Raw genomic sequence first — 72,089 nt, 5'->3', positions numbered from 1 at the left:
GGTTTGAGTATTTCTGTAACTGTTGATCTCCTGGGATTTTCACGCACAACAGTCTCTAGAGTTTATTTTATTTATGGTTTGAACGGACAAATTCTACAGTAACTCAGATAACCGCTCTGTACAATTGTGGTGAGAAGAATATCATCTCAGAATGCTATTCTGAGATGTGGGTTGGCACTGTTTTGGTGGCATGAGGGGGACCTACACAATATTAGGCAGGTGGTTTTAATGTTGTGACGGATCGGAGTATATATATAAAATCAAACCTTTGACACTTAGGACAATTGAGGGACTTGCACACAACTATTACACAAGGTGCAAACATTCATTGATGCTCAAGAAGACAACACAATACTATATGCATACTATAATTTATGTAAATATCTGTAATGTAGATTCTGAAGAGCAGTACTATATAAAAAAAATATTGTATCTCTTATATTTGTATAAATTATGAAAGGGGTGTGAAAATTTATGAGACAAAGGAATGCAAACTTATCTTCACAACTATATATACTGTTTATTAAACCTTTGATTATTGGGTTATCAGCTGTCTTCCTTTTCTTTGGCTCTCTATCTAAATCGAGCATTTCTGTGATTTGGTGACTAAAAACAGCCATTTGGCTCCTTAATGTTTCAGTTTAAGAGTCAATGGCTCATAAATCATTGTTTTAGTCTGGAGCCCTGCATGTGCTTGCACTGCACACAAAGTACAAGGATTAACTGTCAATAAAGTAGTCATATCACTAAAAAAGAATTTTGCAGCTGGACAGGCCCTTTTATGTTGCTTTAAGTTGAGTCAAGACTTTAAGTGGGTTGATCATTCAAGATTTTGCTGATAAAGCAATTTACTGCAAAAACAACATCCAAGAATGTATCAACACAATGCCACGGTTTGAACTTTGTAATATTTCACCACATAACACCAACAAATCTTTCAATTTTCCTAACGAATGTTCAGGATTTACGCCATTTGCCATTTGCTAGATTTAAAGGCTTCAATTCAATCCTATAATTATAGCTGTATAGCTGTAACAGAGACATGGCTGCCTGCAAACATATCAAGTGAATCCACTTTCACAGTGCTCCACATTGTTTTGCTTACAGTACAGACAACCCTCTGTTAAACTCAATTTGACTCCAAAAACATGGTGGTGTTGGCTAATGGTTAATGATTACAATATTTTGGACATTCCCAATGCAGTGCATAATATGTCAATTCAACAAACTTGATATAATCATAGTTGTTATTTACAGGCCAACACAATATCGCTTATCTTTGTTTAAAAAATATATTACCAAACTCTGCAATACATTAAACAATATGACAGATAATATCTTTTTAATTGGTGATTGGAACCATGATGAATTGAAAACACACACAATGTCTACATTGATGGCATACCTAGGCTATGTTCAGTATGTCAGAGAACCTACCACTGAAAATCGAACATTGATTGATCATGTGTACAAGAAAATGTATATAAATATACTACCATTGCACAAGTTATGCCAGTATATTTCAGTACACATGAAGAAATTCATTGTACATTTTCACAAACATAACCGTGTTTCTATATCATATAAAATTGTGTAACTGAATACAGCGTCTGCCTCGTGATTGCCATGTTGGTGTAATCAGGAATGGCCCATTGGTAACCATTCACAATTTGAAGCTGATCAGACCAAGCATGACCAAGTTATACCCACTTCCTGGCCAACTTCCTGTTGGGTGGAGCTTAAATGAATAGTTCACCCAAAAGTGAAAATTTGCTGATAATTTACTCACCCTCAGGCCATCCAAGATGTATCTGAGTTTCTTTCTTTATCAAAACAGAATTTAAGACTTTTAGGATTTCATTTCAGGCCTCCTCCTCTAAACAATGCAAGTGAATGTACTCCATTTTTGACGGTCCAAAATGCATATTTAGGGTGCATCAAAATAATCCACACGACTCCAGTCGACAAATAAAGTTCTTCTGAATGCAAACGACTGAGTATTTTTAGAAACAAAATAATACTTATATACTTTTTAACTACAAATGTTCAGCTCAATTTTGATGTAAATCACATGATGCACGCAGAAGATTGAGACACTTCCTGTGTCGCCATGGCAACACCATTCAATATATGAAAAATCCATTCGCAATTGGCATGATGTCGCCCACATTTGGTACCTGTAACATGAATCCCCTTGGAGGAGTATTTCAAATTCCAGAGCATGCAGGTTGTCAGTGCAAAAGTTGTCTGGTTTGATGAGATCTATATATGTACAAAGTTTGGTGATTGTAGCTCAAAAGGGATGTGTTACAGAGCCCCCGAACATGCCCATCTTCTAGGTGGCACTACAGAGTCCCCTCTACATGCCCATGTGTGAACTTTTGCCAAGCTCTAATGGCCGACGACTCTAACGTATGTGCAAAATTTCATGAGTTTTTGAGCATGTTAAGTGTCCCAAAAGCCCCCGAATCCTTTAAATAAAAAAATTATAATAATAAAAATAATAATCCGTAGAAGAACAATAGGGCCTCCGCACTTCAGTGCATGGGCCCTAATAATAATCCTAAAAAGAACTATAGGGTCTCCACACTTTCAGTGCTTAGGCCCTAATAATCCTTAGAAGAACAACAGGGTCACCGCACTTTCAGTGCATGGGCCCTAATAATAATCCTTAGAAGAACAATAGGGTCTCTGCACTTTCAGTGCTTGGGCCCTAATAAGAAATAACAAAATACTTGACAAAACTAGACTAGACTAGGTCTTGAATAATGCACACACTTTGAAAACAACTTTACACATTAACAACACACGACCAGAAGAATGAGATGACAGGACAAATAAACATGGTGGAACATGAGGGTAACATGACATTCAGAGGAATCACATGACAGGAAACATGGAAACTAAACTTCAAAAATAAAAGACATGGCAAAATAAAAGACATTAATGAACAAAAACACAAACATGACAGTTGTCACAGAAATGCAAACAGACAATTCATGTTTAAAATACTATATAAATAATACTATTTTAGAAGTGTGTAACCCAAGTAATGTACTTAAAGTCATTAAATTAAAGGTGCAGTATGTAACAATTTTCATGTAATATTCTGCTCTTTAAGAGCCTTGCCTCAGTGCTTCTCTTCCGCTATTCAACAGCGAAAACAAACTGCAACACTAGGTAACATTAACTTAGAGATGGAATCCAGCAAACATCCGGCTCCCAGCACAACACCGACTCCTACAAAAACTCAAAGTAAGCCAAAAAAAACATTTATCTACTGAATCCTGTCTGGCCAAGCGGGAACGTGATTGTAGTCGAGCGAAAACTAGAGTGAACATCGGCAGGGCATTTGATTCCTGGAGGGAACTTCGTTCGGTTTTGGTGATCAAAACCGACCCTGAATTGGCGTTCTTATTATTGGACAGGTAAGCTTACATAACCGCAAAGCATGTGAAATATACTGTCATAAGGATTGATCTGTGTAAATTTAGCTAACTTGACCTTGCCTGCTATTGCTGACGAATTGCAAGCTACCTTGCTTCGTAACTTTCAAATAAATTAAATGATCTTCTGTTTATACTAAAAGTCAAGTATACAGGATAAATGTAAGCAAATACACTGGTTTCTTGATCGTAGGACAACATATAACATACAATAGTGCAACATAACTGCAGTGCAACAGTAAACTGTCTGGTATAGTTCGGTAGTATGTAGCTGTATGTGTGTATCAGTATGCTATGTTAGCTGATTAGTAGTTTTAGTTTAGTCTCAAAGTTAGTAAAACAATCATAAATGTGTAATTTTAATTATGCTACCTTATCTGTCAGCATGATGCCGGTAAGTCACATTAAGCCTCTATACGTTACGTCATTGTTTTGGCCAATGCTTGCTCGCCCACATCCCTATGGAGTGTGTACACGAGCATGAGCAAGAGCAACTGGTAGCTGGCTGCAGTTCACTTAATGGCCACAAGTGTCATTAATAACAAGGGTTTCTGAACCTTTAATTAAAAGTTAGTCATTGTAATCTGATTACTAGAATTTAAAATATAATGTTTTGCACTACTTTTTGACTAAAGTATTTATGTTACAGTAACTAATTGCTTCATACTCAATATTGTTTTGCAACATGGAGAACATTTCTCTCTATCTCCTGGGACAAATAACACCCCATGATGTCCTTAAAGAACCTTTGGTCTAAACTAACTGGAAAAAACTAGTGCCACTTGTATTCTGAATGTCATTGTGATGGCACTAAAGATCAAGAGTTTCACTTAAGTGACTCATTCTGTAATGGAGATGAATCTGCACTGACAGAATGATGCATACAGACCTATTTCCTCACTTTATGTCAAAAATGACATTAAGAATGTGACATTGAGTGAGAGGTGCAGAAAGAAAAAGTGAGAAATTACATCTTTTTATTAGCATTGAGTTAAAAAAAAAAAATCTTTATCAGAGGTAATATATTTAGATTGTGCCATTGTACAAATGTAGGATCATTTCCATCCATCAAATGCAGTAATTTCTTCAGCATGCAATGTCCTGATTAATGTCAGGGAATTAGATCACAAAAGTCCAACCAACGGCTGACCTTTTACAGCACAATTTCCATGTGACACTTAGGAAGAATTTTAAGAGAGCTGACATAATGCCTTTCCATTCCTTGAATATATGAATCTTATTATTGTGCCATTTTCTGTTCTTCGGCACATCCCAAAACAACAGCAGATGTTTTGAGTATTAGGCTCTCAGTAGAGGCACATTACTGAAAACGCAATTCTTTGACTGCCATGACAACACAATGTAAGGTAATTTTACGCACATAAAGTCATCCAGACAGATTATAATAAAATCAAGACACTAGAACCATCTCTTATCTTTTACTCTTTTGATTTGATGACCTGTAATAAGCTTGAACTCAATGACCACCACAAATTTAATAGAGAACTATACACACACAAAGTGAATGTTAATGATAATAACATTTAGAAAACCCAGGGGACTCCATTGTGGCATCACAATAAGCGATTATTATTGCAAAATGCTTAATGCAGCTGAACCCGATGAAATAGCTTCATGAGCGCAGTTTGACATATTTTTCTATTGTTATAGGAACTTGGCTCACATCCTGTTTTTTTTTTGTTTTTGTTTTTTTTGTAATAGCCATATTTTGCTTTTTATAGACAATAGACCTAATGACGCATTCACATCATGTCAGAGCTGTTCAAATACACATTTTAATTAATAGATTATTTGTTTCTATGGCACCTCTCATAAAGCCAAAATTGATCCATGTAGTTTTGTTGATGTTGGCAGAAAAATTGTAATCACTACATTGATTACTTAGTTCATCTCTATACTGTATGTCTTATAAAGTGCATCAGGTTTCACTAGAATAAAACTGTTTAGGACATGGCTCTCTGGAATACTCAATTTTGATTAGTCAATGGCACCATCTAGCGGTCTGATATTTTTGAGGAACAACCGCACATCCACATATCAGGCTGCTCATCTGGGTATTAAGAATCATCTTTCCTGCTTCTCGGATAACTGTGTGAGCTCTATGAGTGAGCTAATAAAATAATTTCAACTTGAAGGAATAGTTCACCCAAAAATGAAAATTTGCTGATAATTTACTCGCCCTCAGGCCATCCAAGATGTATCTGAGTTACTTTCTTCATCAAAACAGAATTTAAGATTTTTAGGATTTCATTAAAGGCCTCCTCCTTTAAACAATGCAAGTGAATGTCCTCCATTTTTTGACGGTCCAAAATGTTGTTCTGTACCCAAACGATTTATTATTTTTTAGAAGCAAAACAATACATTCAATACAAAACAAAATATATACTTTTTAACTACAAATGTTCACTTCCATACATCTCTGTGACATGCTCTCATGAGAGGGATGACGTAAGCTCGTTGATAAGGTCACGCGTCACGTGGAGGAGGCGGCAGGAAGTGCGTCATTGTTTACAAGAGGAGCTGCGCTGTATAAAAGTTGAATTGTCTATACTGTAGATTTGTATAAGTGTATTGTTCAAAATGGTCATTTGGTGTGTGTATCTTGGATGCTTCAACCTTCAGAAACCCCAAAGAAAATGCATGCTGGGAAAAATATAAACTTTTCATCGATTGCCTAAACATGATCATGAGCGATTGAAGCTCTGGCTTATCGCTCTGAACCTGGATATCAGTACACCCCTACATTCTCTCAAATATTGGAGGGTGTGCAGTGAACATTTTACCCCTGAGGATTTCAGACCATCGAAAGAAACATAGGGTTGATATCTGAATTCATCGGCTGTGCCCGTGCTGTTTTTCCAGCGAACTCAGGTATGTGTGAAAACTTTGTCATTGTCACGCCTTCCTCGGCCTCTGCACCTCCCTCAGCGCTCCTCATCACCCGATTTCTAATTCACCGCACCTGCACTCAATTCACTCGCTTCAGTTTGTGAAGCTTCTCTTCTATATGATATCACCTGTACCATTGATCTCACTGTGTAAACCCTATTTAAATCCCGTGAATCTCAGTAAATGCTCTCGCACTTGGTTTCACTAACTGCAACTTGTGTGGCTTGAATTCCTGACAGTCATATAGCCTATATATTTCTGCTAAAGAAAAAGCACAAGTAGATAACGCAACGGCATTGCTCCGAAATAAAGGATGGTTATTTATTGCAGTACTGTTTTTTTTATTATTATTATTATTATTATTTGGAAATAATTTTCATTTTATATTGCTTTTAAATTGTTTTGGACTGTTTTGGTTTGTGAACGGCACTTGGTCTGTGGTCTGTGCAAGTTTCTCTTGTAAACAATGACGTGTTTCCTGCCTCCTCCTCCACGTGATGCGTGACCTTACCAACGAGCTTACGTCATCCTCTTATGAGCGCGCGTGACAGAGATGTATGGAAGCGAACATTTGTATTTAAAAGTATATAAGTATTGTTTTGTTTTCATTTTTTCACATTTTCATTTTTGGGTGAATTATTCCTTTAAATCAATGTTTCATGTTCATTTATTTATTTATTTGGCAATTAGCCTTGTAATAAAATACATAATGAGCAGTCAGACATTCATTAATTACAAAATAAACACCAACAGAACTCCAACACAAACCAGAGGTGGAATTCAGCTGTTCAGTGATTTCTTTCTTCTCACATAATTACATAATTTAAATGAAATCAATATTGAATGTCCATGTATTTATTTATTTGGGTAGTAGATGTGTAATAAGTGGGATAATGTCCAGTCAGCCTCCGCTTCGTGTCAGGGTCTTGATCATCCTGTCAGGGTTTATTTTGTGATAACAACTGGCTGACAGTACATTATACCTTACATAGCAAACCGTAATATGTGTAAACTACCTTTAACTGTTGAGGCTGCTGCCATTTAGGTAATTTGTCACAATGGTCAAATCTGATCTTTCATAAAATTCTTAGTTACAACTTGTAATTATGAGTTCTACAAAGATAAGAATGTTTTTTAAAGGTTGAAAATAGTTTCGGTATTTCTGACATGACTTGAATGCACCATTATATTACATTATATTAATTTTTCACAAATTCACAATATCTAAATGTTCAAGATCACATCTAATTATCACAACCCATGTTTTCTGGAGTCTTTTGTTCTCTGGAATTTTTTGGCATGACATATTTTTTAATGTATAATCAGCTGAATGATCAACGGCAAGGTATTAAAAAGTATAACGAATTAAACAGACTGGACGTCTATCCCTCATAGCCTTGTTTTTTATTCACGAAAAATGTAATATGCCATCCACACTGATAAAAGTATATAGCCTTTAATTACATCACAGCCATGAACCATGGTATGCTTCTTGCACAGAAGTTGGTATAAGGCGGTATTATATACAATAATTTTGATACGCTAGTCAGTGCAAGATGCGTCGGAAGAGAAAGTCTTTATATTTGAAATGCATATACTGTACGGGCTAAAGATAATTTTTTCAACTTTTAGGAGTATAGACTATCAAATAGATGGCCCCAAAGCTTCAAGGTCTATTCACATCAGCAGTGAATATTTACTTCAGATATTTGCAAACAGGACTTTAAATCAAAACAAAGCATATTTACACTAGGCACAAAATTTGTCTGACGACTAAACAAGTTTATTTTTTCCAACATGACGGGAATTCAACGTGTTGCATCAGTTTAAGTGTGTTTACCTTCTTTGGAGTGACTGATAGTTTGATCGCCTCAGAGACACGGGTTGTTGTCCAGCATTGAAACCAGGAAGTAATCACATTCACATAATCAATGACGTGTGCAATTTGGAGGTTGTGTTTTTCATCTTTTTCATTTTTACTCCATTGACGGTTAGGTTTAGGATTAAGGTATGGGTTTGGGGGCAGAGTAAGTAAAATATGCATTCCTCTTTACTGTATTACATAATTTACAACTATAAACAACTCACCTTCAACTCAAGGTCAAGCTTTTGGTTTCATTTGTGGAAGCTCACCTGTGCCCAAACAATCAACAACACTTCCTGCTTCAGCCACTGGGGGCCAGTGCTTCAAATTTCAGTAAACAGAGTTTGACCTACTGTTGTTGAATTCACAATGAGATCAGTGTGAGTTGGTCGTTCTTTGTCAAGTGAAGAAAAACTCAGTTGCCTTTAGAAAAGGACACTGATTAATCTTTCTTGTCTTGTTTTGTTCTGAAACATTTTTATCAGGACATCTGTGCCAGAACTTTCTTGCCAACTCTTAAAATACACTTGGTTTTGTTTTTCCATGCCAAAAGTGCTTGAGAGAATAAAGGCTATTGAAAATGAATTCCTAAACAAAATATTAATAAAGGAAAAGAGAGTAGAGTGTATTATAAAGGACTGGGTAATTGCCTTTAAATGACCTTTATTATGTGGCTCAGCAGGTCCTGAAAAGAATTTAATGAAAGTAAGGTAAATTTAATCTGGGCTAAATAAACTGGGTTGAAAGGAGCTGCATGAAAAAGTAATTCAAAATAGGAAAAGCTTCAGTTCGCTTGGATTGAGAGTCCCACTATTTTTCATTTGGCGAGAAGGCCATTCAGTGCCCTGAACTAAATCAGTACACCAGCCTGGCTAATGTACGTGAGAGGAAAAGTTATGAATCTAATGGCCACTATGACTCGCTTGCTATATGCTGATCTTTGACCAGTGGTTTGGAGCATTGTTTTCCAGTCAACATAGTTACTAAAATAAACTAAATGATGCAGTGACCTAGTATAACCTGAACATCCTCCATATTTCCTCTGTTGGCCATTAAAATCCATGTATGCCCAAACTGAAAGCGCACCATCTTGCAGAGTGCTATTTCAAAAATATTTCATAATGATAGATAGATAGATTTGGTTGGCAGCCTAACTTTTGGTTATCAGAACATTGTGAAATGACATTAGGTGAGGAAATATCCAAGACAGTCCCCAGATCCCCCTCAGTGGCCATTAGGGACGATCCGTATCCCTCTTTATCTTTCAGCCTGTGGGGACTGTCCAACCTAATAAACATTAGCTTCGCTAACAGTAAACAGACCAGGTGTGCCAGGCCCAGCTAACAGTCAGGACTCTAAATGTTCATGAGCCCGCTAGCACATTTGCTGTGGTGAAATGTATTATCTCTTGTCTTTATGCTGATCGTGCTGCCCCAGAGGCAGTTATTTGGACTGGCAATCGATAGTGAGAAAAGTAGAAAAAGGCTCATGTTGCCTGGAGAACATAAAAACAAACTCTTATAGAATTAACCGATTGGAGGGACAGAACTTTGTGGCACTAGCAAATGTACCAGACAATGGGGAGTGAAAACAAAATTATTGACTGAATTGCTTTCTGATGATGATAATACTGTCAGACCATTTACAAACCATTACAAGATGTGTTTCTACTTTAAAAAGCCACAACAGCCATAATTTGAGTCACTTACTTTGTAACTAGTGCTGGGTAAAAATATAGATTTTCCGATTCATCACGATCTTCATTTACCAGCCATTTTGGCGGATGACCTTTTCAGAGTTTTTCCTGCATTGGAAATTCAATGAATGTCAGGCAACTCAAACAAAATTTATGGCTTTCATGCCTCTCAAAACTAACACGCGCATCTGTGTGGGGCGAATGAAGCATGCTTTCGTGCTTACCGCTTTAGCGCACATTATGCTGGATGTCCACTGACGCTCTGTGAACGAAGCGAAGCGAGCGTTTTAAATTTGTTCCGATGGGAGCTGACAATGTGGATTCTCATTGGAATTAATTGAGAACAGTTTCATCCCCTTCATTATAAACAGCACAGATGAGGTAAAGAGGAAACAAATCATACACATGATCAGTTTAAAATACACATCATCATCATCCTTAATAAAATGCTTTGGTACTTGGTAATGTTTCACTAAAATAGTTTTTTTCCTGCACTAACTGGTAACTTGTATAGATTCATATTTAATCTATTAGAGTGAATCTATTAGATTTAATTTTTATTACAACTGTAAAAGTTTTAGTTGAAGGTTTCTAAATGTGTGTTTTTTTTTTTTTTTTAAACAAATACTAGTTAATTTCTTTTTAGAAAAGACTATCTACATTAACCTAACCACAGTAATGAAGAGCCATCCATGGTCTTACGTGTGGTAATGGCTTTATCATTACAAATGCCACTGTTAAACAAGCGTTCTTTCTTGTTTTAAACATACAAATATTGTATAGGACATAAAGGCATCATAAAAAGTAATATATGTGACTCCAGTGGTTAAATCAGTGTCTTGACATACGATAAGTATGGGTGAGAAACAGATCAATAAAGTCCTTTTTTTCTCCACCGTTGACCAGCCCCGACCAGTAGACGGCTGAATGTGAAAGTGAATGTTTAGATTTACAGTAAAAAGTGACTTACATTTTTATCATTTTCTCACCCACATCTGTCATATTGCTACATTAAATATGGATTTAACCAGTGGAGTCTTATGGATTACTTTTATGCTGCCTTTATGTGCTTTTTGGAGCTTCAAAATTCTGGCCACCATTCACTTGCATTGTATGGACCTACAGAGCTGAGATATTCTTCTAAAAATCTTAATTTGTGTTCTGCAGAAGAAAGAAAGTTCTACACATCTGGGATGGCATGAGGGTGTGTAAATGATGAGAGAATTTTCATTTTGGATGAACTATCCCTTTAATATCTTAAGCAATTTTACTTCTCAAGTAAATGTATGTTGTTTCAAGGATGTTTAGATTTTTTTACTGGAAAACAAGACAAAAATACTGATTAAGAAAAAAAAAATTATTTCTCTCTCTCTTTTTGCAACAAAGAGTTCAGACTCTAATCATTAAAAGTTTTGTAGACTTTTATTAAACTGCTGTTACTAAGTTATTGTTTTCATTGACAACAGAGAGAGAGAGAGAGAGAGAGAGAGAGAGAGAGAACAACATGTACATTGGTGCTGTAGCAGTTCAGATGGGATTGCTATGGAAAAGATCAGTTCTAAGTGGAAAAAATAGGGAGAAGGATAAGAGCCTCTTCAGGAGCTGTAATTACCACTTACATGCTGAGATGGATGGAAATATACCTGAGAAAACCATCCAGTAGAGGGTGTTTCAAGTCTGAATATGGAGACTTTGTGTGTCTGCTTCAGTCTATGCTTCACTTGGACTTTTCCACATCGGTAAAGCAATGAGATGCATCACAGTGCAGAAGGGTCGCACTGGGGAGGAAATGTCTCTTTGAACGGTTGCTCAGAGAAGCGTTAAGGAGCAAGACACCCATTGACAGGACTCTAAATGGGAGTAAGAGTATTGTACCTTGAAACACAATATGAATACTCTATACAAGCCATGAAAATCATTATTTATTTTCATCAAATTTAAAATGTAAGAACTGGTTTTTAAATTGAGGTTTATAACTAAAGTCGCCAAATTGGTGTCTCTTTTGGTGTCTTATAAAAAATAAATTTTAAAAAAGGGTATTGAAACATATGGTCGCAAACTAGTTAACTAAGATAATGAAGGAAAAAAAACATGATTTACATAAGCTAGACTCAGTGAACTAGACACATTGATTATGGGCACTATGAAGCTATCTCATGATTTACCTAAATTACCATCCGTAAGTGTTACGACTCAAATTGTGCGCATTTGTACATATGGCTTCTTTTTAATAGAAAAAAAAAAAGTGTATGTTAACACTGTGCTGATGGCAGGGCAATGATTAGTCACTGCAAGCGGTGATGCCTCACAAAGACCTCTGATATTTGTCATAATTGCTTTTATATTGATCTGCTGTTTCCCAGTCACATTTCTCTACATTTCAGCTACATTAAACCCTGATATTCAACCATCATTCTGACAAAAACAAATTTTGACAAGATTTAGAACCACCAACTATAAAAATGGAAAAGAAAGAAGAATTTTATTAATAATTTTGAGTATTTTATGGATAGTTTTTATATACGTTTACTGTATATATACAATTTCTTTGTTTAATGTCTTTCAGGTATGGCAAAGAAGAAAACTCTTGCAAGGACCATAAAATCACATTTCATTTTATGAATTATCACTGATGAAAATCATTATGGTACAATCTAATGTTACATTTCCATCTGATAACTTTACATGGCTCACAATGCAGTTCCAGTGATTAAGAGAGAAAAGTCATGCTGGGTTAATTTTCCTAAATTGTCCATTTAACTAATTGAGGCTGTTGGGTACTGCCATGATTACAGCACAGGAAATGAAACTAAACTGAATGTCTACCAAATATCACATTTGACAAGGATTTCTTTGACACAAAACATGGACCAAAACGCTTTGATAGCTATAGCAGATAAGACACTATGTGGTACATAGTAAAAAATGCATACACTGGCAATACTGGTTACCTGTAACTGTTGCGTCAATTATCTAATTGATCTAACCCATAATAATTACTTTTGTTAGTGTAAAATAATTTGTAGGTAAAATTAGTCAGATTAAATTAAATTTATGAATTTAATAAAACCAGTCAAAGTTGAATACACTGGGGAAAACAGGATAACAAGTCTAATCAACATGAACCAATCACAAGACAACACTTATCAAGACAAGACAGGAAACACCAGAGCTGCATCCCAATTAGCATACTTATACTATGCCCTTAAAGGTGCATTCAGTAGTTTGGAGCCAATTTAAAAAGTTTTACACATTAACAAATTAATTTTGTTTTTGTTAAGTTTGATCCGAATGGTGTACACTCACTTGAGATGAAGACTGTACTCATAATAGATTTCTATAAAAAGTGTTTTTATTATTTACATTTATGCATTTGGCAAACGCTTTTATCCAAAGCGACTTACAGTGCACTTATTACAGGGACAATCCCCCTGGAGCAACCTGGAGTTAAGTGCTTTGCTCAAGGACACGATGGCGGTGGCTGTGGGGATTGATTACCAGTTATGTGCTTTAGCCCACTACGCCACCACCACTCCATCCATTATACATGGTGCGGGTCACCCCCTTCAATGTTTTTTGCCATGTTGAAATCACATGACCCGCCGTGTTTCACTAAATGTAGATGAAGACAATCCTTGCGCTAACTGGCTACCGCCTGTGTAGATAGATACGCTTGGTTATGCTTAGAACATTGTTGTATGGTGACGTGAAGAGCGAAAGAATCAGAATGAGATTTATTGCCAAGTATGCTTACACACACACACACAAGGAATTTGTCATGGTGACAGAACACAATGGAACATACTTATTTATCGTGCTTTTATTTTATTTATCGTTTGTTTTTAGGCAAAGCAATTATATTATAGGAGTAATAAATAACTTCAGAAATGACCTCAAACGCTGGCATTTTCCAGATGCAAATGATATTCCAAAGCTGACGGGGGCAACAGAGATGATCATGCTGATCCACGTCGAAAGATGGCAGTACAGCATCTAACACCACTGTAACATCGGTACTTAAAGTACATGAAGAAGAGCAATGCTAACGCTAGCTAGAGAACTACTGAATGCCCCTTTAAAGTGTGCACTCTTTTTGTAATGGAAAAGTGTCTACTCTTTAGTGAGTAGCAAAAAAAGGGTGCAAGTTTTGGGACATACTATCAGGTCATAAAATTGCGTCTTGAAACCAAAGAACCCTCAGGCGCATTGTTACGTATATCCTGTCACCGTACATCAACCTGTCAATCCTCCTGTTACAGTTTTCATGAGATGCACATTCCTCATTAGAGTCATTTAATTTTTATTGTCATTCATTCATTATTCTTCATGGCATTTCATTTATGATACCCTACAATTCTTCCTAGCGTATTGGAGAAGAGAAAGCACATTGTTGAAGATCTGTCGCCCGGTGTTTCTTGTGGACACCCGTTTGTTTTTTGTTTTTTAAAATATATAATGATTCCTGTATTAATGTGTACAGCAGTTAATTAAAACCAAATTTCTCTTTTCCTATCGTTATCGCTATCCAATGTGTGATATTCAATATGTTGCAGATGAAATAAAACAGATAACAGTTATAAAGTTAAATGTGATCTTATGATTCATCATCAACTAAAGTAAAAATCAAGGATTATCTACTTCACTTTAATGTTATACCAAATCGGAAAGATAGAACATTTAATTGACATTGTGCTGGATCATTTTATTTATTTTTGGCAGCACGACATACTATTTACATCATTACAACAGTCTCTTTAAAGAAAAATCTGACCTCCACTACATTTCAGTGATACAATAAATTACAAAAATAAAATGAGAACGGATAATTTTGTTAATTTGGCCCATTTTCTGTTTGTGATAATCTCGTTTTTAACCGATATAGTGCTGATCATTTTTCTTAAATATTACTTTTGAGAAAGAAGCTCTTAGGAACACACAAGAATATCCACAATAAGCAGTACAAATACAGTAGATGGATATATAAGAATGCACGATGATGAGGATTATTAATCACTCATAACCTACCCTATTCTGATCAATGTAAATGGAACCCACTGATTCTTGAGATAAGGGATAAAACATTTCTTACATACAAAAGTCATCTTTATTTTAAAAATCAAGAAATTAATAATAAAAATACTGAAAAAGTCCAATCTAAAGGAAATGTGTATACTCAGGGCATTCAGTACTGATATTTTTTAAATAATTTCATTAGAATTTTTTTAAATGCATGCTCTGTACTTGGAAGCACATGTAACTTAACCTGTCCTCAGCAAGATGTCACAATGTTAAACTGCCAAACAAAGTGTTTAAAAATGCAACAAATTCATAAATATAAATATCAAATGAAAGGTAGGGATCTGTAAGATATCCAATAATACATAAAGTAAACTTTGTTATATTTTCCATAAAAAATACTGTCTATCAAAGTTGTGTCCAATTTGCACCAACTTCTTTTTATATAATCCTGAAAAATCAAACAATGTCATAGTCAGCTATAACTGAGTACCCCTTTCCCACTTTCTGCTCATGGTGGATGCAACAGTAGGACACGTGGTCTGGTACAATTGATATTATTTTTAATATTTTAAACAAGCAATGTTTAAGTCGCTGCACTCACAACTTCAACATGTCAACATCGTCATTCATTATGATAATTTCTGTTAAGAATTGTGGAATAATTTCGTCATTTAATTTTTTGGGTTATAGAGGCAGCTTTAACTGAGGAAAAAAATGGCTCCACAGTACAACACATGGTTGGGATAGAAAAATATTCAGTTTTGTCAACGCCGTCAGAATTTTCAGAATAGTGTGAAAACAGAAAAAGAAAAAAAAAATGTATTGAATGTATTTTATCACTTAACTCCTTTACTGAACACCATTATTAGATAATTAAAGACTTTACACTCTTGTTGGATGGATCAAATTAAAATAGTATACTTTTTAGTGTGTCTGACAGAGTTGACACAAATGACAGTAAGATGTAAGTTATGAAGTGAATAAATGTCAATTTTCAGAAAAAAGTATTTTTATAAAAACTTGTTCCCTTACATGATTTGTTAGCTGTGACCTTTATCTACAAATATAAATATATAAATATATTTCAGATTAATTTAGTATTCAAAAATAAAAACTCAGATTGTAAACATGTTTTGTCCCTTATCTCAAATCAGTGACCTGCTTGTACGTTCGCAATTTAATGAGCCAATCAGGGTCTTCGTCCAACAGTGAGAATAAAGTAGTTTCACAGCATTCAACCAAACTTCCATTACGTTTAATGTTGTTTTGTGTTGTAAAAAACATGAAGTGAAGATGCGCCATCAGTCTCACCACCATGTTTGTAGTTTTCACGCATGACAATTGTAGTTCTGAAGCCAACGGTCAACCTCCTCTTCTGTTGAGCAAGGGATTGTGGGTAATATTAGCCAAAAAAGTGTTCATGGATCCACACTTTGAAAATCTACTGGAAATAGTAGACCATCCGGGCAACTTTGGGACTCTCATTTCCCCATACTATGATTTGGGACACCCTATTCTAATCTTGGATACTGTTTTAGGCGAATAGGGTCCGGATTGTGACACAGGGCAGAATTCAAAGGGATAAGGAAATATGAGTGCAGACAAGAAAAGATGAAAACTTCAAAATAAGAGACACATCAAAACAAAGGACATGAACTATAAAAACTAAAATAAAAAAAAACATGGTCACACAGGAAATCGGTGTATTTGTTTCAAACTTTTTTCCCCAAGTAAATTTGGACACAATGTGTCGAATTCAAGATAAGTGCCGGAAGCACTTTATTTTACAGTACATGTACTTACCAGGTACATACGTAGTAGTTACAAATAAATAGGGTGTGATAAGTGTACGTACACAGTATCTATTGTAAAACATTGGAGTACTTATCTGGTACATTATCGGAACATATGTAGTACTTACAAATAAATATTGTGTAACAACAGGTACTATTTCTACTTACTACTTTCTAATACTTTGCTACTTTCAACTTACTCTATTTCTATTTATTACCAAATACTTAAAGACAGATGCTAAGTAGTCGCAGGTTATTCCCAGTACATACTTGTATGTAGGATGCGATGCTACATAGAACCAAATAAACAATTAAGTAGTACCTATATGGTACCTCGTAGATGCAATATTTGTAAATGCAAAATTAAGTAAATGCATGTGTGTTTATTTTCCAGACAGCTGATAAGGCCATGTCCAAATACTAAATACACATAATTAGTTGGTACGTTATCAGTTGGTATTGGTAAATTGTCAGCAATTACACAGGTAAGGATGGTAATATCACAGTATGTTCCAAATATTTATGACAGTAATTGTTTAGTTTAAGACTGTTGTGCACGATGAGTGGTAAAAGTACCAACCAGCAAGTACTCAATAAGTATCTCCACTCTTTGGTAACTTTTCCAGGAAAGTATAACTTATGTAATAACTATTACTAAGTACATACACTGGTTCATCCTTGGTAACACTGTGGAAATTGGACTGTAAATTAAAGCACACTGTTGTACACAGTATTTCATAGAAATGACCTATTCTCTAGTTATTGTGATGTGCAGTATAGTACCTGTTGTTACATAATATTTATTTGTAAGTTCTACATATGTTCCGTTTATGTACCAGATAAATACTATGATGTTTCATAATAGTTGTGGTGTATGTACGCTTCCATTATATAGAGTAATTATTTGTAGGTACACAACATGTATTTGTAACTACTACAAAAGTGCCATTTATATACCAGGAAAGTACTATAATGTTTCGTAATAGTTGACTGTGTATGTACACTGTCCACTATGTAAAGTACCTGTTATTATGCCCTATTCATTTGTAACTACTACACATGTACCTGGTAAGTGCAGGTATAGTCAAATAAAGTACTACCACAGTGGTAGAAAAGTGATTGAAATAACACTGTTTTGGTCCCAGTACTTTGAGTGTTAGGTTTAAGAGTAAATTAATGTAATTACTAAAATGTTTCTGAAAATTGGACATACTGTGCCTTTTATGCCACAGCCATTCAAAGAAGTGAAAGAATCCAGTTTTGGTCTCAGTACTGTAACTTAAGTTCAAGTTTGGAAATTCAGAGAGCACAGAACAATTTTAGCAGACAAATTAATTAACCTCCTGTTGCCAGTTTTCCTGTGAGAACCAGTATAAGATATAATCAAAGAAATATGGAAACATAACAAAAACTAAGAAAACATTACACTTTTGCTCAGTGAATTTAAACAAAAGCTCTGAATTAGAAACGACAACCATTTGACAATTTCAAGGTTAGTCCCTGTCTCTTATGCAAATTGCTGAAACTCCTTTGTATGCTTCTCAATGCTCAGCACTGGCCTGTATCTCGAAATCATTTGAGCCCTGCAATCCGCTGCTATTCTTTGTGGACTGAGTGATGACCACTTTGCTATTTTAACTAGGTTGAAAACTAGGCTAAGTCCAAGACGACTTCCTCCCCTGGAGGCTCTTGACAAGTTCCTTTCTGACCTCATCACAGTGAGCTCCAGTATGTCAGGATGACAGCAAGAAAGCGAATCCCATACAAAGGCTAAAAAAAAAAAAAAAAAAAAAAAAAAAAAAAAAAAGTGTAATGCCAGCAAAATTTAGTAGTTGTTTGGATGGATGCATGTTGGATTTTAGTTCCCGTTATGTCCGGGGTAAACATGCAAAGAGGTTCTCACTGCTTTTAAAGTGTTTCACTTTCTCTATCAAATGTTATCTTATGCAAATGGAATCCATCGCTGAGTCAAGGGCCATAAGGTGTTGTACCAAATCTCTGTGCTGATGTGAGAACAAACCTGGGCCCTCTATTTCTCTAACTCAATATTTGTCTCCCTTACAATCATTCGCCAAAACCTTCCCAGCGACTAGAATTTAACATGTGCGCTGAATTATTCAAAGCTCACACTCAATTATTTATCAGTCTCTGGTATATTTGGATCGTTTGTTAAAAGTCTGCTGGATGAAGTTGTGGGCATCCTCGCACACTCTGTATAAGATACAAGTCTATAGCTCTTTTTCCATAAAATTTAAGGGTTGGGGCAGGCCCACACATACTCTGTTTGAGCAGAAATACACAGAAATACACAGAAAGCTCTGCAGAAAATAGTTTTACACATCCCCTGCTTTTGTGTGTTTGTTTTTTTAAATAGGTAGTTGACAGTATAAGATGTCCATGTTTTTTTTTTTACATCAAGATTTTAGGTTTAGGAAAGTGAACCTTATTTTCTTAGGTCACCATTTCTTTGAAATGTTTCGCTATTTCAAATCACCTTTTTGCCTTCATTAGTTCACTTAAATAGTCCTGCTGTGTGAAATGAATTTTTAGAAGTATAAATATTCCATGTGGTCCCTCAATTAATATGATGACATGAAATCTTCTGCATGCTTGTTTGAGGAAAAGACCTGACCTGTATATTAAAACAGGTTAAGTATGATTAAATGTTCATTACTCAATCCAGATTTTCATTAGTGTGTGGTTTATTCTGCATTATTTTTGAATGTGTATTCGATGTATTGTTTTTATATCTAATGAAGTTCTTAGAGCAGTTAAAATCACTTACTGTAAATCGCTCAAACACTTAATATTATCTAAAATCTCTTCATTTGAATTGATATTTCACCCCCAAAAAACTTGAACTAAACAGAACTAAAAAAAAAACATCCATATATCAATAGCCACTTTCTCACACGAAACCTGGTAAATTGCAGTAAAGCAAAGTTGGATTGCCTTTACTGGTAAATGTACCACATCTGCTATTCACACATGCTTTCCGACTTTTTTCCGTTTTGCTACCATTTACACATCAGTTCCAAAATGTCATTAAACTCTGAGTTGTGGTTAGTTATTTAGTTATCAGATGACAAATTTCTTCATCCGCTCTGATGAAGAGAAGCACTTTTAGGAAGGATTACACTACACTGCTTCTAAATGCTGAACAAAATCCAAAAACACTAGGTATCACACACTTACCGACTATGTAAATGGCTACAGACAAAAACTGGGTATCACAAAAAACGAATGAGGACTACTCCGGCTGTCAAGTCGATCCGTTCACATGGAAACGCACGCCTCAATTCTAGAAGACACATGACAGATGTAAACAAACATGGATGTAAGGGAGTGCTGCAGTTGATGTTGCTGCTTCTCTGTTCTGAAAAAAGTGTGGTCTTAGGTGGAAAGACGGAGACTGGCGTGGCATTTCTCCTTTTCTTTGATTTCCATTGGCTGCTCACCATATGACTTCAGATTTGAGTCATGGAGCATCATGCACTAAGAGATTCTTTAAAATCTGCTCTTAAATATTATTTCTTTAATATCCTCTGACTAAATGGAATAATTTCACTATCTGTACACTGAATCATCTCCGTCTTACGTCAGCGCGTCATGACTTTGTATGTGCTCAAACTGTTAATCCTAAAACTCTTCACACGTAGCATCAAAACAGCATTTTTCAGGTAATGTTACAACTTCTCATTCAGGGAAATAGCCCGTACTAAATTTACCAGTATTTTCGAATGGGTCATTTTCACACATGACCTCTAAACTGAAAATTGCAGTTCATTTTCTGGAAAAGGTGTGAAAGCGACTAATTAAATAATTTCTGAAATACGGGTATCTAAAACACACTAAATAACCTTTCATTAGGTTTAAATCAAACATCAGCATTCAAAAACCTAAAATGACAATTTAGGTATTTAATATACTTTGGATTCAGAAGACTCAAATAAAAATTCAAACTAAATTTTAAAGAGATTTAAGCATTTTAAAATTGAGGTAGACCAATAGTGGATTTTGTTGATGCGTACAGTATAACTAAAGCTGAGGAAAAGGCCGATAACCGATTGATTGTTAGAGCTATGACAGTACATATCTGTTTGCAATAATGCGAGTTTATCACCTCTTCGATGCAACTGTCCATGTGTGATGAATCTATAAGTAGTCCTCATAAATAAGCCTGAGAAAGAAAGCTGGTTTATGGGAAAATGTGCCTTGATGAAATTAATGGAAATAAATTATGTTAAAGATTACCAATTACAGACCTGTGGTGATTGATAGGCAGTTTATTGCTTCATCTCTGTAGCCACAGGGTTTCTCTGGTACTGTCACATACAGTGCATCCGGAAAGTATTCACAGTGCTTCACTTTTTCCACATTTTGTTATGTTACAGCCTTATTCCAAAATGGATTAAATTCATTATTTTCCTCAAAATTCTACAAACAATACCCCATAATGACAACATGAAAGAAGTTTGTTTGAAATCTTTGCAAATTTATAAAAAAAAAAAAAAAAAACACATGTACATAAGTATTCACAGCCTTTGCCATGACACTCAAAGTTGAGCTCAGGTGCATCCTGTTTCCACTGGTCATCCTTGAGATGTTTCTACAACTTGATTGGAGTCCACCTGTGGTAAATTCAGTTGATTGGACATGATTTGGAAAGGCACACACCTGTCTATATAAGGTCCCACAGTTAACAGTGCATGTCAGAGCACAAACCAAGCCATGAAGTCCAAGGAATTGTCTGTAGATCTCCGATACAGGATTGTATCGGGGCACAGATCTGGGGAAGGGTACAGAAAAATATCTGCAGCATTGAAGGTCCCAATGAGCACAGTGGCCTCCATCATCCGTAAATTGAAGAAGTTTGGAACCACTAGGACTCTTCCTAGAGCTGGCCGCCTGGCCAAACTGAGCGATCGGGGGAGAAGGGCCTTAGTCAGGGAGGTGACCAAGAACCCGATGGTCACTCTGACAGAGCTCCAGCATTTCTCTGTGGAGAGAGGAGAACCTTCCAGAAGAACAACCATCTCTGCAGCACTCCACAAATCAGGCCTGTATGGTAGAGTGGCCAGATGGAAGCCGCCACTCAGTAAAAGGCAGATGACAGCCCGCCTGGAGTTTGCCAAAAGGCACCTGAAGGACTCTCAGACCATGAGAAACAAAGATTGAACTCTTTGGCCTGAATGGCAAGTGTCATGTCTGGAGGAAACCAGGCACCGCTCATCACCTGGCCAATACCATCCCTACAGTGAAGCATGGTGGTGGCAGCATCATGCTGTGGGGATGTTTTTCAGCGGCAGGAACTGGGAGACTAGTCAGGATCGAGGGAAAGATGAATGCAGCAATGTACAGAGACATCCTTGATGAAAACCTGCTCCAGAGCGCTCTGGACCTCAGCCTGGGGCGAAGGTTCATCTTCCAACAGGACAACGACCCTAAGCACACAGCCAAGATAACAAAGGAGTGGCTCCGGGACAACTCTGTGAATGTCCTTGAGTGGCCCAGCCAGAGCCCAGACTTGAACCTGATTGAACATCTCTGGAGAGATCTGAAAATGGCTGTGCACCAACGCTCCCCATCCAACCTGATGGAGCTTGAGAGGTCCTGCAAAGAAGAATGGGAGAAACTGCCCAAAAATAGGTGTGCCAAGCTTGTAGCATCATACTCAAAAAGACTTGAGGCTGTAATCGGTGCCAAAGGTGCTTCAACAAAGTATTGAGCAAAGGCTGTGAATACTTATGTACATGTGATTTATTTTATTATTATTTTTTATTTTTTATAAATTTGCAAAGATTTCAAACAAACTTCTTTCACATTGTCATTATGGGGTATTGTTTGTAGAATTTTGAGGAAAATAATGAATTTAATAAATTTTGGAATAAGGCTGTAACAAAACAAAATGTGGAAAAAGTGAAGCGCTTTGAATACTTTCCGGATGCATTGTATTTACTGAGCACTAATCCCTTGTTCCAGACTTCCGTTTCCTCCTAACCTCCCTGAGGACTGACTGCATCTACAAATTCAAAAGATTCTTCAGGTCAACAAGGTCTCAGTGCTCTCTGCAGCCAATTACTTCCTGTAAATGTCAGTGCAAAGTAGAAGTCCACTGAATACTGATAAGGTCGCATGCCCCTGTTATTAAACTCCCTCACCGCAAATGGGTAAACACACATATATCGCCAGCTGTCTCTTATTACTCATAGTTTGTGTACTTTAGCTTTTGGACTTGATTACTTTTATTTAATGCATTATTTATATGGTTCATGTATCATTTTATTTCATGAAATGTTATTTTCAGTACATGGCCCAAAGTCTGGATGTATATTGTTTTTCCATGCTCTACCACACATTACACAATGGGTAAAGTATTCTACCATGCAAGTCCAACCATAAATGTAGCATGTTTTCTGCACACAGAATGCACATTTTCTGCAGGCATTGAATACTCAGAAGACCTTCTACATTTACCAAAATGTGCACTATAAAACCAGAGCACACTGGGTGGGATACTGTTTCCCTCAATGCAAAGCGCTTGACTTGACCTTCCATTACATGATTAACAAGAAACAATATCACCTGCGACATGTAATTAGTGAGTACTTTATAAGTTTGGTGAAACTACATTTTGACAAAAGTAAAGGAAAAATTGCCTCTTATGCAACATAGGGCATATTTACACTTGGTCACAGCATAACAGGGTTGAACAGGAAGTTAGGGACAAATTCTGCAAAAAAGAAAAAAAAAATTCACAGATGACAAAAGCACTATGTTTTAACTGCAATAGCACACATGGCACACAAATGTCACCATTTCCTATTAATGTCCCTAATACAATGTAGTATGCAATAGGCAGCATGTTAGTATACCATTTCCTGTGACTGGTTTCATGGTACTCTCACAGCACTTTGGGGAATGATTCATGTCCCACAGTTGAAGGGTTGAACAAAAGGCCTGATGATTTAATTTTTTGTACCAAAAACAACACCCCAACCATGGTCCTCTGTAGGCATTTCTACTCGCTCCCCGTAATTGTTTCACTTATCATTTCAAAAGACTGCTGCTGGCCTCCACTGTCATTCATACCACAACAGGAAAGGAGCCCACTGCCATTAAATGCTGTGCTTCAGCCTCAGATTCATTTAAAACTCCCATTAAAAAGCACTGAGTGGAATTCTAAAGAATGGAAAGTGACAAGAAAAAGGGGAGAAAGCATTTCAATGCACAAAACACTGTCACCAAAACCGTTACGCGACGCTGTATGGAGACCTTATCCACAATGCATTTCTCCAACTATCTTGGCATCTATTAAGTGCTTAGGATTGCGAAACTGAAGCGAAATAGCATGTGGTTTCCATGGCTTGTGAACTTTGCTTGAAGTTAATCTTGAATTTTTAAAAGAAATTCTTCTCAAAGGACTACCATTACAAACTACTCTTTTTGTGGAGTGTAGTGCATTCAATTTAAGCTGATGTTCAACTACTGAAGTATCGAGAACCAAGAGAGACCAGACCAATGGCTTGCAAATCACATTCAAGTTAATGCACTAGTGACCCCTTGTGGCTGTACTGTGTCTCCACCACAGGTTCTCCAAGACAAAGACCTCTTTCGACTCAGACCAAGAGCTAAACCTAATACTCACAAACCTAGACCAAGACCTGTTGATTCATGAACATTATATCAAACTGAAATAGCGAACTTATTCATTTCCAACACTCAATAATCACATTTTCACAGTGTTTTCAATAAAAATAGAGAGAAATTCCACATAATTTATTTTTTTATTTTTTTATTTTTTAGTGGCGCTGCAAAATTAGCCACAAAGATGTTGCCTTTGTACACTGCCCCAAGTCTAACGAGCCCACCCCATATTACTATTTTAATATTTTGTTGTTAAAATAGTAATAGTGATGCCTCAGAAAGCACCGATAATTGGTTTTCACATTATAATTTAATGCATACAAGAGATATGGAAGAGGTAGACAGGTCTGCCATGAATGGCTTTGAGTTAAGATTTAACTTTGAGCTTTACTGTGCCTCCTGGGCATAACTATAGTGAAAAATTATTCAGGTGAAGAAGGGATTCTAACAGAATTCCAGGTAGGACTGAAATAAGTGGCAGAATATATAGCTGTAAAGTTGTTCAGAGTTTGGGATTCAAGTAATGGAGAATACATTTGAAAATAAGATTAGCTGGCCAAATAAACTGGACCTATGGGAAAATATTTTTGCCTGATAAGTGATGACAGAATATTTCCCTTTAAAAGAGGAACATTTGCACTATATGTACCACTTCACTAGGGTCCTGGTGTGTTTGTATTTATAATTATGAGAGAGAGAGAGATGATTCACCATCACATATTTGTTTCTACGAGGATATTCTAAACAGATTATCATGTCTCATACATTAGAATCACAGGCATTTCTCTTGAATTCTCAGTTAGATATTTCTTGTACATGTATATACCGGTGTCATAAAAAAAGCTTTCATGTCTCTTAGCTGTAATACAATAAATCTTGTCTGGGGCACTGAAATAAATATATATTTTTGAGAATGTTTTTAAAATGGCAGAATTACTATATATTTACATGCTCTTTGCAGGCACAAGTCAGAAAGAAAATATTTGTTTTAACTATATAGAATGTAAAAGGATGGATATATTCTGTTTAGTGGACCCTGTAAAGTTCTTTTCATGAATGGTCATTTGAATTGAAAAAGAACAGGGCCCGATTATGACTCCATAGTTCCCCTGGGCCTGAATACATGCATTCACCGAGCACTTTATTAGGTACACCTACTTATTAAATAAACGCATGAATCAGGCAATCATGTGGCAGCAGTGCAATGTATAAAATCATGCAGATAAGGGTCAGGAGCTACAGTTAATGTTCACATCAACCATCAGAATGGGGAAAAAATTTGATTTCAGTGATTTAGACTCTGGCATGATTGTTGGTGCCAGACAGGCTGGTTTGAGTATTTCTGTAACTGCTTAACCCCTGGGATTTTCACACACAACGGTCTCTAGAATTTACTCAGAATGGTGCCAAAAACAAAAAAAACATCCAGTGAGTGGCAGTTCTGCGGACGGAAATGCCTTGTTGATGATAGAGGTCAATGGAGAATGCCCTGACTGGTTCGAGCTGACAGAAAGGCTACAATAACTCAGATAACCCCTCTGTACAATTGTAGTGAGCAGAATAGTGTCTCAGAATGTCACGTCGAACCTTGAGGCGGATGGTCTACAACAGCAGATCATGTCGGGTTCCACTTCTGTCAGCCAAGAACAAAAAGCTGAGGCTGCATTGGGCCTACCATCTGCATGTCGTAGCAGAAATCGAGATTAGTCAGATCAGGCAATGTTTTTCCAATTGTCTATCATCCAGTTTTGGTGAGCCTGTGCCCACTGCAGCCTCAGTTTCCTGTTCTTAGCTGACAGTAGTCGTACCTGTAGCCCATCCGCCTCAATGTTTGCAAGTTGGATGTTCAAAAATGCTTCTCTGCATATCACTGTTGTAACGTGTGGTTATTTTTGGTCACTACCACCTTCCTGTCGGCTTGGACCAGTCTGGCCATTCTCCTTTGACCTCTGTCATTAACAAGCCATTTTCGCCCACAGAACTGCCGCTCACTGGATGTTTTTTGTTTTTCGCAGCATTCTCTATACTCTCTAGAGACTGTTGTGCGTGAAAATCCCCAGAGATCAGCAGTTACAGAAATACTTATACCAGCCCATCTGAAACCAACATTCATGCCACAGTCGAAATCACTGAGATCACATTTTTCCCCATTCTGATGGTTGATGACCAGTGTCTGCTTTATTTAATATATTACACTGCTGCCACATGATTGGCTGATTAGATAGTCGCATGAATATGTTGGTGTAAAGGTGCACCAAATAAAGTGGTTGGTGAGTGTATAGTGACAACGCACTGCTAGTGTGCAGCCCTAAACACTATAGCAGTTACTAATAAAATACTAATAGTTACAAATAATATAATATAACAGTATAACCATCTTTCCCAGGGTGAGATGTAAACAAAGTACACAATAAAATACGAACAGGGATTGCTCATCAAAAATTCTGACATCATTTACTCACCTTCTTTCCAAACTTCATATGACTCGTGATATATTTAATGTTTTCTAAACTTATATGACAGTTTTGTGTGAGGAACAGACCAAAACTGCAAATGTCAGCTACTAACTGTATCCTCCGAGACACAAAGTTTTCTTTCGGCAGGGGGCGCTCAACAGCTCAGAAAACCGAATCCTCCAATCATCTGCATTGAAATCTCAATTTTATTTCTTATTGGAGACATTTTAAAACTGGATAGTGATTTTTAGTAAAAACTGATCATTGCAAGGATTTATACCTGTGAATGGAAGTCCACCTCAGCAGGATCTATAAAATCATTTTTAAAATCACCTTCCAGTAAAAAAAATGGCTGTGATTGGCCAATCCGAGCCAGCGCTGACAAAAGTAACAGTACCACAGTACAGCACCATCTACACACGGTTTCGATAGTGCTACGGACCTTTGGACAATAATTTATAACAGATTTTTTAATGATACTGAAAAACTTTAATATCCATTTAAATAAAAACAGACCTAAAATGTCGCATGGTGTCCCCCTGGATGTGGTGCCCCTGGACACGTGCCCAATTGCCCATATTGTTAATCCAGCCCTGACCAAGAAGCATTTCACACCTGACATCAGTTGGAGAAATGAGATGTATCTGAATTCATTTGATGTCAGAGTATGGTAAATGGTCTGCACTTATATAGCGCTTTTTTAACCTTAGTGGTTCCAAAGCACTTTACTCTGTGACTTATTCACCCATTCACGCACACACACACACCAATGACGGCAGAGCTGCCATGCAAGGCGCTAGCCTGCCATTGGGAGCAACTTGTACTGTATGTACTGAATGTGATGAAAAACGTACTTTTCAGCCCTTAATAAAGTATGTTTTACATATGCAGGTAAGTGGTATGAATACATTCCCAGACATGCTTCATCTGGGAATGTGGGCATTGTCCTGCAAACAAAAAGTATGCTATAGTAACAACAACTGTGATCATTTACTCTGGTTTTGTTTAACAAGTACAGTTTAATCACAAGGAACAACTTTCTTCATATATATTGCACTTACTGCTGAGAAGAACCATCCGACTTGTGGTTTTCCACCATCTTTTTTTTTAATTCAGTGTTGTGGATGTAACGTCTCCTCGGCCCATGAGGCAATATGGGATAGTAAAGTGTCCATTGAATGCACACTTCAGAATTTCATCCAGACATTTCTCACCTACTGTATAATGAATACTTAGTGTCACGTCTATGTCTTTGTTCATGTTTTGTTTTCATGTCTTTTATTTTGAAGTTTAGTTCATTGCTTCCTGTTCCTGTTTTATGTCATGTGATCTCCTGGTTGTGTCATGTGACGCTCATGTTTCACCATGTTTATTAGTTCTGTCTTTTCATTGGTTCTTGTTTCATTGTCTTGGTTATCTTGTTATCAGTTCTAGTATGTTATTGGTTCCTTGGTTTATTAGTCTTGTCTTGTTGATGGTTCATGTTTCATTGTCCTGTTATCTTGTCATCAGTCTTGTATTTTCATTGGTTGTCTTGTTAACTTGTTTACCCTTGTCTGTGTATTTAAGCCCTCATGTTTGCCATTGTCAGGTATTGTTTGTGTAATGTCTTAGTCAAGTCGTAGTTTATGTTCTGGTTTACATTCCGTTTTGTTTTCACTTTGGATTCACATTTTTTGGATGTATTGCACTTTCTAAAATAAAACTGCACTTGGGTTCATCCTTGTCATCTACTCTTGTCTTCATCTGCTCCTGCCTGCCCCAATGTTACACTTAGACTGGTCTCACAGTGAAATCGGAAACAGTAGGTTGACTTTTCTTTAGCTGAAAATGGTCTGTGCTTGCCAAAATTCGTAACACTGCCCTCAGTGGCCAAAGCTGTAAGTGTTGTTGGGTGTGTGGGCATGTGTGAGCTCTATTTTCTGGGTTCAATGTCCACATAGGAGGAGGCGGAAATGTTTTTTTCTGAAAAAGTTTTGCATTCCCTCTTAATAGTTACGTTTCATGGAACTTCAGCTGTGTATGATTGCTATGGGACACCGTCCGAGTGTCACATGATCTAAAGCCCTTATACAATCACGCCAATTTATTGGCTGATGGCGCTTAAGCAACGCTCCCTATGGAGCTATGTCATGGGCTTCATAAAGGCGCCCGCATTCGCCCCATCACTTCAGATTTTCTGTTCTTCAGTGCACGAATTGTCTAAGCCTGTGTTTGTTTCTAGTGACTCGCATCTAAGCGAGGATTATATTCTCCCTTTTGAGTGGCAAACACGTAAGGACGTTGTAGAGCCGAGGAGGGCGGGGCCGGGCTGGAATGAGACACACCCGGTCCCCAATCAGCCTGATGGGGCACGCGAGGGATAAAGGCGGCCGGGGACGACAGTTCGAGAGAGAGAGAATTACAGACAGCTGTGCTGTGTTTTTGGTTGTGTTTTTGGTTAATAAATTATTAAGTTGTCAAGCCGGTTCTCACCGCCTCCTTTCCACTGAACCCCCTTACACTGGTGCCAAAACCCGGGAAGGAGGGCTACTCCGTCCTCCGTCAGACGGCAGCGGCGCTCCCCTGGGTGGACGGCAGTGTCGAGGATCCTGCGACGGGAATCCCTCCTCCTTCCCGGGTTTCGGCACCAGTGTAAGGGGGTTTAGTGGAAAGGAGGAGGCGAGAACCGGCTTGACAACTTAAATAACAATTTATTAACCAAAAAACATAAAACACACAACTGAAAACACACAGTACAGCTGCCTGCAATTCTCTCTCTCTCTCAAACTGTCGTCCCCGGCCGCCTTTATCCCTCGCGCGCCCCATCAGGCTGATTGGGGACCGGGTGTGTCTCATTCCAGCCCGGCCCCGCCCTCCTCGGCTCTACAGACGTCATTGACACAGCGTAATTTTTAGAGCAATTTCAATATGTTTTTTTCCAAACATTTTCCAACGACGAGGACAACAGCGCTCCAGTTCTACAGCATCCAGATTTGGAGCTCCGTGTGCTGGAGCTGTTTGGGATTTCGGTTTTGTGTCTGAATAAATAGGAGTGCGAATGGACACCGTAATCCTCCTTGTGTTTGTCGCCCTCCCCCTGAGTGAAAGAATGCTTCGTCGGTGCCATTATTCTCTCGGGATTCTATCATGAGATGCAAGGTATTTTAACTTGCTTTTTCTTTCGCACATTTCGTGGTGAAAGAAAGGGCCTAGCTGGACCAACCAGGGATCTAGACTTGATGGGGCTGACATGAGATCAGGGTTTGATTGGGCATAACTTGGCCAAACTGGTAGGGAAATCAGAATGGATAAAACAATGAAGGTGGTAAGTCCAACTGAGGTGTGACTAATATGATGGGTACAGTAAAAACTGGAAAGGGAACCAGAGTCTCACTGGGAGACAGGACCAAGCAGAATTGACTGTGTTTTGGGGCTGACCAGGGCAGTAGAGACAGAGGAGACTACAGGGTCCAAGGTGGCAGCGAAAGAGTGGGTCTGGTTGATGGTCGAGGGAGAGAGAACTAGGAAGGCCTCTTTAGCTAGAACAGGGAAAGCAGGGGACTTCAGAGTGAGCAAAGGGTCTGGTGACTCCACAGCAAAATTTGGGATGGACCAGAATTACTTGGTAAAGGACTGATTTAGCTGATGTCATGGATGGGACTGGGTGGTTGGCGGCCACTGGAGAAGTGACTGATTTGGCAATGACTGCTGGAAATGGGCTTGGATCATCGGTTGCCACTTTGGATGGACCTGGCATGACAACAGAAGAGAAAGATCCCATGGCTATGAGTTCAGGAAGCGAGGGGCATACAACCGTGGCCAGAAACTCTTGTCAGCTGGGGCACGGCCTATGTGGCTGGAAGCAATGACAGCAGGGGAACCATGGCCGGGAGTGCTGTCAGCTGGTTATCAGCCTCCATGGCCGGGAACGCAGGCAGCAGGGGAACAGCCTCCATGCCCAGAAACGCTGGCAGCAGGAAAATGGTCTCCGTAGCTGGGAACGATGGCAGCAGGAGAATGGTCTCCGTGGCTGGGAATGCTGGCAGCAGGGGAAAATGTCGGATGGGAGATGCCACTTGTCAGTAAGTCAGTATAATGTGGCCAATCCTAGGGTACCGAAAGTCTCGGAAACTAGATGCGGCTTCCTGTGTTTTGAAATACTGAGGATTTCTACACCCTATTCATGTCACATACTGCTTTTTGTATACAGTACAGTAGGAATGTATACAGTTGTGCTCAAAAGTTTGCATACCCTGGCATAAATTGTGAAATTTTGGCTTTGATTTTGAAAATATGACTGATCATGCAAAAAAAAGTCTTTTATTTAAAGCTAGTGATCATATGAAGCCATTTATTATCACATCGTTGTTTGGCTCCTTTTTAAATCATAATGATAACAGAAATCACCCAAATGGCCCTGATCAAAAGTTTACATACCCTTGAATGTTTGGCCTTGTTATAGACACACAAGGTGACACATACAGGTTTAAATTGCAATTAAAGGTTAATTTCCCACACCTGTGGCTTTTTAAATTGCAATTAGTGTCTGTGTATAAATAGTCAATGAGTTTGTTAGCTCTCAGGTGAATGCACTGAGCAGGCTAGATACTGAGCCATGGGTAGCAGAAAAGAACTGTCAAAAGACCTGCGTAACAAGGTAAAGGAACTTTATAAAGATGGAAAAGGATATAAAAAGATATCCAAAGCCTTGAAAATGCCAGTGGCAGCACTTATTAAGAAGTGGAAAATTCAGGGATCTCTTGATACCAAGCCAAGGTCAGGTAGACCAAGAAAGATTTCAGCCACAACTGCCAGAAGAATTGTCCGGGATACAAAGGAAAAACCCACAGGTAACCTCAGGAGAAATACAGGCTGCTCTGGAAAAAGACAGTGTGGTTGTTTCAAGGAGCACAAAATGACGATACTTGAACAAAAATGAGCTGCATGGTGCCAGAAAGAAGCCTTTACTGCGCCAATGCCACAAAAAAGCCCAGTTACAATATGCCCGACAACACCTTGACACACCTCACAGCTTCTGGCACACTGTAATTTGGAGTGACGAGACCAAAATAGAGCTTTATGGTCACAATCATAAGCACTATGTTTGGAGAGGGGACAACAAGATCTATAGTGAAAAGAATACCATCCCCACTGTGAAGCATGGTGGTGGCTCACTGATGTTTTGGGGGTGTGTGAGCTCTAAAGGCACGGGGAATCGTGTGAAAATTGATGGCAAGATGAATGCAGCATGTTATCAGAAAATACTAGCAGACAATTTGCATTCTTCTGCACGAAAGCTGCGCATGGGACGCTCTTGGACTTTCCAGCATGACAATGACCCTAAGCACAAGGCCAAGTTGACCCTCCAGTGGTTACAGCAGAAAAAGGTGAAGGTTCTGGAGTGGCCATCACAGTCTCCTGACCTTAATATCATCGAGCCACTCTGGGGAGATCTTAAATGTGTGGTTCATGCAAGACGACCAAAGACTTTGCATGACCTGGAGGCATTTTGCCAAGACGAATGGGCAGCTATAGCACCTGCAAGAATTTGGGGCCTCATAGACAACTATTACAAAAGACTGCACGCTGTCATTGATGCTAAAGGGGGCAATACACAGTATTAAGAACTAAGGGTATGCAGACTTTTGAACAGGGGTCATTTCATTTTTTTTCTTTGTTGCCATGTTTTGTTTTATGATTGTGCCATTCTGTTATAACCAACAGTTGAATATGAATCCCATAAGAAATAAAAGAAATGTGTTTTGCCTGCTCCCTCGTGTTTTCTTTTAAAATTGTACATATATTACCAATTCTCCAAGGGTGTGCAAACTTTTGAGCACAACTGTACATATTCAGTCTTGTGGCCTTGGTCTTGAGACCTTTCAAGACCACATAAGCATGGCCTTGATCTGGTGCCCAATACTATTCAGAAAAAAAATAAAAATCTAGTTTGAGAGCATAGTATATGCTCATAAAAAGAAACAATTGGCAATTTCAGTTGCAGAGGATTTGAGAAATGTTTTCTCTTCTCTCTCAGATACAATAATGCACAATAAGAGCATATTTAATTTATAAACTCAAGAGCTTTAGTGATATATTATTTATTCATCAGTTGTTTCAGATATAAGGGTCAGAATTCAGGCCTCGTGATTAAGACCTGACAGGCAAAGGAGACAAATGGTACTTTGGATTAATTAGCCCCTAATCAAAGCTCATTTATAAACTATACAAAACTTCTAGCAGCAGTTAATTTACTTTGGATATCTCAATTATTATCTTGGTCAAATAGTAGCATTTATTCACACAAACACTTTAATTACTTTCACTTTCAAATATACACACACATACACACTATTTAGCAATACTAGTTACATTCATTTATAAGATGCCGTTCATATATCAAGACAGACATCCATGCACAACATGTGTATCAGTCTCCTGTCATACAGAGTGACCAATCAAAATATGATAATTAATGCCAGTCCTTCATTATTTGCATCCAGTGAGTAATAAATTTCAAGCACACGGGGGAGCAGGCTGAGCATGCCCAGATGAAAGAGGGGGGCATTTGATTGGATGAGTGAGCTAGGCAGGGCCTGAGGTGAAAAGTTAACTTCATTTGCCAACTTTTTGAGCTTTCTGGGCCGATTTGGTGACTTTCCCGCTGCCACCGATCTTCTTGTCCACATTTTTAATGACACCGACTGCAACAGTCTGTCTCATATCTCTGACAGCAAAACGTCCTGAGAAAACACAAACACACACAAATTAAAACAGTGTTTTCACCAAAATGTAAGCAGAATAAAATCATTTCTGAGTAACATTTTTTTTCCGCTAGCCTGGTTGGACTTGTTCTGGTTGCTAAGATTTTTACTTGCCCTGCCAAGATTTTCAATGGCCCCAACACACACACAAAAATATTATTATTTTTATTTTTTAGAAAACAAATTAAGGTTTCAGAAATAAATATATATTTATACTGTATATTTAAATATATATATATATATATATATATATATATATATATATATATATATATATATATATATATATATGTGTGTGTGTGTGTGTGTGTGTGTGTGTGTGTGTCTAGGACCTCTAGCATAAAAACATCCCCACAACGTTAAAAATTTACCACCATATTTAACCATGGGCATGGGGTACTTTTCCATATGGCTACCTCTCTGTGTGCGCCAAACCCATCTCTGGTGTTTGCTGCCAAAAAGCTTTATTTTTGTTTTATCTGACCATAGAACCCGGTCACATTAGAAGTTCCAGTAGTGTCTGGCAAATTGAAGAAACTTGAATTTGTTGTTGGATGAGAGCAGAGGCTTTTTACTTGAAACCCTCCCAAACAACTTGTGGTGATGTAGGTGACTTCTGATTGTAGTTTTGGAGACTTTCTGATTGTAGTTTTGGAGACTTTCTGACCCCAAGACCCAAATCATTTCTGTAATTCTCCAGCTGTGATCCTTGAAGAATTTTTGGCCACTCAAACCATCCTCCTCACCTTGCGTGGAGACAATATAGACACCTGTCCTCTTCCAGGCCGATTGGTAACATCTCCAGTTGACTGGAACTTCTTAATTATTGCCCTGATGGTGGAAATGGGCATTTTCAATACTTTAGCTTTGTTTTTATAGCCACTTCCCAATTTGTGAAGCTCAATAACATTTTGCAGCACATCATAGCTATATTCTTAAGTCTTATCCATTGTGATGGATGACTAAGGGAATTTGGCCTGTGTGTTACCTCCTATTCATACCCATGTAAAAAAGGAAGTCATGGCAAAACAATTTCATGTTTCAAGTCACCCAAGTGTACTAAAAAATGTAAAATATGAATGGGAATATACTTGATATATTTTACTTCAGAAATGTGCAAATCAATCCCAGAACAACAGCAAAGGACCTTGTGAAGATGCTAGAGGAAACAGGTAGACAAGTATCTATATCCACAATAAAACGAGTCCTATATCGACATAACCTGAAAGGCTGCTCAGCAAGGAAGAAGCCAATGCTCCAAAACCACCATAAAAAAGCCAGACTACAGTTTGCAAGTGCACATGGGGACAAAGATCTTACTTTTTGGAGAAATGTCCTCTGGTCTGATGAAACAAAAATTGTTTGGCCATAATGACAAAAAGCAAGCCGAAGCACACCATCCCAACCGTAAAGCATGGGGTGGCAGCATCATGTTTGCTGCAGGAGAGACTGGTCCACTTCACAAAATAGATGGCATCATGAGGAAGGAAAATGATGTTGATATATTGAAGCAACATCTCAAGACATCTGCCAGGAAGTTAAAGCTTGGTCGCAAATGGGTCTTCCAAATGGACAATAACCCCAAGCATACCTCCAAAGTTGTGGCAAAATGCCTTAAGGACAACAAAGTCACGGTATTGGAGTGGTCATCACAAAGCCCTGACCTCAATCCGATAGAAAATTGGTGGGCAGAACTGAAAAAGCGTGTGCGAGCAAGGAGGCCCACAAACCTGACTCAGTTACACCAGTTCTGTCTGGAGGAATGTGCTAAAATTCCAGCAACTTATTGTGAGAAGCTTGTGGAAGGCTACTCAAGTTTGACCCAAGTTAAACAATTTAAAGGCAATGCTACCAAATACTAACAAAGTGTATGTAAACTTCTGACCCACTGGGAATGTGATGAAAGAAATAAAAGCTGAAATAAATCATTCTCTCTACTATTATTCTGACATTTCACATTCTTAAAATAAAGTAGTGATCCTAACTGACCTAAGACAGGGAATGTTTTCTACGATTAAATGTCAGGAATTGTGAAAAACTGAGTTTAAATGTATTTGGCTAAGGTGTACGTAAACTTCTGACATCAACTATATACATATAGATAGATCTGTTTCATACACATTTTATACACATTAGATCTGTTTTATAAACAAACACTGCCTGCGAAGTCATTGACTGACTGGTCAGTGAGGCACCAAGGCATTTAGCTATAACTTAGCTTTCAGACGCACCCCTAGTATCTTTTTCTGTGGTGTGTAAGTGTATGGAGCTGTCTAAGAACATCAACCTAATCATAGTCATCAGTTCAGCCAGATTCAACTCAGTGAATATGATTTTTAATTGAGATTTTAGGAAAAAATAATGAGAACAAAGTTGAATAACAATTATATGTTGCAGTGAAACAGCAGTTCAAAAATTATGTGAGACAGGCCATGGATAATGAAACAGGTCTTATAACCAGTTTCATTTGAATTGCATGTTAGAGGAGATGAAATCCAGAGAGAAAGGGGAGACCACATCACTGCCAGAAAAAACTGGAATGAACTTTTTTTTATTAACATTTTTATTTATTCTTATGTGAAATATTGAATAAACAGGATATATACAGTACACACAGAATCAGCTTAGCACCCATTATATCCCCCTACCCAACCGCACCCTGTCCCTCAACAAATATCCCTGTTGTCAAAGCCTAATTTACACCATGCACAGATATAAGCAAACAAACAAATGAAAAAATTTGAGAACATAAAAAAAAATATAAAAATTAACAAACAAAGTGAAAAGAAAGAATTCTACAAAGAATAGAATTTACAATTGTCGCCACAATTCTGTTTCTGTGCACATGGTCCTCACTGAGAGCCCTCCAGAAAAGACAAATACCTGTCCCATTTCTTACCATACATGTCTATTTTGCCAAGCTGTTTATATGACATCTTTTCAAATGCCGCCACCCTACCCAATTTGGTGAACCATTCTTGAAATGAGGGACCACCAACTGACTTCCATCCTCTAAGAATTATCTGTCTGCCAATGATTACACTAGTTTGGACCCAGCTTTTTGTATATTTGTTACCTACTTTAATGACTGCCCCATCACCCAATATACATAGTCTGGAGCAGAATGAAATTTGAACATCTAAAACCTCACATATAAATTTCTGGACTCATACCCAGAATTCTTGAATCTTAACGCAGAACCACAGAGCATGGGCCATGTCTCCATCATCCAACTGACATCACCAGCAGGTAGGTGTGTCTTTTAGACCAAGCCTAAACAATCTAGAAGGAGTCCAGTAGAAACTATGCAAAATCTTAAACTGAATAAGGCGTACCCTTGCATTCCAAGACATTTTTTAATCCTTTCCTACTTCCCATCCTCCAATACCAAGTACAAATCGCTTTCCCATAAATTAATAGCAGTTAAGGCCCCGTCACCAAGACTCTGAATCAACGAGGAATAATACATTGACGCTTCATGACCCTTTCCAAAGGCTGTGTGCACCAAACAGAGGGTGTCTGCAGCTTTAGGGGGCTGTGATCTACCACCAAATATAGTACAAAGTAGATGGTGCTACTGTAAATACCTGAAAAATTGAGACCTAGAAATATCAAATTGCTGTGTTATATTTTCAAATGATCTCAAAGCTCCATTTTCATAAAAGTCACCAAGTGTAGCAACACCCCTCTCAACCCATTCTTTCCAGCAAAAAGGGCACTTGTTGATACATAATTTGGGGTTCAGCCATATACTTGAGGAAACATTTAGGTAAATATCAGAACTGAACATGCGAGACACCTTTGTCCATACTGAATGTAAATGTGAAATAATAGGATGCATTTTTGCTTCTCTAGGCAATTTAATAGAAAGACTTTGCAATGGTGAGATTAGGGCAAGGACCACTTGTTCAATGTTGTACCAGGGAGGGGCTCTCTCGGGAGGAAGAGTCCAATGGCCAAGGTGTCTGAGATTAAAAGCATAGTAATAAAACAATATTTTGGGAAAGCCTCAGCCTCCTTTGTCAATTGGTCTATGTAACTTACTGAAATGCAACAAGGTCATTTACCATTCCAAATAAAAGACTTATATTTTCTATCAAATTGTTTAAAATAAGAAAGAGGAACTTCTAGAGGGAGAGACTGTAGTCGATAATTGAATTTGGGGATACAATTCATTTATAACATTGAACTTCCCTGCCATAGACAGATGTATGAAGCCCACTGTAACAGTTCAACGGAATGTGGAAGCGGGAGATGGCGATTCCAACTCATGAATGCCTCTTTTTATTAATGCACAAAACGATAAAACATGTTCGCATAAGGCGTAACAGAGAAGCTTCAATCTATCTTTGAAGGCCGGGTGATCAACACACACACAGCGTCAGGTGTCTGTCTCACTCTCTCTCATCTCACACTCTGAGAACTGGCCCTTTTTATTTCCCCCATCTCTCACTGCAAACACAGCAAAAAGCAATTACCAGCAATTCATCTCAGGTGAAAACACCCTTACCGCTTACTCTCTTTCCAAACAAATGCTCGACCATGCCCTCACCTCCACACCCACCTATTTACATCACATGAGAACCTTTCATTAATGGGTCAAAATTCACTCTGTGGCTGCTAATGTTTCCAGGGCAAGACAGAAAAATTAAGGGGAGAGAGGACACCCTTGCCGGGTTCCCCTACCAAGACAAAAATAATCTGAAATTAATCCATTCCTTTGCACTTCTGCTATCGGTTGTTTATAAAGAAACTTAATCCATCCAATATAAGTGTTCCCAAAACCCGTTAATTTCCAAAATCTTAAAAAGATAATTATAATAATAATTTTAATTATAATTTTCTTTATTTATCACACATTATACATTTGCACATATACAGTGAAATTCTTCTTTTTCACATATCCCAGCTAGGCTGGGGTCAGAGTGCAGGGTCAGCCATGATACGGCGCCCCTGGAGCAGATAGGTTCAAGGGCCTTGCTCAAGGGCCCAACAGTGGCATCTTGGCGGTGATGGGGCTTGAACCCCCAACCTTCTGATCAGTAACCCAGAGCCTTAACCGCTGAGCTACCACTGCCCCATTCCACCAGATAGTCCCATTCCACCCTCTCAAACGCCTTCTCACCATCAAGTGAGATTGCAGCGATTGGGGTCTGCTCATTTGCTACTGACAATTGTAAAAATTGTATTGTGACCACATAATATTTATAAAACATCTAATATTATCAGAAGAACTACGACCACATATAAACCCCACTTGATCTATATGTATAATCGATGAAATTACTCTGCTTAATCGATTAGCCAGAATTTTAGACAAAATTTTTTACATCCAACTGGATCAGGAAAATTGGATGATAACTTTTACATTCATCTGGGTCTTTATATTTTTAAGAATGAGACAGGGCTTGCGTCATGGTTGGTGGTAGTTCATCTTTCTTTAATGACTCTGTGTAAACTTACATAAGTGGAGCCAGTTGTGTGACATAAGATCTAAAAAATTCGGTGCCTTACATGTTGGGTAGGTTTTAATTACCTCAACAAGCTCCTCCAAAGTAATATCTGAGTCAAGAAAGTTTTTTTGATCATTCGTCAATTTAGGAAGTTCTAATGGCTCCTTATCGGAAGACACATATGTGGAAAGACTGGCAGCTGTACATCATCGCACCATTAGCTAGGTAACTCCTAGCCAATCACATGTAAGCCATTGCTTTATAAGTCTGCTCACAATCTATCACATTGCTGTCTCAGTGTGCTAACAAGAACCTCCACCACCCCACCACCACAAGTTGAGTCCCGTCCTGCACGGGGGTAGGCCCTCGCCCCTGCCTCCTATCTCCGGCAAGATATGATGGTTCCGAGTACAACTTCTTCGGACCGCCAGACGGTGCTTACGCCAAAGAGAGACATTACATTTCTGTTTTATATTCATCAAATAAATGTCATCTTAATTTCACTCAAGTTTGCGAGTCTTCCTGATAGAACTATAAAAATCAAAATAGAATTCTTTAAAAGCTTTATTAATATCTGTGGGAGAAGTAAATATATTGCCTAAAGAAGACTTCACTGAAGGAATGGTGGGAAAAAATTCTCTCTGTTTTATGTATCTGGCAAGAGGTCTCCCTGCCTTGTCCCCCAACTCAAAATATGTCTGACTTGCCCTGAATAACCAAAACTCTACCTTCTGTGACAAAATAGTATTGTACCTGTATTTTAGCTGAGTCAACTCTCTAAGACCTTTAGATGACATTCGGCGCTTTCACTCTGTTTCAGTTATCACTCTGTAACACTCTTTTCCAATTATATGAATTCCTGTGCTTTGATCTTTTTAATGAATGCAGCATATTGTATGATCCACCCCCTAAGAGCTGCCTTAAGTGCCTCCCACGCCATGCCCACAGAGGACACTGAGGACCAGTTGGTTTCTATTTAATGATTTCATAATCATTAACTTCTACCTTTAACATTTGTTGAAATGCTGGGTCCTGTAGAAAGTGCCATCTATATGATTTCCTTTTCTCTATATGTGGCAACATCTCAAAACACACCAAAGCATGATCTCAAACTAAAATGTTCCCAGTTGAGCAGTCAGTGGCAAATGGAATAAGTGACTTAGAGATATATATATATATCTATTCTAGAGTAAATCTAATGAACTGATGACAAAATGTGTAGTCCCTCCCAGAGGGGTTCAGAAGTCTCCAAATGTCTGAAAGACCAAGATATTTACACATCCTCTATAGTGTCAATGTCTACACACCTTTGCATCTCTATGATCAAAGACCGGATCCAATAAAGATTGAAGTCTCCACCCAAAACAATATCATGAAGGATCCCAGCAGCTTGTAGCTTACGCTCAAGATCTATAAAAAAGTTCTGATCATCAGCGTTGGGTGCAAAAATATTGGCCAAAAATAGATTTTGCCCCTGTATTTCATCCAAAACAATAATGATTCTTCCTAAATTATCTTTAATCTGTTTGAGACATTAAAATTGTAAATGCTTACTTATCAATGTTATGACTCCCCTGCTCTTACTCGAACCAGCACTACAAAGCACATGCCCACCCCACACCCTGCCAAGTTTTTCAGCTTCCTGTAAAGAAATGTGCGTTTCTTGAAGGAGCATTATATAAAAAATCTTACGCTTAAGAAAAGATACAACCTTCCTTCTTTTTATAGGGTGCCCCCAGCCCATTAACATTCCATGTGGAGAGAAATATTTTACCTATGTTAAAGTGTGACATATTGACATGTAATGATAAATTGTGTACCCAAGGCTAAATTATATGACCACTATCCAATATTGATGTAACCATAACATTCTTAATATCCCACAGAACAGAAGAAAAAATGCGCTTCAACCTCACACATAACAGTCCCAACTGGTGTCCATCACTCTGAAGTGCAACGGTCCATGCACGCTCACGAGATTTTCCGCAACACTATTGCTACCAGATTGATCAAGTCTGGTGATTTTTACATAAATTTGTACTGTATATATATATATCAGTTTTTTGTTTTGTTGTTGTTTTTCTTAACATAAACCCATTAAATTGTACATAAATATGTTCAATAAAATGAAAAATATAAAAATAAAATAGGCCACAGTAAACAATAACATCGAACCCACAACGTGAACAAATGAGCTCTACAGCAAGTTAACAAAGGGAGAAAAAAATAGAAAGGGAAAAAAAGAGTCAGGCAGGAGCCAGTGGGCAAACAACAAAACAACAAACCCTCTCAGGGTGCATCAGTAAAATGCACGATGTGTAGTCTGTATTGTTGATCGAGTGCAGGCAAAGTTACCCACTCATTCCATTGATTTAATGAAGGCCATAGCTTTTTGTGGGCATGTTAAAGTCATACGCCCATCCTTGCTATCAATTCTCAGCTTAGCTGGATAGAGCAGAGCGAAGTATACCTTCTGTAGGTGCAGCAATTTTTTACACTCTTTGAATCTGTCCCGCTTCGCTTGAGTTGATCTAGCAAAGTCTGGAAAAACCATGATGTTGTGGTCCTCCCAGCACAACTTGCCTTTATTCCTCGCCACTCACGGAACAAAGTCTCTGTCAGCTGACCGCAAGAATTTTGCCAGGATAGATTGGGGTCTGTCACCCGCCACGGGAAGCTGACCATAAACTCTGTATGCACGCTCTATCTCAAGCCGGCAGCTTGTTGTGTAGATTAAATTCTGAAAAAGCCCATCCAAAAATTTCACCATATCCTGACCTTCCTTTCCCTCAGGGATTCCAAGGAAATGAACATTACTACACCTGCTCCGATATTCCATATCCTCTAGTTTTTCCCACACGCTTTCCACATCAGCCTTGGAAGTAGGCAGGTTAGCCTGTAGCTCACTTTGACCGACTCCAGAATCTCAACTCAATTTTTCAACATCGCCCATTCTTGTGATCAGGGTGGAAATTATCGCCTCCATAGATGTGATTGCTCAACGTATTTCTACGTGGCCCTCCTTGTTGGTCGAGATTTTCATCAGTGCTGAATAAATGTTCGAGATATCCCGACCTACGTCACAAAGCTCGCTGCTGTCACTATCGACTGGACCTCTGCCATCTTGATCCTGTGAGGCTTCCGAAGCTTGAGCGCGTAAGTGGTTTTTAATGTCCCCACCGGCCGATGATTTCGAATTTTTCAACGTCCTGCCCTCCCAGCACAGTTTAACAAACAAAGCTATTACAGTTCTTACTGGTTAAAATTGCTTAAATGGATAATTGTAGCAAAGTTTAAGTGAAGCTCGCCTTTAAGTGATCAAACTTCGCATAGCATCACGTGACTCCCACGCAGAGGTTTCTCCTGATGATTATGGAATGAACTCATCTTCAAGATTTGACTCAGCCCTATAACCTGAGATTGATAGCAGGGAGCCTCGTTTATCACGACACTGAGTGGCTAATAGTAATGTAACCCTGAGGCTACAGTCTAATTGCAAAACTATGGCTCGCTTGATTCTTGTGATTTAATAAGGACAAACATGAATCATCATGTCTCCAGTCTCTGTTATTCCCAGTGTTTTACTGGACATGACAACAGAGAAACCTCTAACAAAATTTTCTTTTATTTCATCTTGATTATGTGTAGACTCAGTTTACACATTGCTTTACTGTAACTGTAAATTATTTTTGTGAATAATGCAATTGTAATTCGGGCATCAACCATTAGGTCTTTTTTTTTTTACCTTATTAGCTGCCCCTGTTAGGTCACTCCTAAGTGCAGTGTGACCAAAATAATATACAATAAAATAATAATAAAAACAATATAAAAAAAATAAATAAAATAAAATAAAATAAACAAATAAAATAAAATAATCACAATGACCAACTAGCAAGACTCTGATTTTGTTTACATGTTGTAATTCATGTTTGGAACAGGACACTTACCCAGTGGTGGATACTGAGAGAAGCTCTCTACACACATTGGTTTCCCTGGGATCATGTCCACAATAGCGGCATCTCCAGACTTCAGGCTTTTGGGGTTGTCCTCCAGCTTCTTGCCTGAGCGACGGTCAATCTTCTCCTTTAGCTCAGCAAACTTGCAGGCAATGTGAGCTGTATGACAGTCTATGACAGGAGAGTAACCTGCGCAGATTTGTCCAGGGTGATTCAAAATGATCACCTGATGAAAAAATAGGGAAAGAATAGAAATTCAAAGAACCAAAAAAAAAAATGATAATAAACAAGCTTATAAAGAGTATTAATCCACCTGTGCTGTAAACCCTGATGCTTCCTGGGGCGGGTCTGACTTGCTGTCCCCGCACACGTTACCTCTTCGTATGTCCTTTACTGACACATTCTTTACGTTAAAGCCCACGTTGTCTCCTGGCAGTGCTTCACTCAGAGACTCATGGTGCATCTCCACAGTCTTCACCTCTGTAGTGATATTCACTGGGGCAAAGGTCACCACCATGCTGGGCCGCAGGATACCAGTCTCCACCCTGCCCACAGGTACTGTGCCTATACCTGAATACAAATATTTGACATTACCCAATAAACATTCATGTGAAAAAATGATGACAAAATGTTCATTTTTGGTTGAACTTTCACTTTATGAAGGTTGCTTGGGAATAAAATTTGATGAAGACATACGGATGTAATTTATAGCAAATCCACAATATACAGTTGTGCTCAAAAGTTTGCATGCCCTGGCAGGAATTGTAAAATTTTGGCATTGATTTTGAAAATATGTCTTTTATTTAAGGATAGTGATCATATGAAGCCATTTATTATCACATAGTTGTTTGGCTCCTTTTTAAATCATAATGATAACAGAAATCACCCAAATGGCTCTGATCAAAAGTTTACATACCCTTGAATGTTTGGCCTTGTTACAGACACACAAGGTGACACACACAGGTTTAAATGGCAATTAAAGGTTAATTTCCCACATCTGTGGCTTTTTAAATTGCAATTAATGTCTGTGTATAAATATTCAATGAGTTTGTTAGCTCTCACATGGATGCACTGAGCAGGCTAGATACTGAGCCTTGGGGAGCAGAAATGAACTGTCAAAAGACCTGCGTAACAAGGTAATGGAACTTTATAAAGATGGAAAAGGATATAAAAAGATATCCAAAGCCTTGAAAATGCCAGGCAGTACTGTTCAATCACTTATTAAGAAGTGGAAAATTCAGGGATCTCTTGATACCAAGCCAAGGTCAAGTGGACCAAGAAAGATTTCAGCCACAACTGCCAGAAGAATTGTTCGGGATACAAAGAAAAACCCACAGGTAACCTTCAGGAGAAATACAGGCTGCTCTGGAAAAAGATGGTGTGGTTGTTTCAAGGAGCAAAATACGACGATACTTGAACAAAAATGAGCTGCATGGTCGAGTTGCCAGAAAGAAGCCTTTACTGCGCCAATGCCACAAAAAAGCCCGGTTACAATATGCCCGACAACACCTTGACATGCCTCACAGCTTCTGGCACACTGTAATTTGGAGTGACGAGACCAAAATAGAGCTTTATGGTTACAACCATAAGCACTATGTTTGGAGAGGGGTCAACAAGGCCTATAGTGAAAAGAATACCATCCCCACTGTGAAGCATGGTGGTGGCTCACAATGTTTTGGGGGTGTGTGAGCTCTAAAGGCATGGGGAATCTTGCGAAAATTGATGGCAAGATGAATGCATCATAGTATCAGAAAATACTGGCAGACAATTTGCATTCTTCTGCACGAAAGCTGTGCATGGGACGCTCTTGGACTTTCCAGCACGACAATGACCCCAAGCAAAAGGCCAGGTTGACCCTCCAGTGGTTACAGCAGAAAAAGGTGAAGGTTCTGGAGTGGTCATCACAGTCTCCTGACCTTAATATTATCGAGCCACTCGATGAGGAGATCTCAAATGTGCAGTTCATGCAGGTCGACCAAAGACTTTACATGACCTGGAGGCATTTTGCCAAGACGAATGGGCAGCTATACCACCTGCAAGAATTTGGAGCCTCATAGACAACTATTACAAAAGACTGCACACTGTCATTGATGCTAAAGGGGGCAATACACAGTATTAAGAACTAAGGGTATGCAGACTTTTGAACAGGGGTCATTTCATTTTTTTCTTTGTTGCCATATTTTGTTTTATGATTGTGCCATTCTTTTATAACCTACAGTTTAATATGAATCCCATAAGAAATAAAATAAATGTGTTTTGCCTGCTTACTCATGTTTTCTTTAAAACTGGTACATATATTACCAATTATCCATGGGTATGCAAACTTTTGAGCACAACTGTAAATAATAAAGCATTGTGATTTAAAAAAATAATTTGACTCAAAGGCTACTGAAGTATTAAACCTATTTTGCCATATTTAATGTCATTATACACATGACGCCTAAACTAATAAACCAATTAGCTACAAGAGGCCATTCATTTCATTAATCTTACCATGGCTAGTGTTCAATAAACAGTTAAATGTATTAATTATGATTATTATCAGAATAAATGATCAAATTGCACATTAGCTGGACCAGCCTGAAAAATAGAGTTTTGTAGCATGATCTGAGCTAATGAAGCACAATTTATGATACCATTTTTGTAATATTTTACTGCTGATTCAAAATGTTATTTGATCGTAATCTTGACTAACCATTTTGGAGATTTCAGTCTTTCCGCATTCAAGTAGATAGGCGCTGTACTTGTATGCTTAATAGCTGCCTGTGAGCATTCCCAAGATGGCTGCCGAGTGAACTGACTTGCCTTGAACTGGACTTTGGCTTTCTGGACTCTTACTACAGGTTACATCACACCATAAATTTCAGTATTGTGTGATTTGACTGGGTTAATCCCAGGGATTTAACCACATATTCAGGGTTGGGGGGACCAAATGTGATAATTTAACAATCAACTGAAAAGCCCATATCAGTCGACCAATAATGAAACTATTGCGGTAATATCTATGTAGTTACGGCCCTTGTTAATCCCACCTCCAATCTTGTAGACGTCTTGTAGGGGCAGACGTAAGGGTTTGTCAGTGGGACGTGCTGGAGGCATTATAGTATCCAGAGCTTCCAGAAGAGTCACACCACTGGCATGCTGCTCCTTCCTGTCCAGCTTCCAGCCTTTAAACCACGGCATCTATAAAACATAATTTTATTCATCAGGTTTTTGCTTAAAATGCAATTGCCTGTATTTTGACAGGTCTCTTGAAGTATTCACCCCCCCATGAAATCCAGGACCCTGAACTGACTTGATTGTACAAAAGAAGTTGTTTTGAGTATTCTATTCACTACCTGATAGAAATCCTACAATATCACTTGAATTAATGTCAGGTAAGCTACACACCAATCAGCCACAACATTAAAACCACCTGCCTAATATTGTGTAGGTCCCTCTCGTGCTGCCAAAACAGCGCCAACCCGCATCTCAGAATAACATTCTGAGATGCTATTCTTCTCACCACTATTGTAGAGAGTGGTTATCTGAGTTACCATAGACTTTGTCAGTTTGAACCAGTCTGGCCATCAACCAGGCATTTCAATCCACAGAACTGCCTCTCACTGGATGTTTTTAGTTTTTGGCACCATTCTGAGTAAATTCTAGAGACTGTTGTGTGTGAAAATCCCAGGAGATCAGCAGTTACAGAAATACTCATGCCAGTCCATCTGACACCAACAATCATCCATGCAATTATCAAATCAGCCAATCGTGTGGCAGCAGTGCAGTGCATAAAATCATGCAGATACGGGTCAGGAGCTTCTAATGTTCACATCAACCATCAGTATGGGGGAAAAAATGTGATCTCAATGATTTGGACCGTGGCATGATTGCTGGTGCCAGATGGGCTGGTTTGAGTATTTCTGTAACTGCTGATCTCCTGGGATTTTCACGCACAACAGTCTCTAGAATGTACTCAGAATGGTGCCATAAACTAAAAAAACATCCAGTGAGAAGCAGTTCTGTGAACGGAAATGCACTGTTGATGAGAGAGGTCAACAGAGAATGGCTAGACTGGTTCGAACTGACAAAGTCTATGGTAACAAGATAACTGCTCTGTACAATTGTGGTGAGAAGAATAGCATCTCAGAATGTTATTCTGAGATGCGGGTTGGCGCTGTTTTGGCGGCACGAGGGGAACCTTAATGTTGTGGCTGATCAGTGTATACTGAATGACATATCACATGATACAACCAAAGCATCATACGATCAAACAGGCCAGTGTTAGGGGTGGGTTTACCAGGCCCAGGGTTGGGAGGGTTACTTTTGAAATGTATTATCAAGAATATGATTTTTGCCCTAATAGCAAAGGTCTTACTAGAAAAAAAGAAATTATGATCCAATGTGAATTTTTTTGATTAAAATTTATGATCATGCCTGGTAACGTGCATGTAAAATGGCTAGAAATAGCATTTTAGCTTAGCATAAAGCTAACAATTTACACAAGGTTTATTTCTACTTCTTCTGCCCCAAACTTACTTCAGACTTACTTCTCTGTCTGCTCGTATGAATGTAACACATCATAAGAAAGTGTTTCACTGCTGTCCAAATGAACTTTGGATCACATCATTTATATGTATACAGTGCATCCGGAAAGTATTCACAGCGCTTCACTTTTTCCACATTTTGTTATGTTACAGCCTTATTCCAAAATGGATTAAATTCATTATTTTCCTCAAAATTCTACAAACAATACCCCATAATGACAACGCGAAAGAAGTTTGTTTGAAATCTTTGCAAATTTATAAATTGTTTTTAAAAAAAAATCACGTGTACATAAGTATTCACAGCCTTTGCTCAATACTTTGTTGAAGCACCTTTGGCACCAATTACAGCCTCAATTCTTTTTGAGTATGATGCTACAAGCTTGGCACACCTATTTTTGGGCAGTTTCTCCCATTCTTCTTTGCAGGACCTCTCAAGCTCCATCAGGTTGGATGGGGAGCGTTGGTGCACAGCCATTTTCAGATCTCTCCAGAGATGTTCAATCAGGTTCAAGTCTGGGCTCTGGCTGGGCCACTCAAGGACATTCACAGAGTTGTCCCAGAGCCACTCCTTTGTTATCTTGGCTGTGTGCTTAGGGTCGTTGTCCTGTTGGAAGATGAACCTTCGCCCAAGTCTGAGGTCCAGAGCGCTCTGGAGCAGGTTTTCATCAAGGATGTCTCTGTACATTGCTGCATTCATCTTTCCTTCGATCCTGACTAGTCTCCCAGTTCCTGCCGCTGAAAAACATCCCCACAGCATGATGCTGCCACCACCATGCTTCACTGTAGGGATGGTATTGGCCAGGTGATGAGTGGTGCCTGGTTTCCTCCAGACATGATGCTTGCCATTCAGGCCAAAGAGTTCAATCTTTGTTTCTCATGGTCTGAGAGTCCTTCAGGTGCCTTTTGGCAAACTCCAGGTGGGCTGTCATGTGCCTTTTACAGAGGAGCGGCTTCCGTCTGGCCACTCTACCATACAGGCCTGATTTGTGGAGTGCTGCAGAGACGGTTGTTCTTCTGGAAGGTTCTCCTCTCTCCATAGAGAAATGGAGCTCTGTCAGAGTGACCATCGGGTTCACCTCCCTGACTAAGGCCCTTCTCCCTCGATCGCTCAGTTTGGCCAGGCGGCCAGCTCTAGGAAGAGTCCTGGTGGTTCCAAACTTCTTCCATTTACGGATGATGGAGGCCACTGTGCTCATTGGAACCTTCAATGCTGCAGAAATATTTCTGTACCCTTCCCCAGATCTGTGCCTCGATACAATCCTGTATCGGAGGTCTACAGACAATTCCTTGGACTTCATGGCTTGGTTTGTGCTCTGACATGCACTGTTAACTGTGGGTTCCAAATGTTCCAAATCATGTCCAATCAACTGAATTTACGACAGGTGGACTCCAATCAAGTTGTAGAAACATCTCAAGGATGATCAGTGGAAACAGGATGCACCTGAGCTCAATTTTGAGTGTCATGGCAAAGGCTGTGAATACTTATGTACATGTGATTTGATTCGTTTTTTATTTTTAATAAATTTGCAAAGATTTCAAACAAACTTCTTTCATGTTGTCATTATGGGGTATTGTTTGTAGAATTTTGAGGAAAATAATGAATTTAATCCATTTTGGATTAAGGCTGTAACATAACAAAATGTGGAAAAAGTGAAGCGCTGTGAATACTTTCCGGATGCACTGTATATGTTTTCCATCTGAAAGGACTAAATATTAAATAAAACAAATTACAATAAAATGCAAAGTAATCTCTTCAGTAATCAAAATACTGTTTGAATGTTACTGTATTCTAATTACCAATGATTTAAATTGTAACTGTAGTGGAATACAGTTACTTATATTTTATATTTTAAATACGTATTCCCGTTAAATGTATTCCGTTATTCCCAACCCTGGCTGGGCCAAAGCCCCGGATGTTTCAGGAAAAGCCCTGAATGTTTTTAAAACCTTGTACTAATCACTTTTTTGAGTTTTCATGTGCTCAATAAAATAAAATCCTTTAGAACCACAATTCTGCTCACTGTGCATCAAACAGAGTCTCATTTTACGTTAATTCACTCCTGACAAGAACCGCCCACTCAAACAAGAACTAACCGACATGTAAACTGGCCAGTCGTCGATAAGAAGTTACATACGATCCAGCCAATGAGACTGAAACTTTTGGATGTAATTACCTCTATTGCTTTAGACAGACTGTAGGTGCACTTGTCTTGGTGAGGAGACTTATTAAAATATTTAAATGGACATTTAAAAAAAAGAAGAAGTAAAAAAGCCTCAGCCACTTCAACGGCAAGATGCGGCTGCTTCAGGCATGTGTAACTACTTTATAACTTATTGACTGCATTGTCAATTGAGGCAAACTACTTGTCGCTTAGCCGCCCTGAAACATTTAAGCAACATGGTATAGCAACAGCTATAGATTCATCATTACATTCATCATTATATTATTTAAAATTTTTGAGTCATTTAAAAAATAGTTTCTCTGATTTCTATTTGTGAGGAAGAAAAGCGAGCAAAGTTTCTGACTAGCCCTCACGCAGCCGCAGTCTTCCCAAAGCGTGCGCACACACACACACACACACGCACACATGCACGCACGCACAAACACACACAGAGTGATTATATAAACGCTCCATTTATTTTTCCGTAATATTCGCGTGTGGTTCACGTAGCCTGTAACAGGCTTTGACTTGATCTTATCTGGATGCATGACGTTATTTGTGCAAAACTTTTCTCTGTTTTTAATTATAATTCGCTTCAGCAAGCTTGTGTGTGTGTTGTATCTACGTGTTTGTGTATTGTGCTAAGCCTCAGATGTCCACTGACCCTAGAACCAACCCTGTGATTAAATAAATGATTCGAGTTTGCATGCTAATTGATTAGCATCCCTTACAAAAAAATATAGAATTGCCACAAACTTGTAGCAAATTCACCACTCATTATTTTCACATGGGAATGAGCTTTGTGGCAAACACTTCATTGTTGCCAAAGGTTTAGTGCAGGTTCACCAATACTGGTGAAGAGTTGCAAACTTGTGGAAAATATTTGTGACTAATAGCAAGCTCATTTGCATGTGAAAATAATGAGTTGCGGATTTGCAGCAAGTTTGCCAGAACTGTAAATTTTTTTGTAAGGGCTGCAATGCCAAATATTCCATCATGCATTCCCTACAATTAAATTATCCTATTAAGCTAACATATTCAGCGCAAGTACTTTCCGCAATTATATCAAAACAATAAATATAGTGCTATATGGTAATACTGTACTTACATGATCAGGTGCAACCTATATAGAACAGTTGGTAAGGTATATTGGTATGGTTATATCACAAAAATAACAAAACACACACCAACATGCAAATGGGACTCACATTAGAGGATGGTTCCAGCATGTTGTCACCATGCCAACCTGAAATAGGGACGAAAGGAACAGAGGCAGGGCTATAGCCAATCTTCTTGATGTAGGCGCTCACTTCTTTAACAATCTCATCATAGCGTTTATCACTGTAGGGCGGCTCTGTAGAGTCCATCTTGTTGACGGCTACAATCAGCTGCTTGACGCCCAGTGTGTAGGCCAGCAGGGCATGTTCCCTCGTTTGCCCATTTTTGGAGATGCCCGCCTCAAACTCACCCACCCCAGCTGCCACAATTAGAACGGCACAATCCGCCTGGGAAAGAAAAAACGGGAGCAACATTGTTAATAAATACATATGGTAAAGTTTGGCAGGGGCAAAACTCAATTTAACGCAACTAGGTGAAGCATGGATTGGGATGATCTGAGCAATGCTAGGCCACCAATTCTTTCACAATTAAATTTTTTTTATAGATAGTTGGAAAATTACTTCAGCACGGTTTTACCTGGGACGTCCCAGTGATCATGTTCTTTATGAAGTCTCTATGTCCTGGAGCATCGATAATAGTTATGTAGTATTTCGTGGTCTCAAATTTCCAGAGTGAAATGTCAATGGTGATTCCTCTCTCCCTCTCTGCCTTCAGCTTATCCAGCACCCAGGCATACTTGAAGGAACCCTTTCCCATCTGCCAAAACAAAGTGAGGTGAGGGTACAAGGGAGCAGGTTTGGGAGGGTTACTTTTGAAATGTATTCCACTACGGATTACAGAATACATGCTGTAAAATTTCATTTGTAACATATTCCGTTAAATTACTCAAGGTCAGTAACATATTCTAAATACTTTGGATTACTTCTTCAGCACTGGTAGATTTTTTCACTTGTTTTGAATATAAAAACTCTGTCAGTACAGTAAGACAAAATACACATGTTAAAAATACATTCTCTGAAAAACCTAAATATCTTATGCAGTGTTGTTTCTAAAACAAGATTAATCAAATTGATCTTGTTTTAAGAATTTTTAGATATTTTTACAGGAAAACAACACAAAAATTATTATCAAGAATATGATTTTTGCCCTAATATCAAAGGTCTTACTAGAAAAAAAGAAATTATGATCTAACGTGAATTTTCTTGATAAAAAAAACAAACAGTACTTTGATGTGATTGTAAAGTGTCAAGTAATCTGCGTTGGCCTTTTGAATTTGAACAAAAGCCTACTTAGATGCTTTGAAACGGTGGTGGCACTAGTCAAAATTTCTGCCTCCACTTTATTAAAAAAAATTCAAACTCAAATCATGGACGACTGACTAGTGTGCTACCTGGCAAAACAGAAAGAGAATTTTTTATTATTGTGTGACTGATATCCAAAGTTAATAATTAATTTTTTTGTATTACAGATACATTGTTTGTATGGAAAGTAGTCCATTAGTTACTTTTGCAATGTTTTTGCACCAAAAAGTACTCTTTTCTCAGTCACTCGGCTGAGAACACTCTCTTACTCTCTCACACACACACAAGCGCTCACACAGAGAGAGAGAGAGTGAAATCGCATATTGACCTGTTTCAGTTACATTACTTTTTCCTTGCAGTGGCCATATTTGTGACCATCAGCTAAGGAAAGCAATGGAGGTGAATGGAAAAACACCTGTGAAACAATATCTAGAAAATCATCAATACTTGCTTTTGATCCATGCAAAGTCTCAGGACATTATTTATACAGGTCTGAAGTCAGCACAAATATTGCCAATTCTTTACTTTCATGGACATTTACAAATATTTGATCCACGATTCATCTCCCAACGCCGGCTCATTCAGAAGTTACAAATGTTTTCTTGTTGTTTTTTATGTCTGATTTGGTCATTATATTACAAAACATCTGTTATGATTCTGTCTGTATCAATGTAAGTGCTGCATTAAAGGAGCCGAAATGATTGTAAGCTTATCAAGAATATACATAAAGCAAGCGAGGTGAGCACACGTATGCAAGTGTAGCAGGAGGCACAGTCCTTGTTCCATTATTGACTGGTGTTGCTTCATTGTTATCACTTGTGCCTCTGCTAATTTGCTTGATTGAAAAGGCAATATAAGCACATCCCAAGTAGTTGCCAGTGTGCATTGCTGGTGTGTGGCACCCCTTGGTCAATCCTGGCATTCCCAAAGTAAGGGCTATTGGCGTTGTGCAGCCAGGGTTTTTATTAGTTTTGTTCCCCACATAGTGAACAGAGCTGGAATTATGCCCAACGTTTAACATTGCATGTTTCTCTCACTTTTGCGGTGCTGGCACTGTGTATAATTTGGAATGTGTTCCCTAATCATCTACAGTAACTTTTGGGTGCCAGTGGATGAACGTAAGCCTGAGCTGTGCTGCTGTTTTGTCTTTGCTTGTTTTGGTTTAACTCATCTGGAGTAGCTGACTGTTGTGGTATTGATGCTTACAAATTACTGCCATTTTGTATGTTCATTATCTATTTTTAATATATATTTATTTTCAGGAAGTGCTGTGGGTCTGCCCCGGGGAGGCTGGTAACGGGGTATGGTGGTCCCCCTCATCATTTGCTGTGATTTGTTTGCACTTGACGATGAGTTTTCAAGGGTTTTGCAGTGTGGGTGCTAGGGTGGGTTGACAAGTGGTATTTTTCGCCTCCTCCAATGTGGGGGGTTGCCTCCCAGGTGGTCAGCTCCTGCTTAAAAAGGTTCTTAATTTTTAATTGCATAAAGGTGTAAATTGTCGGTATGTAGATGGTATGTAATTTGTTAGAATTTTAATTACCCATTGAGGTTACTCCTGTTTTAACTGTAATAGTGGTCTTGAAGAAAATGCACTTTACTGTGGAAGACACAGTCTCTTATCTTCACTGGGTATGAAGAATCTGAGTCCTAATGACTTAAATGTGCTATATGTAATATTTTTGCTGTACTAAATCATAAAATGACCATAATATGTCATTAGAGAATTAGAAAAAACATGCTAAGTTGAAATACTGGCTTCTCCGATAACAATGCTACAGCCAGTATATTCTACTTTGAAGTTTCCATTCCAGGCCAAATTTCTGTTTATGTTTTGGCCTGTGTGATCCCGCCCACTGTCCACTCACCAATAGTATTTCGACACCGCCGGGTGGCCAGATTTGAACACTGCGTGCTGCAGCCATGGAAGCCAGCAAATGAACTGGATCAGAGATAACAGATTCCACCCGACCTAAAAAGCCTCGCCATCCATCTAAAAACTAATCAACTTACAGTGTAAAGCTCGTCGCTTGACATTTTCAGTTTCGCTCATTCCTGTTGCATGTCCTCATTCTGGGAACCCGCATGAGATTCAAGTCTGGGGTGAGGCAGATAACTCTCCAATATTTTGAATTTGGACTGCAGTACCCATTTCAAACACTTGTTGTCAATCTTACATATAGCTCCATTAAATAGTATCCATCTTAAATTAAGGTTTGAACTCCTTGGGTGGGAGTCCCAAGGTGGCGTAGTTGGCAACATCGATTTGATTTTGAGGTAATCATTCTTTTCAAAATTCACGCTCTCCTCCGCTCGCCACACAAGAATACCTGGAGTTTAAAGGAATATTCCGGGTTCAATGCAAGTTGAGCTCATTTGACAGCATTTGTGGCATAATATGGATTACCACAAAAATACATTTTGACTTGTTAAAAAAAGGAAAAATCTGGGTTACAGTGAGGCTACTTATGATGGAAGTGAATGGAGCCAATCTGTAAATGTTAGAATACTTGCTGCTTTAAGAGTATAGCCACAAGACGTAAACAATAAGCATGTTAACATGATTTGAGTGGGATAAAATCATTAATGTTTTCTTTGTAAATTTATATCCAATAATACAACTTGTTTGCCATGACGACCTAACACATAAACCCTGTAATCCCACAAAAATCGCTCACTTAAACTACTTAACAGCTCAAATACTGTGCAAGTTTTAACAGAAGAATTAATGTTAGTGTTTTTATAAAATTAGAAGCTTCACATTTCTGTGTGTGCTTCACATTTCCTCTAAAAACTGGCCACATTCACTTCCATTGTAAGTGCCTCGCATAAATCATAGGCCCTTCAGGTGGTAACGGTGGGGTTGGCTTACTCTGATTGCTGAATTATTGAAAATTAATTCACATCCTAAGGTGTAAAGGCCACATCACTACGCTACCACATCGGGGTGTAAATACATTTTCACAAAAATCAGCGGCCCAACCAATGTCATTGTTTAAAATTTACAAAGATGTTTTTGTAGTAAACATTACAGCAATGTTGGAATGAAGACAAAAAGAAAAGAAAAAAAACCGAATATCACTGTATTACAATCCCATCATTATACATATTATGGGTAAGAAGATTCAGATTTCTAGTACTGTTAAATTTCATCGGAGCAAAGCAGAGATGGCGGCAGATGAGCAGAAAATTTACAAAACAGGGCTTCTTCATTCAATGGGCAATTTTAACAATCCAAGATGGCCGCAACCAAATGCTATCCAGTTCTGACATAGTGGATAGTAGGTGAAAAAAACATTTTAATGCCACTCCTCCTGAAACTGATGATGCTCAGTAAATTGAATAAAGCAGCCAATTAACATGGATTCAACAGTCTACTTCATGCACACACAATGTACTGTTCTCAGCATTTTGTTGCATGAGGAACAAGTCACCCACTACTACCACAAAGAGAGGTGTCAGTCAGACCCATTGGGATTATGGCCTTTTACTCAGGTCTCAGGTCAGTCTAGTGAGTGTCAAGGAAGCCAGAATGCTGGGCCTGACTAATGGCTCTGTTTGCTCCAGAAATCAATTTTAATTTCCTTCAATCTTTAATGGCGCCTTCCAAACAGCAAATGTCTAAATATAATTACACATTAATTCTCTCTCTGCTCACCAGTGCAAAACCATAACGAAAGAAAGGCACAGAGTGATGCACGTACAGACTCTTCCATAATTACTCTACACTGTAAGTGGACTGGAGTTACCTATTATTCAAGACAGACTAAAACACCCACAATGCATTGAGTTGGCTATTCCAATGAGGTGGTGTAAATCTACTCTCAAATTTGAGAGTAAAAAAGTTCATGTTTCTAGCACCAAACATAAAGTAATCATACACTCAAAATGCAAGAAAAATGTGATTCCAGCCCTCTCCAAGTAAAAAAAAAGAAAGAAAGAAAGAAAGAAGCAAAAACAGGTCTGAGAAGTCAAATCCACTCCACTTACCTCAGCAGCTTCTTTTTCAAATTTCTCAATGGTTCTTTTGTCAATTCCTCCACACTTATAAATGAGATGGCCAGTGGTGGTGGACTTCCCAGAATCAACATGGCCGATGACCACAATGTTGATGTGGATCTTCTCTTTCCCCATGATCACACAGGGCAGGAAGAGAGAATGGCAACGCCTGGAGTTTTCTTGTGCTCTAGATCAAGTACAGTATTATTATGCAGAACAAAGCCATTTACTGTAATGTTTGACTGACATATCAAGTAAAATGTAGATGCCAGGACAAGCTTTTCTTTACAACAGTAAACACAAGATAACACATAAATTTAGCCATGTGATCTCTTGAAACATAGTCAGCAAGACATGACACATTTACTTAAACAGCATTGCATAAGATATTAAGACTCATTTTAGAGAACATATTTTGAATTAAGTTTATACACTCACTGAGCACTTTATTAGGAACATTATGGTCCTAATAAAGTGCCCAACATGGTCTTCTGCTGTTGTATGCTGTTGCATCCACCTCAAGGTCTGACATGACATTCTGAGATGCTATTCTACTTACTACAATTGTACTGAGGGGTTATCTGAGTTACTGTAGCCTTTCTGTCAGCTCTAACCAGTCTGGCCATTCTCCGTTGACCTCTCTTATCAACAAGGTGTTTCTGTCCGGAGAACTGCCAGTCACTAGATGTTTTTGTTTTTGGCACCATTCTGAGTAAACTCTAGAGACTGTTATGCATGAAAATCCCAGGAGATCAGCAGTTAGAGAAATACTCAACCATGGCATGATTGTTGTTGGCACCAACAATCATGCCACGGTCGAAATCACTGAGCTCACATTTTTCCCCATTCTGATGGTTGATGTGAACATTAACTGAAGCTCCTGACCTGTATATGTATGATTTTCTGTACTGCCTTGCTGCCAAATGATTGGTTGATTAGATAATCGCATGAATTAGTAGGTGAACAGGTGTTCCTAATAAAGTGCTCAGTGAGTGTATTTAGTATACCTTATTGGCAAATCGTTTTTCTAGTTCTTTAAGCACAAACCACTATAATGTTTTTGATGAGTTTTTTTTTCTTCTTATTTTCTGATAAAAATAAAAAATACAGAAACATCCTTTAAACAAGAAAAAAAATTACATTACATATTAATCTTTTTTCAGAATAACCTAACAAACGTTAGTGGGGTTTATGCTTAAAATATGACATACAGTATTGCCAGTGGGGTACGAAACAAACTTGTTTTGCCTTTGAATAAAGTTTTTTTTTTTCTTACTCTGTTGGCAAATAGTTTATGCTTCTTGTTTTAAGCATAAAATGCTCTAAATTTTGTTAGATTTCTCTGGAACTAAGACAAACGATGAAATGTCATTATGCTTCCCATGTAAAGTTATCTTGTTAAAAGAATGTGTAGATATTTTTACTGGAAAACAAGACAAAAATAAAAATACTCAGCAGTGTATTTGTGCATGTACCATATCTTGTTTTAAAGATTTAGAAAGTTTAGATATACTGCAAAACAAGCTTAAATTACTGTACAAGAAAAGAAATTCATGGTATCTCTTATCATATGTAAATCAGTCAAGCCACCTATTTATTGTCATTAATAGCTTTTGAGATAATATGGTATATTACATTTTCAATAATTGCATGTTGACAGTAAAGCCCAGCAGTCTAAACAGTAAACATATGCCTTCTTGTATGATGCCATTAATTATGAGTATGGTTAAAGTCTATAATTAAGTAGGATGTTTGTGGCATCTTACCTGCAGTTGACAGGCACTCTGCTCTCCCCTCAGCAAACAGACACTCTGTGCTCCTGCAATAACTGTGTGCGTAATGAACTCACCCTACTTTGATACAGCAATGCGGCACTCAAAGTGGGGGGAGGCTGGTGGTGCAGGACTGCAGTGAGACAGCAACAACAGCACAATGGATATGAGATGAGTAGGGGAGATGAAGGATAGACGTGGATGAATAGAGCAGTGTGCAGTGACTCAGCATGATATCTTGGTTCTTCGCTCCCTGCATAAAAATCTGATTGGTTATTTGAAATAAGATGGTTTTACTGAAAGAATGAATGTGCTTGTGTCTTCCAGGGTTTGAAATGTGACACCTCAATACAAATACATATTTTTATTATCATTAACAATTACTAATGTTTTAATTATAAGTTATTATTCTCCAATTAAACAATTTAAACTTATAAGAAAATCTGTTTATCTACAGCCCTTAAAATGGGCCTGATCGGTTTCAGCTGGCTTTCTCAATGTAACAGACCTTTTTAAAACTGCAAATTTTACAAGAAACTTTATTCATCAATAAATGCCATTTTGCCCATTCATCTTTTGTTCACATTTAAATTTTAGTAGGGGTTTTGTCATGGGACAAAATTAGCAGAACACATCAAAACTTCTCAGCTTCAATAAATGTCTTTTTTGAAGTGGATTTGGACCAGCTCCGTAATCAGCATTCCATAATATTCTATGGATGTAAATTGTCGGCTATAAAGCAACAAACTACTGTACAAATAAAAGGTCTCTCTGGATCGTCAGAATTAGTTTTACCATTTATATACTGTAAACACACCAAAAGCCACTGAACTTTCATCTTGTGAAGGTATAATGTAGCATCAGGGACTACATTTGTTTTAAATACCCAAATAACTATGCATCCAGTTTGAGAACCCAATATTTTGAAAAGTGTTTCTTTGTAAGAGCTCAACTGAACCTATAGTGCTGCAAAGAAACAATAAAAAAAAAAACTTTATTTTTAAAGGGGCATTTGGTAATATACTTGTTTATGTTGAGGTGACACACAAAAACAGTTACCAATGTCATAGTATAAATTCACAGTCAGCCATTATTCATTTATGCCGCAAGTGAAAGAGCCCAATAACAGGTGATTATTGATATAAAGCAAGTAGTATTTGGCTGGTCATAGAATCTCAACATGGCAGCGCTCATGAATGTGCACCCAGCTCCAAATGCAGGGTAAAGCATTTTTTTTTCTCTATGTCTTCATCCTCTATTACTAATGAAGTCGGCTTCTGCTAAGGAATTTAAAAAAGCCAAAAAGGCTAATTGTGAGTTTATCTCCCACAATCGTGACTTAATGACTTGCAATTTCGTGAAATTAAGTTGCAATAGTGAGAAATAGTCGCAATTGCGTGAAAGTCAAAAATGCAAGTTGAAATCTAGTAATTACAACAAATAAACTTGTAATTGCTAGATATATAATTGCAAGAAATAAATTCACAATTGCAAGTTTATGTCGTAATTACACAATTAGTCTCAATTGCAAGATATAGTCACAATTGTGTGATATCAACTCACAATTGAGAGTTTATATCTTGTAATATCACAATTACAAGATGTAAAGTCACAACTTTATTTCTCTAAGTTTATATGACACACTTGCGAGAAATAAAGTCAGGATTCCCATTTTCTTTTATTTATTTAATTTTTTATTTTTAATATTCTGTGGCAGGACCAAGGCACACTTATTTCTTTGTTAAGAAGTTTAGCAATTATATCAAGTTAGTGACTTAGTTCTTGATATTATATGTTGAGAGAGGACAAGTGAAGCCTTCCTTAGTTCTTTCAAGCACCAAATGTTTTTTCTTTTTTTAAATTTCCAAAGAGCAATTGGTTTTCCTATGGCATCACAGAACTTTCAAATGTTTCTTCTGTGTCATCAGGCTGTAAAACCCATTTTAAAAATGTAATTTTTAAAAGTGTTGGGAATTTTTAAATAATCTCTCCATTCTTAGACTGGAAATTTAGATGAAACACAGCAAAAGTGATCTTCAGAACTGTTTTTAATTAGGGAAATACACCAGATGTGTTTAACACACATTTGGTCAAATATTTCACACAACCAATTACTCTGAAACAGTGCAAATATCAATCACTATTGTGTAAGCTTTTGATCAGTGACTGTCTGGTTTCAAACAGTTAATAACACAAGACTAGCTCATCTTGTTTGCAGTGTAAGTCACAAATAAACACTAGTTAATTCTCTGGTCCATCCCAAGAACATTGGCTCTATGATAACAATAAAATCAAGCTACCACTTAAAATAAAAAATACAATAAAAAATACAAGACATACCACAGCTTGCTCTGCTGCCAAACTCAGCTGAGGAAAGCTTATTCATTTTCCCCATCAGTCTAGTCTTATCCTACATGAACACCAAAGGCTTTCCTTTCTCTAAATTTCTGCCGTCTCTTTCTGGGAACAGCTCTGAATGCTTAAAGCAGAAGAACGCCTCACAGTGAATCCCCGGACTGAAGAAAACACACCTGAACATCAGATATTCTTTGCACGCCATGTCACTAACATTTTTACATTTGCGCTACAATGACCAATATCAGCTACACCTTTATCAACACTTTTGATCAGTCAGTCCTTGCAAATGTCTGATGGCCCAAGACTTCCTGCTGCAAGCTGTGTCTACGTCCTGCGGCGCTTGGCTCCTCCAGGGCTGGAGGGATTGCTGGAGTTCATCACCTTCTCCACAGCTCGGTTCCTCTTCCTCTTTTCCCCGGCTGCTTCTTTGGATCCCGTGCCAGTCTCACCTGAGCCCCCCCTCTCTGCCCGCTCTCTCTCTTTCTCGCGCCCGCAGCTCTTCACGGAGGAATTGCTGCCTGACGAAGGGAGAGGGAGGGAGGAAATGAAAAAGAAGGGTGGGATAAGGGAACACAAAGAACAGAACAGTTACATATCATTACTGAAGAAATTAGCCAACTTATTTCCATCATGACATAACTGCAAACCTATGATATTTGCAGTTTATCTTTTTTTTTTTAGACAAAGAGAGAGATATTCCACCAAACAAAATCACCATATCCTATCATATATCCTTCCAGTAACAATTGCTCAGAGAAAGGACAAGTTTTACAGACTGACTTTACAGGAGTTTCAAAATGACAGCACCATTTGTGTACTTGGGGATACAAGAGAATCAGTAGATGTTTTGGAACCCCAAACACATCAGATATACTGAAAGCTCAGGACACACTGCTCCAAAATTTACTGATTTCTCACATACAATACTGTCACAAGACAAGGCACTTTTGACAAATCCTTGACTATATTAAACTTTAATGCTAATTTTTAGGTTGCAATATCACCTAATGATTCCCTTTCAAGTTATTTCATAACTGATTTCACACAAGCCATGAACCAGGGATGTGCTCCATTCAGAACTAGGGTTGCAAAATTCCGGGTATTTTCAAAGTTGGAAACTTTCCATGGGAATTAACGGGAATTAATGGGAATAAACTGGAAATTTGCAAAATTGCAAGTTAGCCTATAACAGGGGACTTAAATGTAGTTGAAAAAAAAAAAACATCTTGCAGCATAATCTTTGTGAAAACAACCAGATTTAACGCAAATTCAGTTGAATTTCTACCCTGCGCATTCCTCAATCACACGCACACAGCACACTACTTACTGCAGGCTACTTACTACAGCAGGACTACTGAAGCCACACTACTGCATTTGAGCCCAAGGACTACATCCAGTCAAGTAAGGTTTGATGATATTACTAGGGTAAATGTATTTTATCTATGGTATTAAAGTTTAACTAGCAAATACTAAATCAAAATGTGTTTATACAGTAGCTAGCAAGCCAGTAAATCAGATATGCTAAATGTAAGCTAGCTAACACCATTTCATTGACAATTTAAGAGGCTAGCTATCATGGTGCTAGCTAGCTCAACTGTAATGCTGTTTCTTCTGCCTTCTGCTAGCCAGTTTTCTCTTATCATACAAGAACGTAAGTTATAGTTTGATTTAGCATGTTGATAGAGGAGTGTTCATCTATTCATCTAGCCTATTTCTATTCATTTGTCCAGCATCAATTGTAAAATATTTTTACCATTCCAGAATATTCCAATTGTTTAGCTAACTATTTATATATCTGTGCATGGCATTGCATTAGTGTTTAATGCCACGTGCGCCATCTGATGTGTGGATACATTTCACCTCAGCCAATGTAGAAGGCTGTGTACATTTGCAAGTACTGTGCAAATACCTATGTTAAGAATGCCACAAAGATGCAGCAGCATATAGCCAAGTGCCCAAAGTTTTCCAATATTTCCAAAATTTCCCAGCTTAACTTCCCATGAAAAGTTTCTGGAAAGTTTCCGGAAATTTACCGGAAATTTTCCGCAACCCTATTCAGAACTGAGTTAAGAATGGCAATTCAATTACAATTCAGTACCTGGAATACAATAGAACTGCAATTCGAAACTGAACAACAAAGTAGAATTAAAAAGTAATGCAATTTAATTTAATATGAAATCTAAAGAAAATAATATCACCAATGTTGTTTAATTTTTAACAATACATTCCGTTTGATGCAATTTGATTTTGAAATGATGCAACTGTCACAGGACTCTAAGTTTTAAGACATTTTAAGAAATATCTTAAAGGGATAGTTCACCCAAAAAAGAAAATTCTCCCATCATTTACCCACCCTTATGCCATCCCAGATGTATATGACTTTCTGTCTTCTGCAAAACACAAATGAAGATTTTTAGAAGAATATTTCAGCTCTGTAGGTCCATTCAATGCAAGTGAATGGTGACCAGAACTTTGAAGCTCCAAAAAGCACATAAAAGGCATAATAAAAATAATCCATGAGACTCCAGTAGGTTAATCAATGTAATCTGAAGCGATCCAATCAGTTTTGGGTGAGAACAGACCGAAATGTAACTATTTTTTCACTATAAATCTTGACAGCAGTCTCCTTGGCAATCATGATTTCAAGCTCGTTTACACTTCTTATAGTGCCATCTAGCGCTCTGCGCATTCTTCAAGCACTAGGAAGTGTAATCGAGCTTGAAATCATGATTGTGACTAGAGACTGCAATGACAAGATGAAAAAGAAGTTCTCACCCAAAACCAACTGGATCGCATCAAAAGACATGGATTAAACTACTGGAGTGGATTACTTTAACGTTAATCTGTTGTTTGGACCTTCTGATATTCACTTGCATTTAAATGACCTACAGAGCTGAGGTATTCTTCAAAAATCTTAATTTATGTTCAGCAGATGAAAGAAAGTCATACACATCTGGGATGGCATGAAGGGTGAGTAAATGATGAGAGAATTTTCATTTTTGGGTGAACTGTCCCTTTAAGTTTCAAGAAATTTAAGAGATCTTCTTTAGATTACTGTACTTTATCTAAACAGATAATTGTTACAATGATGGCATATTTTAAGTCATGGCACCTTGACATGTTAAGTTTAATTTAATTTACTTAAAATTAATATAATACAAAAAAATAAACCAAAAATTTTAATCAATAATGTTTGAAATACCACCTATCAACGTGTATACACTGCCTGGCCAAAAAAAATAAATAAGTCGAAACAATGCCACGACGAATGTGTGCCGTAAACAAAGCTAAAGGCAGTATTGAGTCGAACCACTCTGTAAAGTCTTCTCCAGCACATCCCAGACTTTCAATGGGGTTAAGGTCAGGACTCTGTGGTGGCCAGTTCATGTGTGAAAATGATTCCACATGCTCCCTGAACCACACTTTCACAATTTGAGCCTGATGAATCTTTGCACTGACGTCCTGGAATATGCCCATGCCTGCATTCAGTAAATTCTGGACCGATGCACAACGATGAAGGTGGAGACATTGGTCCGGGTCCCTGACGCACCACAGGCCGCACCTGATCGAGCAGGAGCGTACCGGATACCTGTGAGTATAAAGGGGGATACATATCAAGCCTTGGTGGATTCCAGTTGTAATCAAACCTCCATTCACCAAAGCTTGATTCAATCCGAGGCTTTGGATTCAAGCCGGCGTGTGAAAGTAAGGTGTGTGCATGGGAATATTCACGATTACCCAATAGTGACGGTCATCATTCAATTTCAGGAACAAAAGCATAGTGTAGAGGCTGCAGTTAGTCCCTGTCTCACCCATCCACTAATCTTGGGTACGAATTGGCCGGCATTTACTGCTTTATTGAGGGAAATCTGTGTGGATGGGTCCTGTAACAGTGTTTTGGCGAGTGGTTTGCGATGCACAGGCTGGGGAGGCAGATCCGGGGCCGTCTACATCAGCTCCACGTCAGGAGGACGTAAGGGAGAGGGAAGTGCTGGCTTCCCTCAGCTTTAGAGGATTCCTGCAGGGGATTTCCCTCTGGAGCAGAAGCGAGACGAGACCCTTAGGCATGCCTTTGATCAAGTGAAAGTGACTGACGGTCAACGTCTCCAGCCAGACATTGCACTCACAATGATCGATTGTATCGCGTGACACGACTCTCTGACAAAGGAAAATACAACCCAATTGTTAGTACCAAAGAGTCGTAGGGAAATGTCATTCCAGACAGCTCATTATAATCTGATGGCAGGATACTTAGGGCAGGAAAAACACTGAGCTGTCTAATGGCCCGTTTCTATTGGCCGGGCATTCAAGGGGATGTTCACAGATGGTGTGCGGCATGCCGTGAATGTCAGCTGGTGAATCCACTGGCCACCCCAAGAGTGCCATTGCACCCCCTTCCCTTGATCGAGGTCCTCTTCGAACGAATTGGCATGGATCTCATCGGGCCATTAGAGCAGACGACACAAGGGCATCGCTTTGTGTTGGCTTTGGTGGACTACGCAATGCGATATCCGGAAGCAGTGCCTCTGCGCAACATCTCAGCACGTAGTGTTGCGGAGGCACTCTTCAGAATTATCTCCTGAGTGGAGATTCCGAAAGAAATCCTCATTAATCACGTTTATGTCACGTACACTATGCAAACTGTATGAATTATTGGGGATTAAATCGATTCGGACCAGCGTTTATCACCCCCAAACAGATGGCTTGGTCAAATGATTTAATCAGACACTAAAGAATATGATTCATAAGTTCGTGCACAAAGATGCTTGAAATTGGGACAAGTGGCTCAAGCTCCTATTATTTGCAGTACGAGAGGTCCCGCAAGCCTCGGTTCTCCACATTCAAATGATTGTATGGTTGACCGTGCGGCGTGCTCGCCGTTCTACAGGAAAATTGGGAGGGATCTTCAAACAGCAAAAACAAAATTCAATACGTTCATGACCTGAGAGCAAAACTCCACACATTGGGGCAATTAACACAGGAGAATTTGCTCCAGGCTCAAGAACGTCAGAGCCGGCTGTATAATAGGGGTACTCGGCAACAGGAATTTGCACCGGGAGATAAAGTCCTTGTATTACTCCCCACATCAAGCTCTAAAAAACTCGCCAAGTGGCAATGGCCCTTTGAGGTCACACGGCGAGTCGGGGAAATTGATTATGAGGTTAATCGAACGGATAGAGGCGGAGCACGTCAGATTTACCACCTCAATCTCTTAAAACCATGGAGAGAGGCGGTCCCCTTGACTTTGGCGACGGTGGTGCTGGAGAGGGAGGAGCTCAGACTGGAGGTGAACTTAAAAGTCACCGATCGAGTCATACCAGTCACTTGCTGAGACCACCTCTCACCGTCACAAGTCACGGAGGTTGCCAGGTTGCAAGGAGAATTCTTCGACATGTTCTCGCCTCTTCCCGGTCGTACGAATCTCATTGAGCACCATATCAAGACGACCCCAGGGGTAGTGGTAAGCAGTCGTCCCTACTGATTACCCGAACACAAAAAAAGTGGTTTGGGACGAATTAAAGGCTATGCTAGATATGGGGGTAATAGAAGAATCCCACAGTGACTAGGCCAGCCCAGTGGTGTTGGTTCCAAAGAGTGATGGCTCGGTTCTGTGTGGATTATAGAAAAGTCAATGCGGTATCTAAATTTGATGCATACCCGATGCCTCGGATTGATGAGCTGCTCGATTGGTTAGGTGCAGCTCACTTTTATTCAACTGGATTTAACAAAGGGATATTGGCAGATCCCCTTAACTCCCATGTCCCATGAAAAACAACGACATTTTCCACACCGTTCGACTTACTCCAATTTGTCACCCTTCCTTTCGGTTTGTTCAGGGCCCCAGCTACGTTTCAATGGCTCATGGACCGAATCCTCAGACCGCACGCTGCTTAAGCCGCTGCCTATCTGGATGATATCATCATTTACATTAATGATTGGCAGTGGCACATGCAGCATCTGAGGGTGGTCATGAAGTTGTTGAGATGGGCGGGACTCACGGGAAACCCTAAGAAGTGTGCAATTGGATGGGTGAAATTATGGTATCTGGGCTTCCACTTGGGTCATGGGCAGATGCGGCCGCAAATTGATAAGACCGCGGCAATTGCAGCCTGCCTAAGACCCAAGACCAAAAGGAGGTGAGACAGTTCCTTGGGCTGGCTGGCTATTATCCTAGATTTGTGCCTAATTATTCGACCATCACCAGTCCGCTGACTGATCTTACTAAAAAGGGGGCATGAGATCCGGTCCAGTGGACGTAGCTGTGTCAGCAGGCGTTCATGCTAGTAAAAGCTGCATTCTGTGGCAGGTCGTTATTGCACTCTCCTGACTTCTCTCTCCCTTTTATCTTGCAGACGGACGCATCGGCCAGGGGGTTGGGAGCAGTACTGTCCCAGGAGGAATGCCCTGTGCTGTATATTAGTCACAAGCTCTCGATGAGACAGATTAAGTACAGCACAATTGAGGAGGAGTGTTTGGCCATCAAGTGGGCGGACCTCACCCCCAGGTACTATCTGTTGGGACATGCTTTCACCCTCTGTTCGGACCACGCCCCGCTCCAGTGGCTCCATCGCATGAAGGATGCCAACACATGGATCACCCATTGGTATCTAGCTCTCCAGCCTTTTAAGTTCAAGGTGGTACACAGGCCAGGGGTGCAGACGGCTGTTGCGGATTTCCTCTCCAGAAATGTTTTACCTCTAATATGTTTTCTTATAGCTGGATTGAGCGTGCATGTATATGTTAAGGTTAGGGTTGGGGTAAGGTTCAGAGTTGGTACCTAGTAATTATTGTAGTTGTTGTAATTATATAGTGCATAAATGTAGAAAAGTACTGTAAAATAAAGTGCTACCAAAATTCTGTTTAGTTTCAGTTTCCGTACTTTGAATGGTTTTTAGTCTGGTATAAAGTAGGGATGGGGATGGGTACTCGAGTACTCGGATGTGGCAGCAATGATCGATCACGAAAACGATTATCGATGGTGATCATGCATGATGTGACTTTTCACTTAATTTGAATTTCAGTGACAATTACCTGAAAACTAAACACAAATGCATCAAAGCGGGAGCTTATTTTTAATTTTGAGATTTATTACGCTGTGGTTTGAGGGGTACATTGATTGTCAGAGACGTCTCATAGCAACCAAACTGATATATGATGCTGCAGTGCTATCGTTACGATATTCAAAAGTGTAATTAACCGTGTTTTGAACACCCGTCTCTGCAAAACGTTTGCTAAACACGTTTTATTATCATTTAATGTAAGAACTTTGACTCATTAATGGATATTATTTAATAAAAGTAAATGTCACAGAGTGTAAACCTCCCAGCCCTGGGTGCCGAAATGTTTGCGTGACGTAACACAACTGCATCTCAACGAAATTCCGCACAAGTTTCCAAGTTAGAAGTCTGACATATTTCCCCACAGAAGTGAACACTTGGGGGGAGACACACACACCAGACATGTGGCAGTGGACTCAATGCGCTGAAGCAACGCATATACAGCAAGCGAGTGTTTCAAACAGCTAGATAGAGCGCAGCTAAATGGAACAGAATGCACCGACTGAACTTCAACTTAACACGCATATTAAAAACGTGATGGTTATGGCATCTCCTGTTAAGCCAACAGTGATTTGAAAATAGATGGTTCAGACAGTCACTAAAAAACTGGTGCGCACTTACTAAGATTACTACGGTAACCTGAAGGAAGAAGAGACAGACACACACCTGTGCCCATTCTTTCATTGAGTTGGGCAGCGAATCTTCACATAATGACAAAATATGATGCATTATATTTTGATTATTGATTATTTTGTACATTTTGTAACAGATTATTTTATAACAGCCTATAATAATGAATAGACGATACACTGGAACATCTAGATGCAATGCAGCAGCCAAAGATGTTTGTCAGACATGTTACTATATATACAGTTATGTACATGTCATTGCCCCTCAAGTACTCGATGAGACGAGTAGTAATTAGTCCGAGTACTCGAGTAGACAAAATTACCAAAATGCCCATCCCTACTATCAAGAGTACAAAGTCACAGACACAATCGTTACTTGAAATGTCCAAGTTAATGAATAATGAGTTCACTAATATTTCTAAAATCTAACAAAGCTGTCATGTCAAGAGCAATTACTAGCTAGGTTGTTGTTGAACAAACCTGTCGAAACAAATCCTCAACATGCCATGCTTCAGATACCCTCCACATGCACTGAGCATAAAAAAAAAAAAGAGAAAGTGTAGGAAGGATTGCGAAAGACGGAAAGAAAGACGCACATGGTCAGAGGTCTCTGAAGTCTGTATAAAGAGGCCTCTGGTAATGAGCTGGTCTGTACAGAGTTTTGGAACAGAGTGAAACGTTTTCTTCTGTCCATACCTCGCAAAATCCTGGCAAGCCGTACTGGGACCCAGACCTTTAAAAATGAGACACAAATGACCAGTGTGAGCCACGCAGAGCTTCACGCCAACGGAAGAACGATCCAGAAAAAACAAAAAAAGTGATGCAATGACGCAGGCTTTAAAAGACGGCTTATGTCAGAGAGAGAGAAAAAGAAAAAGAGAGGGAAAGGCAAAAAGATTAGGGTGAATACATGAGAGAAATAAAGAGAGAAGGAGAAGAGAACCTTCTTCATGGGTAGCAGGAGGGTCACTCTCTTCTTTGAATTCCTCTTTCACATCATCCTCAGATCCCACTTTACCTGTGCAAAGACATTAAAGAGCATTTAATGATAAGTAAAACCAAACAGAACAAGAACTAATCAAGTAACAAAGAGGCAAAGAGCAGCTCACCTTCTTTGACATCTTGTATGATCTCTTCAGGCAGCACAAAGCTCTTTTCAGAGTTTGGAAAAGGGAGTATTTCTGATTCGTGCTGCAGTAACAAAACGCAATTAATTGATTAGCTTTGAACTCCTGACTTAACGTTATCTTTTTAGAGTAAAGCAGAGCACTGTAAACTTTATCTCTGTGGGGTTAAAATTAGGGATGTCCTGAAACCATTTTTTGGAGAATGAGAACGAGTACTCACCCATACTTCTTTTTCCGTTCTCGACGATGCTGATACCTGTTGTTTTATTTGTTTCTGAATTGCATTTTTAAAAATGTATTTCAATTTTATCATCAAAATGGTGTCTAAATAAATGAATTCATTAAAACTTTAAATCAACTGAAAATAGAGCAATTAATTTTCAATATAATATTGTATTATTTTTACCAAATGAAGTGCTTTTATACAAAGTCTCACAGTACAAGTTATTTTTGTCAAATAAAGTGTTGCATAACAGAGCCTCAGAGATGTGACACTGTTACAATTGATTTACTATTATTATTTTCATTGGTAGTAGTAGTATTACAGTGAATTTTCCATTACATTTTACATAATTAACTATACGGTCGTGATATACTGTATTTCTATGACAACTTTTCCATTTAAATGGACCTTTTATTTTGGTGGAAACTTTTATTTTGGAGTGAGTTTCTGTGTGTGTTTTTAGAAAATTCTCACCTCCGGAAAAGCAGGTAGCTACGTGACATGGGGTGCATTCCACTCAGAAGTGATCGTCCCTATGCCCCATTCCCTTCATAACTTTACAATCCACTGTGAGAGCTTTGGAGGGCTGAAAGGTGTTGGGCTGAAAACATTTTTTATTGGAAATTCTGTATGAAATGATCTTACAGCATGGTTATCATGATTGTTTTCCCTTCGAGGGCTGATTTGTCCCATTTGGATCGCAGGGTGAGTGTGATTATTAAACTGCAAAAAGCTGCTATTTAATTAAATAAATATGTTGTCTGTATATGCCTCACGCTACAAAGTGCTCGCTGTCATCAACTACAAACAGAGCGTGCGATGCTCGTGATAGTGTTTTCCGTATAGATATTTATGGTTTTCCCTGTATGAGCAGCCGGCTTCATGCATTCACTGTAAAGCGTGCAGCACGTGCAAACTACACATTTATCTCAATATATTAATCACATTAGGACAAAATGTGATTCTAATTTGTGTGCTAAATGTTTACACAATGACATTAATTCGTCATAAACAACAGATGGTATCGGTTTTTGGTATTGGTGCATTTTTACAAATTTGAGTACAAAGACAAGAAAGCAGTATTGGACCCTATTCTGATCCCTAGTTAAAATGAATATTCAGCTGATTTAGGCAATGCAGGGTGGATATAATGATAACAAAATGTAATGAGAGCATATGATACACACACATTGTTACATTCAATCAAGAATATTTAAGAACAGAAAATGTGCACTCTGATGTTCAGCCTTTTGTTAATCACAACAACAAAAAAACTCTCAGAATGGCCTGATATCAGCTGATTAATCGCCATCAATAATAAAAAACATTAGATAGACAGACAGATAGTACAGGCTACATCATGTAGTATATTGTATGGAAAATACAACACAATTGCATAATCAATCAAGCTGATGTGTGCAATACAGTGTAAATAATGAATAAAGAGGGAACATGTAAGAAGGTAAATTAAATAAATCCGTTTATTCGTGTCTTACCAGCGCTTGCATGTCATACATGGTGCTGAGGTGATCCCAGATGACTTTAGATGACACCTGCCTGCCGATGTTCTGACTGAACTTATCACGAATACAGATCATGTGGAAATGACGATTCACTCCTGGAAATATTGCACAAGCTTTATCTTGCAGCTATTTTACATTGTGACTGGCAAAAACATTTGCTGTTGTTGTAAATTAGCCTAGCATGCTAGTTTGCAAGCCTAGCTAATATTTACGTGCCAAAAGTAAAACTGATCAACTTGCTCCAAAATTCAAAACATCAATTAACTATTAATACTATATTTTGATGGAATAATGAACTAAATGTTTCTCAAATCTTTAACAAAGCCATGGTACAATAGGTGCGCTTCATCACTTGGCGGTTGGACTCGATAATGTTAAAGATCACTAAGATAAATTAATGCCAGATTCTCCATTTATAGACTATAATTATGGTAATTATATAATCACGATTTAAGTCATAATTATAAGGCAGGACCCTTATGAAGAGCACATGGTCTTGTTTACGGTGTAGTTTGCTGTGTTTCATGTGCAGTCAGACATTGAGATATCAGGGTTATTTACATCAAAGACTTCAAGTTCGTCTTACCTACAGGTTTGTGGCCCAGCATGGCGTGAAAAAGACACACTTCTACTTCTTGACTCCATACTATTGATTCTTCGGCGGTACAGATGCCCGTTTCTGCTTGTTTCTCTTCGGATGGCACAATCTCCGCTTCCCCCATGTTTCTTCAGGGAAACACACACAGACTCACTGGCGCCCCCTTGCCGCTCTATAGTGAATAACACCATCTCTATTTACACTGGACAGTTGATTACACACTCAGAACATATCAACTGTACATAACAGTGCTCTTTACAGTTTAATCAAAAAGCTATAGATGTTTATTGTGAGATTTCACTGTGTGTATTTACAAACATACAAGTTTGGAATCACTATTAAATGTGTATGTTTTTGAAGGAAAATTATCATTTTATTCACCAAGGATGCTTTAAATTAACCTAGACTAGAGAAATGACTGCTAAAAATGTGGCTTTACCATGATTAAAAACTGAATTTTAAATAATAATAATAAAAAAAGATAAAACAGTACTTCAAACAGTAATAATTTACAATATTTCTAATGGTTTTGACAGTATTGTTTTTGATAAATGTAAGGTATATATAAATATATTATACATGGTTTGGAGGGTTACTTTTGAAAATTATTCCACTACAGATTACAGAATACATGCTGTAAAATGTCATTTGTAACGTATTCCGTTAGATTACTCTAGGTCAGTAACGTATTCTAAATACCTTGGATTA

General features: G+C 38.4%; 2 protein-coding genes across 4 annotated transcripts; both read right to left on the bottom strand.

Annotated features, from left to right (window-relative positions):
* Positions 1-32,905: 32,905 nt before the first annotated feature.
* Positions 32,906-59,754, bottom strand: LOC127419283 (elongation factor 1-alpha 2-like). Its single transcript, XM_051660570.1, has 8 exons — positions 57,860-59,754; positions 56,085-56,280; positions 51,373-51,552; positions 50,886-51,182; positions 46,019-46,169; positions 43,300-43,556; positions 42,978-43,212; positions 32,906-33,556 (listed from the first exon to the last, which is right to left on the bottom strand). Exons 2-8 carry the CDS (start codon positions 56,226-56,228, stop codon positions 33,429-33,431), a joined length of 1,392 nt encoding a protein of 463 aa, XP_051516530.1. The 5' UTR covers positions 56,229-56,280; positions 57,860-59,754; the 3' UTR covers positions 32,906-33,428.
* Positions 59,755-59,895: 141 nt separating this feature from the next.
* Positions 59,896-71,519, bottom strand: LOC127419290 (MRG/MORF4L-binding protein-like). Of its 3 annotated transcripts, none has more exons than XM_051660584.1 (6): positions 71,370-71,519; positions 70,757-70,878; positions 69,020-69,101; positions 68,854-68,928; positions 68,607-68,643; positions 59,896-60,741 (listed from the first exon to the last, which is right to left on the bottom strand). In XM_051660584.1, the coding sequence occupies exons 1-6, from the start codon at positions 71,503-71,505 to the stop codon at positions 60,669-60,671; spliced, it is 525 nt and encodes a 174-aa protein (XP_051516544.1). In that variant the 5' UTR covers positions 71,506-71,519; the 3' UTR covers positions 59,896-60,668. The 3 variants fall into 3 exon arrangements, with proteins under 3 accessions (XP_051516544.1, XP_051516543.1, XP_051516542.1); XM_051660582.1 differs by lacking the exon at positions 59,896-60,741 and adding an exon at positions 60,749-63,812; XM_051660583.1 differs by lacking the exon at positions 68,607-68,643.
* Between the last annotated feature and the right edge of the window lie 570 nt (positions 71,520-72,089).

Source organism: Myxocyprinus asiaticus, chromosome 28 (genome assembly GCF_019703515.2).
Source record: "Myxocyprinus asiaticus isolate MX2 ecotype Aquarium Trade chromosome 28, UBuf_Myxa_2, whole genome shotgun sequence".
NCBI classification, from domain to species: domain Eukaryota; kingdom Metazoa; phylum Chordata; class Actinopteri; order Cypriniformes; family Catostomidae; genus Myxocyprinus; species Myxocyprinus asiaticus.
This window is presented reverse-complemented; position numbering and strand designations above follow the sequence as displayed.

Coding starts and splice junctions, on each gene's coding strand:
- LOC127419283 (XM_051660570.1), bottom strand. CDS start 56,228: ATGGGGAAAGAGAAGATCCACATCAACATTGTGGTCATCGGCCATGTT. Junction 46,170..50,885: donor TGCTGGAACCATCCTCTAAT/GTGAGTCCCATT, acceptor TATGTTTTATAG/ATGCCGTGGTTTAAAGGCTG. Junction 43,213..43,299: donor CATCAGGGTTTACAGCACAG/GTGGATTAATAC, acceptor TTTTTTCATCAG/GTGATCATTTTGAATCACCC.
- LOC127419290 (XM_051660582.1), bottom strand. CDS start 71,505: ATGGGGGAAGCGGAGATTGTGCCATCCGAAGAGAAACAAGCAGAAACG. Junction 70,879..71,369: donor GCTGGGCCACAAACCTGTAG/GTAAGACGAACT, acceptor CAATATTTCCAG/GAGTGAATCGTCATTTCCAC. Junction 68,644..68,853: donor TCCTGCTACCCATGAAGAAG/GTTCTCTTCTCC, acceptor TCATTTTTAAAG/GTCTGGGTCCCAGTACGGCT.